The 62,708-nt window shown below is 38.2% G+C and overlaps 1 protein-coding gene across 1 annotated transcript; it reads right to left on the bottom strand.

Moving 5' to 3' along the window:
* Positions 1-9,891: 9,891 nt before the first annotated feature.
* htr1fa (5-hydroxytryptamine (serotonin) receptor 1Fa) lies at positions 9,892-55,163 on the bottom strand. The gene is made up of 3 exons (XM_012850119.3): positions 55,033-55,163; positions 12,072-12,186; positions 9,892-11,686 (listed from the first exon to the last, which is right to left on the bottom strand). The coding sequence occupies exon 3, from the start codon at positions 11,683-11,685 to the stop codon at positions 10,489-10,491; it is 1,197 nt and encodes a 398-aa protein (XP_012705573.2). The 5' UTR covers position 11,686; positions 12,072-12,186; positions 55,033-55,163; the 3' UTR covers positions 9,892-10,488.
* Positions 55,164-62,708: the final 7,545 nt, after the last annotated feature.

The following is a 62,708-nucleotide window of genomic DNA, read 5'->3' as shown; positions in this document are numbered from 1 at the left end:
TTCAGAAGGGTCAAATCACTGGCATGCATCAAGCAGAGAAAACATCTAAGGAGATTGCAGAAACTACCAAAATTGGGCTAAGAACTGTCCAAACCATTATTAAAAACTGGAAAGACAGTGGGGACCCATCGTCTTCGAGGAAAAAAATGTGGCTGGAAAAAAAATCCTGAACGATCGTGACCGGCGATCACTTAAACGTTTGGTGAAATCAAATCGACAAAAAACAACAGTAAACCTCCGGGCTATGTTTAGTAGTGAATGTAAGAGCATTTCCACACGTAAAACATGATATGAAGGGAATTTGAGGGATTGGGACTGAACGGCTGTTTGGTCTTGAGAAAACCATTTATCAGTGAGGCAAATGGGGAAAAAAGGCTTAAATTTGCTAAGGAGCATAAAGATTGGACTCTGGAGCAATGAAAGAAGGTCATATGGTCTGATGAGTCCAGAGTTACCCTGTTCCATCAGGTTAATAAGAGAGGCAGATGAAGTAAAGCACCCATCATGCATAGTGCCTACTGTACGAGCCTGTGGGGGTGGTGCTATGATCTGGAGTTGCTGCAGTTGGTCAAGTCTAGGTTGAGCAAAAATATGTGCTCAAAGAATGAGGTCAGCTGATTACCTGGATATACTGAATGACCAGGTCATTTCTTCTGTGGATTTTTTTTCTTCCCTGATGGCACAGGAATATTCCAAGATGACAATGCCAGGTTTCATCAGGCTTTAATTGTGAAAGAGTGGTTCAGGGAGGATGAGACATCATTTTCACACATGGATTGGCCACCACAGAGTCCTGACCTTAACCCCATTGATAATCTTTGGGATGTGCTGGAGAAGGTTTAGCGCAGTGGGCAGACTCTACCATCATCAATGAGAGATCTTGGAGAAAAATGTATGCAACACTGGGTGGTAATAAATCTTGCGACAGTGCAGAAGCTTATTGATACAATGCCATGGCGAATGTGTGCCGTAATCAAAGCTAAAGGAGGTCCAATTAAATATTAGTGTGTGACCTTTTTTTTGACCAGGCAGTGTACTTGAGACTAGGGCAGAGGATCACTTCCAAGCAGCAAAAGACACTTAACATACACACAGAGCCACAATAGAAGGGTTTAAATTTTGTTTTATGTTGGTCTATCAAATAAAATCCCAATACAATGTATTTCATTTTGTGTTTGTAACATTACTTTCTTTTTCTTTTCATTTTAAGGCTTTCTGGACATCTTTACCAAGGGTGCTAAAATGTGTGAAAGGTTCTGTATGTCTCATCTCTTTCCCTGGTATCCTGTGAGAGTTGAACTGGTGAAATAATTATGGGTCCTATTTTTCAGAATTTAATAGTTTCTTTAATCTACAGGTAAAAATGCATTCCATTGTATACAAGAAGGAGCCAACCCTCATGAATGGATACATTCATGTATACTTTGTGTGTCATTATAGGAAATGGGACACTGTTACAAATAATTTGCCTTGACACATAGGTTAAAGCAGTGATGACTCAAGATGGCAGCACCCATGGAGAATGCCGATAAAAGGGAGAATAACAAAAAAAAGGGAAAAAAAGAAGAATCTTTATTTTATTTAGAAAATAGGAACTGATCCCCTGTGATGAGATGGGAAATCTCAGTAAGTACAGAGATAAAAAATTAAGCACAAAAGAGGTAATTTGTGGAGTTCCTTTAAGATTAGGTTTGAAAAGCAAAAGATTTGGGAATAAATAAGACATGTTTGTTTTTCTTTTGTGTAACAATTTAAGTGTTGAATTCAATACTGGCCCAACTGTGTTGTTTTTAATTAGTCACTCAGCTGAAACCAAGATGTCACTTATCATCACATTGTTATTTATTACCACCAATAAGCTACTAAATGTGTCACAGGCATGATGCCCATATCAAAATCTTTCCTTAAGAAAAAAAAAACATATAAAAGGCTTAATTGATTCGGGGTGTGGATTTTATGGGTTTTGGTTCAATTACTGTGCTTGCAGCATTATTTATTGAGTTTTTGAAGAAGAAAAAAAACATCTAAAAAATGTTAATAAGGGGCCTGGAATATACATATATATATATATAATATAATATATTATGATATATATTATATATATGAGATTATTATATATAGATATAACACACATAGATATATTAATATAAATATATATAGTATATATAATATAATATATATATATATAATTAATATAATATATATATATACACATCAGTTGTTTTTTTAATTTATTTTCCTTACTAATAATACTCTGTACTTGTAGTACTTGTATCAAACACAGCTTGGTTGGACTGGAAACCCTGATTGTCCTCTTACTGTAGATATCATCCTTTTTTCCATATCTTACTCAAAGATGCAAAAATAAATATCCCAGCTGCAGCTTAATTCAATCAAGGCAAGTATTTTGCTACTTTTAGGTGCACTTTTGCTTTTAGCTAAAACTTTTGATTTCAACAAGGCAAGTAAGAGAAAAATTCACAGTGTCTGCGGCTCAAAACAAGAGTTTTCTGGCATTTTTAAGATTCATTGCTCTCCTGTCCCTCTAAATACCCTTAAAGTTCACAAGAACTATTATAAAAAAAAACAGAGAGGACACACAGTTTGAACTCCCTTTATTTATTTTGATGAAGGAAGATAAATGAACCATATAACATATCTGTATCCATACATATCTTTCTTTAGCAGCAAAGTTGCAGGTAATCTCAACCAAGTAGAAAGTCTTAAATTCTCTCCGTTCGCCACAAGAGGGCACTATTGCACAATAATCTGAAACATTCTGATAAATCACAATCCGTCAGCAGACTGAATACAGTTCATTGGTAAAATATCAGTTATTCCCGTACAGCTCTCTCCATACATACAATGATACACTTACATTTTTCTCTTAAAAACAACATATTTTATGTTGTGCACCCCCATTTTTTGTAGTTTCTTTTAAAAAAAAATTATTCAGACTTGAACAAAAGAAATATTACACGGTCACACTGGAGAGGATGTATGTAATCACATTCCACATCTATTCTTATCGTGTTTCAGTGGCATTCAGTATTCAGTACACCCTCACACTTGACTCATCCACAATCGTTCTTACCATATCACGTACTGTCTTTAAGATGGTAAAAAATAGGAGTACTATTCCAAGTATTTGAGTGGGAGTAATATAAGGACAAATTCTCCACCAGTAACTCACGCTTACGCTTCATTCAGCCTGTGCTGGCTATGGTGTGAGAGTCAAGCAGCCTGGGTTGTTCAATGTTATCCGGGAATAGAAGGAAATACATCCTACCATAAGAAATATCTGGAAATAATACATAAACGGCTGCATTTGTTTCAGTCTAAGGGGAAAGTTTCTTATATAAAATAAAAATCTTATATCATAAAGTTCATAAACAATTACCTGACAACTACACGGAGATCTCATGCGACTGTTCTGCGACTCATAGGCTCTGCAAGACAAAAGTATGGAACTAGGGTTGTGCCTGGGATAGTTTTCCGCCTTACTTTCCCAACAAGATGCTTCCGTCAGTTTTCTCGTTTTACTGATGAGGTTCATGGCAGTTTTAGCTGTATGTAGCAGAGCTCAGACGTTAAGAAACGTTTCAAATAAACACGAGAATAAATATACAATGAAGGGAGTAAACGATGGCCTTCTAAAATGAGTATTTGGTAATGAGCAAATGTTACCTTGAGCCAAGGCTGCCTGATTAACCCAGGTATTTTACCTTGGGTTTCACTCAGGTCCTTAGCAGAAAACAAATAGCATGCTTGAAGTTAATTTTATGAAGGATACTTCAGTATAAGTATAAGCTTAAGTCTTAGTATTAATGTACTTAGTCTTAGACTTCTATTTATACCTTTCAGTATGTATACTTCACTATACTATTAAGTATAATAAATATAGTTTATAAAAAGTAAACTTCAAGTTCATTGCCTCATTTTAAGTATGAAAGAAGTATCCTCGTAATAAACTTGAACTACTTTTTGTTAAGGGAAGCCATTCCCATCACCATCTATTTCCAATATTTTCCAGCAAGTAGCTAGCAGCTCTTCTTTGTGAATGTTATACTTTTTATTTTACCTAAAGACATTTCACTGTGCAAAAAGTCAATTTACTGCCATAAGGCCTGCGATCCACTAAATCCATCTGTTCTTTGCTTTTTTATTTGTTTTTGCCTTTTCTGTTTTATTTGCATTAGTTTCCTTAAAACTTGGCATTGCAATGCATGAAGACTTGGTTAAAGCAGTTTTGACTTGAATATAAGGACATGGTAAAGGGTGATGACCTCATACTGGCAGTCTTCTGCCGTTCTGTGTCCAGAGACTAAAGCCATTTCTTTTTGCACAGTGATATCACATAGCTGTCACCTTTGACCTCAAACATTAATACTGTGACGCTGTGAATTCAGATATAACACCTAGGATATGTGGCACATGCATTAATAATTCACCGAAATATGCTTTCCCTCCTGCTGCACAGTGCCACAGTTGTTAGCGATGTAGAGTTGCACCAAAGAAAGTCCTGGGTTTGAATCTTGGCCAAGCTTTTTCTGCAGCGTTTCTGCAGGGTTTGCATGCTCTGCCCATGTGTTGGCTCTCGCCATGTAGTATGGCTTCCTCCCACAGTACAAACATATAACTGTAAGGTTGGATTATCTCTCTAAGTTGCTCTCAGGTGTGAAGATGTGCGTATATGGTGGCTTGTTCTGTGTTACTCTGTGTCGCCCTGTGATAGATTTGCAATCTGTCCAGGTTTTACCCTGCCTCTCATTCAGTGATTACTGGAGATGCTCCCCAATACACTTAAATAAGTAAGTAAAAATTGGGATATTACAGATGTTAGTAAAAGAAAAAAAAAGTTTTGTAAATAAAAAAGATCTATCTTCATACAAACAACTGGACAAGTAATAACAGCAATGGTTTATGGTTCACTTCAGGATATGAATACTATTGTTAAGGTGCACATCTTTAGTCCCTCTCTAACATTTAAGGTTTTGCATGAATGCTCCAAAGGATATGATATATATATAATTGACTGTGCTGCCACACATGGACAGAAGACATCATCATCATCCTAACCATTTGCTCAATCTAAAGGTCGTGCCATCGTGAGCCAGTCGCCTGTGTAATCTTGTGTGTAGTTGGGCACGTGCACACCTTGCTCTTTGGTTCTTTTACACTCCAAGCCACCAACAAAAAGAGTCAAATGTAAATATAGAAATGTCAGGAAAGGTCCATCACAACCAGCTGTGTAAAAAAAGGATCTTGGTAGAAAAGTTTCTCATTTGGAGAAATAATTATGTGGATAGTGACGGGGGATAAATACAGGAAAGCGTAGAGAGTCACTCTAGATGAGTTAGATTTGGCAACTCCGGTTTAAGACTTGTGACATAAGGCTGAATACAGCAGTGGTACTGGGTTGATTCTTTAAACCAAATGGTGGGTTTTGGCAAGTTGGACAGTTTTTCTTCCCCAACCAAACACTGCGTCAGTAATTGGGACACCAGTTGTTGGAGAAAAGCTTGGAACGAGACCCATTATTTTTAATTTGGGCAGCAACCTGATCAGACTGAAGGTCTTCCACAGGAATCAAGCCTTCCTGCAACTGTGTTTTGACAACAACTGTTTTAAGGCAGTTTTCTGAATGATAATTACATTTTTGGAGTTTTAACCAAAGAAGAAGAAAAATATAATTAATCTTATAAAGTCCATAAGGGCGTGATTTACAGCTCTCTCTGGAGCGGTTCGCAGCCGAGTGCGAAGCGGCCGGGATGAAAATCAGTGCCTCCAAATCAGAGACCATGGTCTTGAACCGGAAAAGGGTAGAGTGCCTTCTCCGGGTTGGGGAGAATGTGCTGCCCCTAGTGGAGGAGTTCAAGTATCTTGGGGTCTTGTTCACGAATGAGGGGAGGATGGAGCGGGAGATCGACAGGCGGATTGGTGCAGCGTCAGCTGTGAAGCGGGCGCTGTACCGATCCGTTGTGGTGAAGAGAGAGCTGAGCCAAAAGGCAAAGCTCTCGATTTACCGGTCGATCTACGTTCCTACCCTCATCTATGGTCACGAGCTTTGGGTTGTGACCGAAAGAACGAGATCCCGGATACAAGCGGCTGAAATGAGTTTTCTCCGTAGTGTGTCTGGGCTCTCCCTTAGAGATAGGGTGAGGAGCTCAGTCATCCGGGGAGGACTCAGAGTAGAGCCGCTGCTCCTCCACATCGAGAGGAGCCAGTTGAGGTGGCTCGGGCATCTGGTCAGGATGCCTCCTGGATGCCTCCCTGGTGAGGTGTTCCGGGCACGTCCCACCGGGAGGAGGCCCAGGGGAAGACCCAGGACACGCTGGAGGGACTATGTCTCCCGGCTGGCCTGGGAACGCCTTGGGATTCCTCCTGAGGAGCTGGCCCAAGTGGCCGGGGAGAGGGACGTCTGGGCCTCCCTACTGAAGCTGCTGCCCCCGCGACCCGACCCCGGATAAGCGGAAGAAGACGGACGGACGGACGGATCTTATAAAGTGTATATTGAGTAGAGTGAAACCACTCTACAAGCATATACAAGCAGATACAAGCATAGCTGAATGCACGTAGTGGATACATTTTCAAAACAGATTAAACTAATTTTCACTGTTATCGTCATGTGATTTAAACGGTATTTTTTATGTCCTTAAAGCAAACAGAGGTGGGCTCAAGTGCAAGCTTATTTTTGATATAATGACAATATAAAGAAAATGTTATCCATTCGCTGCTTATGGAGATGCTTTGACCAGCAAATAAAGGAAACAAGTATGTGGAGAAGAAAACTAAACCAACTAGAGCAAAAGGTATTAATATTTAAGCAGACCAATTAGAAGGCAGAGTTTTGTGGACAATTTATGAGTCAGCTCATTTGTGTCCCATTGTCTCTCCTGGAAAAAAACACTTAGGAATAATCATTACCACAGGTGCATTTAACGCAATTGTTTTTACATTATCTTATTATATTGCAGAGTCTAGCAATACGCTTACTTTCTTTGAAACTGAAAGAATGCTGAATGATCATATTCTCATCAAATGGTAATTTTCTATGCTGCACATTTAGAGGACATTTTCTTCTTGGGATTGTACAAATTAAAAAAAAAAAAAAATCTATCTTCTGTTAAAGAGCATTTTATAACAAACTCCCTTTAATTGTACTTTGACCTCTAATGAAGTCTCAAATGAAAATGAAAATTTGAGCATATACTGTGAATGTGTAATGGAGGGTATAAAAAGGCTGATTTGTGACAAAACCGCTAACATGAGAAGGCCATATAAATCAGTTTTCACACTTGATTCTACGCTCCTATATGATCATTGAAATTCCAGTTGTGGGACAAGTAGAGATGTCACATTGAAGTTGTTGTTTTTTTTTTTTTTGTCCCTAGTACTGAGGCGATTAATTTATGATTGGGCATTTGCCTATTCATACCCCTGATCTGATGCTATAAAAAAAATCAATAACGTCAGTATAAATAACTGAAAAGAATAAATAGCTTAAAACTGCATTAAAATAAAACATTTCATCAGTTTAACTCTGCTGTTCCATTTGGAAGCCCTGTTTAGCAATAGAAGCATCAATAAAATAATCTACCCATCTGAATGCTCTATGTCTAATGTCACAGTATATTGTTATGTCTTACATTTACATTTTATTTATTTTTTATACTTATTCAAATAAGCAATCTCTAATTAACTTAGCATGTATCTGACAACACTCATACCTGTAAACAATTCCAGTCAATAACTCACTAACTAATAATGTTCCAGTCACTGCAGTAATGATCTTTCTCCATAGATATTTTGTCCCAACCTTACTTTCTACTTCCTGAATACACTGCTCCAGCACATTGTCTGGGTAAAGAAAGTAAAACATGTGTAGCTATATAATTTATTTCTATATTTGAATCAACACATACAGCTAAACTTCCATCTTGCTCCTGCAGCAAACATCAAAAGAGTTTCCTCTGCTTTAGCAAGCCTTCTTTTTTTTCAGAATATGGGTTATTTTTAACTGCCGATTCCAGTTTATCATCTTCACATAAAGCTGATAAAAAATATTGTTCCGGTTTATAAATCTTAAAAAACAATGCAGAGCTTGACACAGAGCGTCATAAATGCTGATAAAACTGTCTTTTTTGTAAACTTATACACAGTTGCACACTGATTCTTCAGATAATGTTCATTAGATTAAACTATCTTCAATTCTTATATTAATTAACTGTTAGGATAAACTGCCAAATAATGCCATTTAAAGTGAACTTATTCTGTATTTGGGTAACCTTGAGTGAGATACCACTTTCAGAGAAGAATAAATTTATCTGGACTTTGTTTAGCCTCTAAAATGTGAACAAAAAAGACTCTGAAACTAGACAAAATGTTTTTCAACCTTTGCACAATAAGCTTCCCATGTTCTGAACTCAAACAGATGGAGAAAGCAAAACCCTGAAAAGGACTGGAAGTAGACATAGGACATTGGATTTTATTCACCATAACTCTTGTTTGTTATTTAACAATCTACTCTTTAATTCCAGGCATTTGCTGTTTTTGTTTTGATTTGTTGTTGTTAGGGGTTAGGACATATTCAGTTAAGCGACTGTTTTGCCTTCATGCGCCACAGTAGAGACTAACATGGTCCAAATTTTTCAGCAAGATTATTTTTCATATCTTTTTTAAAATTCAGTTCAGAGTTCCAAAGGAAAAAAAAAAACACAACAATTAAATGCCTGTGTGAAATGAAAACAGCTGCTGCCTTCTTGGATAGACAGCCTTGCAGTCTGATTGAACAGATGTGCAGAGATCCCCATCCCCCATTCCCGGTGTGACTCTAAAAGAGTTTGGTATCTAATCAATTTAAAGCTTTTTTTTTTTCAGGTGTCCTGAAGTGCAAGAACTCAAAGACCTTTCTCATTTTAAACTGTTTGTTCACTCTTAAGTTTTCAGGCAATTTGGAGCTGATTTGCCTGAAAACTTAAAAAAAAAAAGTTAAATCCTAATTTTTGATGCGATCCTTTGAACATTTCTTATGAATTTCCTTTAATATTCATGTTCAAGCAGTTAGACTTCATGTTTACTTCTTTATTTAGGTTTTGTTTCTTCATTTAACTATACATTGAGATATTTTAATGCAAATGATGACAGTTATTTATATATGAATATATTTAATCATTTATATTTTATAATGATTAAGGAAAATAATTTACTCCCTCAGAAATGTATTTTGATAGATTTTGAGATTGAGAAGAAAATATATAATGTATTAATGAAACCTTTTAGTATTTGAACACATTAATACAATTTATTACCTTCATTAATTGCTGCATTTCGTGAGTCATTGCTATTGAGGCTTCATCTGTTCTCTAAACTGCACTGAGAGGCCAGTATACCCATATTTAACTTTTAACATCATGACATAGGTTGAAATACACAGTTTGTTCAGAAAAAAATTGATTCTTTAGTCCAGTAATGGGAATGCCAGTGCTATAGGTTTACAAGAGTTTGTAAACCTATATTATTTCTAAAGTTTATAATATTAACAGCTCCGTATGGATACAGGTACCATAAAATCACAAACAACAGAGTACACCAACAACTAGTACCTGTTGAGTTTTATCAGGATAGTTGCTAGCTTTTAGAAAATGGCTTGATTGGGACATCCCAAGCTCTGAAGGCAGAGATCTACCATCCAAGCACTTCAACAACATTCCTGAAGTCTTTTTCTCTTTGAAATGCATGATGTTAAGGTGCAGAATTGTGAAGTTTATAGAACCGTATATTTCCATAACATTTGGACGTTTTTAAATAATTCAAGTCAGAACAACGTGTTCACATTGGTTACAATGTTTTGCAGAACAAATATCACATTTTACCAAAAAAAAAAAAAAAAAGAAAAAAAAAAAAGAGCAAACAACAACATTTATGTCAATGATTGTTGTGAAAAGCTAAATAAAAGTCATGTCTTTTATATTACCATGACCACATAAAACAATGGCTTGGTAGGTTGGGGTATATTACACGTTACACATTTCAGCCAGCAGTGTCGAGCCGACCGCGGTGAAGTTATTAGATGAATCAGACACGATGGTCAGCTGTTTTTAGACCTTTAAATAGGGCTAATCTCTGATGCTCAGAACCCAGACCTCAGAAAAGGTCAGCCGCCTATTTTCTCACAACCAACATGTCAGCGTCCCTTCACACACACCAATTAACTTTGGAGAGATATTGGGCTGTTCTATAACCAGCAGAACCTGCACTTTGATGTGGAACTTTAAACCAATACTCATCGGCGAAGTGGGCTGCCATTTTGGTTGTTGAAGTAGTCAACATTGGTTCAGAAAATGGGAGTCAGTCTCTCACATCTAGATTCTTTCCTCTGTGGTACACGTGTCTCTGACTGAAGCCACTACTACCTTTGCTCTCTTTTTTTTGTTGAAAATGCTTGTTAAATGGCGCGTGAGTTTTTTGATCATGCATGGCTCAGTATCAGAGGTAATGACTGCACCTAATAAGTTTCTGAAAGGCTTTCTTAAAGTCCTCATTAAAGATGGTGTAGATGAGGGGGTTGATCAGAGAGTTAAGGTAGCCCAACCACGTGAGGAAATCCGCCATTTCGACAGAAGTGTTGCACGAAGCGCAGGTGTTGACGATCACCTCCTTGACAAAAAACGGCAGCCAACAGATGACAAAGGCCCCTATTATCAGCCCCAGGGTGGACGCTGCCTTTCGTTCCCGTGAGCCTGAAATCCGCGGCCCTTGGTAGACTTGGCTCCGGCGCGACTCGCTCCTCGAGTCATGCCTGCGTGTTTTGCTTTTGAAAATCTTTTTGGAGACCCGCACCCGTTCACGGGGCGTTTCCTCCGTCGAAGGTTCGGAGAAGGACTTTTCCGGCGGGCTTATGGGCTCCGGACTGCGAGGACCACCGTCGCCGTCGCTGTCTCCGGCGGGATAGGTGGAAGGGATCATGCTCCCGTTGGTCATGCACGAGTGACGGCTCGCCCTGCTAGCCTCTCTGCGCATGTAAAGTGTCTGAGCCGCCTTGTAGATTTTATAGTAAAGGATGAGGATGAGCAGCAGAGGAATGTAAAATGCTCCAAGCGTGGAATAAAGAGTGAAGGCCATGTGGTGGTGGATGATGATGCATTGATCCTTGTGCTGCTCGTCGTCGCTGTAGTGCCGCCAGAGCAGCGGCGGGAGCGAGATGAGAATGGACAAGAGCCACACGACTGCCACCATCGCACCGGCCCTGGCCCCTGTGCGCTTGCGAGAGTACTCCACGGCGTCTGTTATGGCCCTGTAACGGTCAATGGCAATCGTGGCGAGGTGCAGGATCGAGCAGGTACAGCACGCGATGTCTATGCTCAACCAGATGGTGCACACCACCTCGCCCATGACCCATTTTTCATGTTGGATGTAGATGATGCTGAAGGGCATGACCAGCACAGCCACCAGCAGGTCCGTCACCGCTAACGAGCAGATGAGGTAGTTGGCTGGGTGGTGCAGCTTGCGGGTGACAGCGATGGCTGTGATCACCAGACAGTTAAAGAACGTAGTTAGTATGGCCACGACGGAAAGGGTTATTGTCAGCAGGATTTTACTGGGAGGGAGCGTTGCGGTCTCAAGGGAGTCGTAACTGCTGCTGTTTGTGGCGAAGGCTCCTTCAGTCCAATTAATGAAATCCATTCTGCAAAATCAAATGGAACAAAAAGAGTCCTGCATTATGCATAAGATGAAGAAAGGAGAGGAAAATCTTCTAGGCACAACATCAAGTGTGTGGGACTTTTTGGGTAATGTCATCACAATCTGGTTAGGATTTTTAAGATCTCTACATGGTACAATTCTTAAAAATCCACCTCTCCTTTCAAACATTTAAAGGGTTTTTGCACTACATCCCAAAAAAAAAAAAAAAAAAAAAATCAAAACGTATGAAAAGAATCTTTTCATGCAAGAACATGCTATTAAACTCAGGAGATTCTGCTCAAGGCCATGCAGCAACTCAAGCAATAAAAAAAAGCTTATCTTGCTCACAAAAGTTTGCCCTTGAAGGAATTGTAATAATCCAGTCTTACCTGTCTACCTTTCGATGTTTTGCTGCTTTCAGTTGCTTCAGTGCGCAGCAGACCGTCTGCTGAGACCTGCGCTGCCTGCCAAATCCGCCATCACCCCACCGCTATTGCTCAGTGCCTAGGGGAAAGCAACAATGAGAGAATCAGTGTGAAAAAAAATACTTTAGAAGTCTGAATTACACTTATGAGAGTGGGAATTTGTTTTTGGTCAAATAGATCGTTCCACATGTTTAATTAATAATAACCCACACTGGGCGCACTTAGGGCTTTTCAAAACTATTCATACACCTTAAACTTTTCAAATTTGGTTATATTACCGCCACAAACTTTGTTATATTTCTTAGAGGATTTATGTGATTGACCAACGCAAAGTAGCACATACTTGTAGAGTGAAGAGAAATTGATACCCCGTTTACAACCTGTTTTACTAATTGCCCCTTCCAATCTGACACGTTGAGGAAAAAAAATCCACCAAAAGCCACCACTTGCCTTCAGAGATAAAAAAAAACAACATCTAATTAGCAAACTAATTAACAAACAATCCAGATGTGTGTGATTTAATCTCAGTAAATAGGTTATGTGTGAAGGCCTCAGAGGTTTAAATTATAACATTAGAGAACAAAACAGCATGATGTAGACCAGCTGTCACGCCAGAGAGATCAGAGATAACATTATGAAGAACATAAAAGCGAGGTTTGGTTATATATATATATATATATATATATATATATATATATATATATATATATATATATATATATATAGATAGATAGATAGATAGATAGATAGATATATATTCCAACTTTTTCACAGAGCACTGTCTGATACACAGTCAGAAAAAGCCAGTAGCATGGCACCACTGCAAACCTACGGAGACATTGTGTACACCTAAACTCTTCAGACAAGGAGAGCATTCATTGAAGGAACAGCAAAGAGGTTTGTGGCAACTCTGGAGGAGCTTTATCTAAAAGCTCCTCCAGAGAATACTTTAGAGTTTAATCTAAAGCATTAATCTAAAGCATTGACCAGCAGGAGGCTTGAAAACACACATACGCCACACGCTCAAGGTTTTTATTTGTAAATAGAATTTCATGAGAGGCATTGTATTTTTTTCCACTTTATGATTACGTATGACTCAGTTGGTTTTTAAAATAATATCCCAATAAGATATATTGAGACTCACACACAAATAATACCAATAATATTTGGCAGTGTGATTCATTTACCTCTTGTTTTTGTCATGGAGTAAACAGCTTGTACTTCAAGCACATTTTCTAAAAGTATAATTCCCCTAATTTTTAATTAGTATCAGCAGACTAAACTTAAAATTGTCACCATCTGCAGCTGTGTGTGTAGAGTAGAGCTAGAAGTTGTCCAATAATGGATTCAGTCACTATCGTCTAATCAGAGTGCAGAGATATGAATGTCATTGCAGCATCTTCACCTGTTCTTGGCCACATTGTTCAATATCCTGAAGACATGAGCGGAAACGGTTGCTATAGAAACCTCAGAAGTGCAGTAATTTTATTTAATGTGATGATTTAGCAGAGGCAGCCAAAGTCTGAGCCAAAGAGTCCGTCGAGACAGTCCGAAATCAAGAAAATGTGTGGGTGGAGGAGTGGGGTGAGTTTGGATTTCATTTCACTTGAGCCTAAAATATATACTTTATATATTGGGTGCGATTGGCTCATTAAAGAGATGAGACATCCTGTCTCTACTCCTGGAAAAGTATATTTGCACAGAAATTAAATCCTAAACAAATGGCCACCATGAAGTGAACAGGTCGCTCCTTCCTCCACCCAATGATTATGGTATTTAAAGACAATATAATTGCCTTACTCTGCATTACAATGCAATCCAACATTCTCTATTCTGGAGAGAGCTTGAAAGAAAACCCAACAGTCTGTAGATTACTTTGTGCAGAAAGATAAATGATAATTACCGCTGCACTGACGCGTTGTCAGCAGTGTGCAAATGTGTTTCAGACTTAAAGAAGGGGACCTCAAATGACCCGAGAACGTTTTTAACAAGTCATAGCTATGTGTGGATGTATATAACTGCAATGATTGATGTATGTAATATTGGCAAACATTGCATACAAGACAAAAATACATCTGCTTTCCATTTAAAATGTTCTAAAGTGCAGCTTTTCTCCTCAAGGCCGTCTGAAGATAAGTTCTATTGAACAAGCATAAATCCGGTCGGTTGTACTGTATTCCCTCTAAAACGTGCCTAAACATGGATTCAGCAAATTTCAAAAGCAGAATTATAGTTACATTGTTTTGGAATTATACAATGTGCTTAAAGTTGTGTGTGTGTATGTGTGTGTGAGACGCTACGTTTTTCACATTTCATTATTTAAGATTTCTTCCAATTGTGAGTAGAGATAAGATAAGCAAGTCACCAGTTTTGCCACATTATTTGTAATTGGGTCTACATTTTCTCATAAGAGAGGATGTGTTCAAGAACTGCAGTGCTGCACAATAATTCTTCTGCATTGTACACGAGCCTTATTCAGCATTTAATGAAAGCAGAGATGTTTTAAAATACACCCTTAACTTCCTGAGATGGATGGCGTGGAGTTTCTTTAAATCTGATGTCAGGAGATGTTTCTCCGCCATACCTCAGTGAGAAAGCACCAAAAAGAAAACAAAGCAGTATAATCCGAACAGCTTCAACATTACGATCAATACCACTGATCATCTCAGAATATGCCATAATGATCTATCGGATCAATCAGTATTTTTTTAGAAATAAAACTAAGCGTCCATTTTTATTTATTTTTTTACACATGAAGGTTTCAATAGTTAAACGCTGCTTTAAAGCATTCATAGTTGCGGTAGACTATTTCAGTCCAGGTTTGACTATGCATTTCACAATCTAACATGGTCCATGGACCAAGTTCAACTCAATTCATGTTCTCACATTTACACTTGAGCAGACTCTCCTCTAATTGGACCCACTTAATTTTAATTCAAGATAAACCTTAATGTCATCTGCATAAAATCAGAAAAGCACATTATATCTCCAGAAAATGGGCCCCAGAGGGAGCAGGCACAACGAGAATAAAATATATTATATATATATAACCCTTGTGGTACACCATGTTTAAAAGGGGCAACAGAGAATGAAAAATCTCTGTTGGATAAATCGTTTTATGCCTGAGGCTTTAATACCAACAGATATGACCATGACAGTACATCATGACAATTGATATTAAATTGTCATCATGTACTGTGTCAAAAGCAGCAGTAACATCAGGGATAATTAAAGCAGCTGAATTGCCAGATTCCGCCATTAAAAATAAATTGTTACACACCCTTGGAAGTGCAGTTTCAGTGCTATGACAAGACTTAAAGGAAGGCTGAAACGTCTAATGAATAACATGAAGCTACAAAAACTCTTGTAGCTTAATAAAAAACATATTTACTAAAAGTTTAGAAAAGGCAATTTGGGAAGTGGCCTGAATTTTAAGAGAACAGAAGAATCCAAATTGCTCTTCTTAAAAATAGGTTGGACCGCAGCATGTTTAAAAGCAGCTGGAACACAATATAAAAAAAGAGAGGTTTTAAAATGTAAAATCCAGGGACTTACAACACTAAACAAAAAAATAAATAAACTTTCAACTATCTGGGAGAAATATACTGTCACCAGGGCAATATGCTCAGTTTTAGGCCTATCTTTGTAATCTGAGTGATGGACATAGGTTGAAAATGATCTAAAAAAGCTGGGGAATAGCCTCGATGGTGCAAAGTGAGGGTAAAAACCTGACAGCACAGACTTTAACAATAAAATATGTTAAAACCCTTTTACAAAGGAAAACAAAAGGAGTCACTCATAACTAATTATTAGGATTCAAAAGGAGTTCAGAGAATTTAAAAGAATATGAAGTTGTTGTTCTCAGACATTGAATTAGAAACAAAATGACTTTAGCATTTCTACCAGCAGCCTGATAAAACAGCTTTTGAAAAATCTCCAAAGAAATATGAAGCCCACCCTTCTTCCACGTTCTGTCTGTGTTCTGGCAGGAGCGTCTAAATGCAAAAGAGTGTTTGTCGAGCCACAGCTCTTACGATGCTTTGAAGGATTTGATCTTAAAAGGCGAAATAACATCCAAGATACCCAAACAAACGCAATCAAAATCATCTAGGAGCTGATCAAAAATATCCATCCTTTTGACACTCTACAGAGGGAAGCTCAGAGTCTGTAAAAGCAGCTCAAATCTGCAGCGCTGTCTGTGGGTTGACAAGGAACGGCACACGGGCCAAGTGCAGATGTTAAAAGATTAAATTCAAATAAAACAGGTGGATGATCAGAGATGTCAGAGTCACATATCTCCGACATTTCCTTATAAACCGTAGGTTGACACCAAGTCCAAGGTATGTCCTGTATCATGTGTGAGATATCAGCTGATATAAAAAAAAAAAACTCCTTTCAGAGAGTTAGCAAAGTCCCGGGTTGTAGTGCTGCTTGAGCAAAAAAAAAAAAAGAAGCATGACCCATTTTGAATGGGTCAGCATTAGATGTCTTTATGGGGAGTTTGGATAATGTGTTAAAACGTCTGACTCTTTGAAGTGCTACTGTGATGTGGGGGTTGTAAGTGGTCTGCAAACATCCCCGTACCATCCATGTAAATATCCGAATGAAAGGTTTCCCAGAATAACTCGGTATTGTTGGTAGATGAAAAGTGTCACTGCCTTTATCTGTCTGAGCAGGATATACAGTATATGTATGTATAGACACATATGGACTACAGCATACAAAAAACATAAGCTTTCACGGATATATATGGGACAGTTGTCAGAAAAAAAAAAAAACTCTCAGCCTTTCTGACACTCTTAGTTATCCCCCCCCCCCCCCCCCCTCTTTCCATTTTTGCTCTTACAAGAGCAGGAATGTTGCATCTGTCATGTTGAGTAGAAGCTTTGAAACACAGTTTGGCCCGGGCAAGCCGTTGAGCTGCCAAATGCTGTTGTAAAAGGAGGGGAGCTGTGAAATAGCTGACTGTGACTGACAGCTCAGAAGCTCTGCGAGATGAACGACATGCGAAAACACAGCAAATCTCATTCATTTAAGAGTCTGTGTTTCTGTTTATACTGTACTTTTTTTATCCACCGCCATTTATGTCATTTATGTTTATGACAAGGTCTGCTGGTAGGAAAATGAGAATTTTCTTAGAGGCTGAAATTATGTTTTTGCTTCTGTTTTTTTGTCATGCTTCCTGAGTTAAGGGTTATGTATACTCATGCATTCCAGTGATTCTGTTGTTTGTTTGTGTGTTTTATTTAGCAGTTGTCAATCTTTTATTGAACTTATACAGAAGTAAATAACCCAGGGCACATGTTCCTGTTGAAGTTGCCTATGTAGTAGCAATAGTAACCTAATGATGTTATTTAGTCTTATACTATGTTATGCTGGTGCTTTGTCTGCACAAATGAAGGTTTACTGACCTCAAAATGCAGAATCGTTTACTGCAAAAACATAACTAAAAATAAGTAAAAAAATTCTTGAAATGAGTGCCTTTGTCCTTCATTTGAGCTGGTAAATAAGATTATCTGGCAATAGAATGAGTATTTTGACCCCTAAAATAAGATAATTAGACATACTGCACTTGAAATAATATAATGGAGATGAGTTGTTCCAATTTTAAGTGCATAAATCTTATTCCATTGGCAGATCATCTTATTTACCTTCTCAAATCAAGGATAAATGCACTCATTTAAAGAAGGTTTTAGTTAATTTTTAGTTCCATTTTTGCAGTGTTGGAGCGACTAAGACTGCAGGGGTGCTGGACATATTTTCTGAACAATTTAGCTAATAATTACACGAGTACTTGAGTCAGTGATGCACTGTGTAGAGTACTAAACCTTTTGACTGAAATGGTGAAGTAATCGCTGAGTACAGAAAAAAATAAATAAAAATAGTGACACCAGGCCTGTTAAATGCATGCTCAAATCAATCCTTTAAAATGTCCCAAGGGTTAATTTTGGCCAGGAAAGAACATGTATTGTTTCATATTTTTTTGACAAACTAAATGAAGATTTACAACTCTGTATTATTTTTTTCAAAAGAAGTGAATACATAAAGTCCATAGGCTCTGTTTTAATCTACTGGCATATCTCAGAATCTTTTGTCTGCTATAAATGATCAAATGTAGTCTATATTTAACTCAAAATACGAGCTAAACAGAGACAGACTTGTACTCTGTCCATTCTGGAGAAATCCATCACAGCTCAAGGACCGTTGGTCTGCCTGAAGTCGGACTGAATGACTCCTGCAGCCAACAGCAGCAGGCAGCGCCAATACAATAATTTGTCTGTTGTGAAAAACAAAAAGCAAGAATGAATCATTAGTTGCGGGAACAAGGTTAGGCAGAACGCATGAGAAGAAAGATTGATGGTAAAAGTAAAAAAAAAAGACATCTTTCTGAATAACGATGTATCAAAAACAAAAAGCTTACAGAGAATGATAGCTGCAGTCTAACTTTCAGCCAATGGAGGAATGACGTTCCAGATATTATCCAATTAGGGCTGTTGAAGACCAGATGAAAGCTAAACCTGAGGAACAACAACAGGCTGTTCATGATAAGAGAAGGTCAGCAGGAGCATAAAAGAATGGGCATAAAATAGATTTACTTAGCTTGTCATTGACCCCTATTTTAAACATCTATTTATCTTTTGTTAACTGATGACAAAATGTAACATCACTGTTGAAACAGACTTCTAAATTGCTAAAGGTTAACTGAGAGTTGAGCGAGATAGTGTTCGGGCCAGCTGATTCCTGCAGCTGGAGAAAAGCCAATTGTTTTGAATGAAACTGAAAAAAATACATCATAACTAATCCCCTAATCCATCACTCTAAATGGGCTATAAAATATTTAAACAACATGTTTTCTATTTAAGGGCTGTTTGTTTTCCCTTCGTCTTCACGTTCATGTTTTCTAGTGAGCTATGTGCAGTGACACCCAACATAGAAGTGGAGCTCATTAGAAGCCGAAGTATAACAAAGAAACAAACAAAAGCAATGAACACATTGGAATTGTCCCATTTATTTAGTGGGTGTTTTAATTTTTTTGATATGTGGAGAAATGAAAAAAAGTATTTTGAAGATAGTCAAACATAATCTACAACTCATTGTCATTTGTTTATTCATATAAAAGACAGTTGCAGCTAGGAAGAGGGCTCTATGGTCCAAAATTAGGACACCTGCTCAATTATTTTGATTGTGTTCCCCACATCAAGCATTCACATCAATGTTTGTTTTTTATCTTATATTGTTAGGGTAAAGAAAGTGCTTAAATCATAGATTAACATAAAAATAACATAGTTTTAGTAATTAAGAAAAAAATATTTCAATTTGAAACAGGTTTTGTGAAAAAATAGTTAGGATATCCAATCCCCCTATTAGATAGTGTTACCCCTTTAGACTGAAATAACTTCAGAGATGGTTCTTTTAACTACCTTTGCCTGAAACTAACCTGAGAAAAAATGTGCCCGTCTCCTCACTTTCAGCTATAAGTTTGTTCTGTTTCTAGCTTACTGATTTATTATTTTGCAGATAGACTCACATTTTTCAAATACATAGTGGAATTCACGGTCGATTCTGTGATGGTAATCTGCCCAGATACTGCTGCAGCAAAGCTTCCACAAACCATGACACTTTCACCTCCATGCAATACAGCTCGTATGACATTCTTTTCCTTGAATACTGTTTTTGATTTATGGCCAACATGTCTTCTGTTCCAAACCGGTCGCACTAAAAAAAAAAACAACAGCCACGTTGGTCCACAGGAGGAAATTTAACATTGTCACAATTCGGCTCCTTATTATGTTGTAGTCCTATGTTTTATTTGGCCTACTCATTTGGCCTACTGCATTCCATTGAGTCCGTGATTATTCCCTGTATTTGCAGTGCTCTACAGCAGCGTCATTATTAACGGCTAAAACAATAGCAGAACACGTGACACTGAAATCTTTCCCTAAACTAATAAATTACAGGTTGTCTACATTCCTTGAATGAGGATTATGAAAATATTAAGCATACTTTTCACTCGGACTGTCATTAAATTATATATACCTACAGGGCCCTGTTTCAGAAAGCTGAGTTAGTGGATAGTCAGAGTAATTTCTGGGGTAAATTCCTGCATACCCCGGCTTTTCCATTTCTGAAAGCTCAGAAGCCTTTACCCTTGAAAAAATACTGCTACCAAGCAGAGTTGTTAGGGCTAACAGAGTTTTTTTTACTTCTTTTTAGCTGAGATCTGCACAAGGAACTGTTAAAAAGTCGTGTCCTTTTCTGGAGGAGCCTGTATGTTGGTGCGCAAACACTCCACAGAAATCTTTGTCAGGAGAGGCTGATCAGACCACGATTAAATGTCTTACCATTTCTGGAATAGTATCTTTTCAAGCTTTACTATTTTTCGCCGCTGTCAACAATTTATCTCAATATTCTATGCCGCACATCACTTTTCTAACACAACAAGGGGACATTCTCAGTTCTGAACAATTTCTTTGTGCTGGTCTTCGTTTTTAAAGAAAACGGCAGCTTTTTAAAAGCGTAGGTGATGCTATTAAAGTACAAGCTCACGCTTAACTCGGGGTTCATACGACGCTGAGTTTAGTTACCTGATTCATATCACCTGTTCTGAAACCGAAAACGCTGAGTATGACAGTGTGATGTAGAACTACTCAGAGTAGCTGCTTTCTACACAGGGTAGATTGGCCATTCTTTCTTAAACGGAGCCAACATTTTTTCCTTAATTGTTGTTTTTTATGCACAGTGAATTTTGCCGCATGTCGGTGATGCAGAATTGCTGCATCCATAGCAACCATTGAACAACGGTACAATAGCCTCACGTTTTTCTGGGAATTACAGCCATGTTCTTTTTGTCACTGGGAGAAACTTGACAGTCACGTGATCGGGTTGCAACCTAATGTAGATGAATAGGCCAAATAAAATGCAGGATTGAAACTTATTAAGGACCCAAATTTTGACAATACTATGTTTCCCCCTGTGGACCCATGTGGCTATTAGACTGGATTGTCTGTTCTGATGTCCAAACAGTTACATCTTAAACTCATATCTAGAGAGTATTTTACCAGACTATGTTACCAGTATGCTACCAGACTTCCTGGTCCTTGTCTACGTTCTTTCTGGTAAAGTTGATCTGACTTTTTAATAATTTTTCTTAGAGAACAATGGTTTTCTTCTTGCACATGCTCCATCTAAGTTATGTTTGTCTAGTTTCCTTCCGATTATAAAGACATAAACTTTCATATCAAGAGTAGAAAAAGTCTGCTGTAGGTCCTATTACTACCTACATCTTAAGCTGTCCTCTTACAGGGTGAACTTGCTTGGACAGCCAGGCGTTGACAGATTAGCAGTTGTTCTGAAAGTTCTCCATCTATAGAACATTTTCTGTACAGTGGCTGTACATTTCTGTAAAATGGCTGATTTTAAATTCTGTTGAGACCTCTTTAAATCCCTTACCAGACTAATAAGCTGCTATATCTTCTTTCTGACGGCCCGAGGCAGCTCTTCTGATCTTGTCATGGTGTTCATTCTCTGTTGAGGTTGGCAAACCGGCATCAAAATGCTGAGTATTGACTTTCTAATCACCTGATATGATATTTTTAGCCATTTTAAGGCAGGAAATAAATGTCCCCGCATTTATTTCCCACCAGCAACTGTATTTTTTTTAATTTGATTTAACAGAAAACTTTAAAGGCATTTTTGTCAGTTTTTGTTTTGAAGATTGTTTGAGATTCTCAGCATTGTTAAATTTCACATTGAATATCTGTCTAACTATGTTGCAAAAATCAATAGGGTGTCATTTGTTTTCCTGATGTCTGTCTGTCTTTTTTTTCTTCTTTCTTTTTCATTATATTTGCACATCAAGGCTTAGGACATGTTTAAACACTGATCCGATCTGCGTAAGGCATGCATTTTCAATTGAACGTCCAGTACTTTGTATGAGATGTTAAAAAAGAGCCCTGGATGTATGAAATTTCCATACAAGATAGGTGCTTAGTTTCTAATGCATGTGTAATTTAACACTCTAAGGAGGGATTCACAGGGTGAACCCCATTATGCTGAGAGAGCCAAATGACACTTTGGTGTCCACTTCACACAAGTCCGTTTTTTTCACTCATTGACTTGTGTCCTTGATTTAAGCTCTGCTGTTTCAGTCCTTGTCATAAACTCTGATGAGTCACTTTGTAAATACACAGCTAGCATGTTTTTGCACAAGCAGACACACATTTGTGTGAATGCCAGCTTTCTATACCTGCTTCATGCAGATAGAAGCAATAAGCTGCAAGATGCCTCCCCCGAAAACAGCATTTCAGGGACCTGGTTCAAGTAGTCTCTGGATACATACGTATGCCTTCAGAAAATGTTTAATAATGGAAGCAGGTCTTCATGAAGTACCAGTCAAGAAATGTGTAAAAATTGTTCTTCATAAAAAAAAATCCATGAATTTGTGCTTCTGCCTTGGTTTTCTGTGATATCTAAACAGAAAAAAAGAATTACCATTCTGCAAAGAGAAAGCCACTGTGTCACTTTTATTACAGAGTTTGTCATATTAAAACCCCCAACCTCCTCAACATAAACCCACAGCAACAACGGCATGGTTTAGATCAAAGCATATTAGGGTAACGGACGCAAAGACCCAAAACAAATGCAATTGGTAATCTGTGGCAAGAGTTTAAAAAGGATGTTCCCAGAAACTATGAAAATGGTAAATAGCTTGTATGGCGCTTTAATCATGTCCGACGACCTCAACGCTCTTTACACCACAGTCGTTCAGCCATTCACAGACACATTCCCACCCTGATGGTAGTGAGCTATGTTAGTAGCCTGACAGAGGCGAGGCTGCCATACATCGGCGCCACCGGTCCCTCCAGCAGGCAATGCGGGTGTCTTGCTCACGGACACAACGACTGAGACGGTTGGAGCCAGGAATCAAACTGGCAACTCCAAGAGAAATTAAGATGTTTTCTTAGAGGAATGATCAGATATTTCAGTCTCTAGATGTGCAACATGTGATGGACTGCCGACCTGTCCAGGGTGTGCCTTGCCTCTCGCTCAATGTCAGCTGGAGAAAGCCACCAGCCTCCCTTGAGACACTGCACAGATAAGCGGGTATAGACAGACGATGGATGTGCAACACTGGCAGAGACATACCCTGGAAGACTTGTCGCTGTAATTGCAGCAAATGGTGGCTGTACACACTATTGCCACAGGAGGATCAATACAAATGCATGCCACATCTTTTTTTTTGTATTGGAAAAAAAAATTAAACTCTGTATCATTTGCCATCCACTTCACGTCTAGTGTCCTGAATTTTGTGGTTGTAATGTGACCAAAAGTAAAACTGTTCAAGGAGTATTGGTATTTTTGCAAGGCACCACAGCATCTGTTGTACATTGTGGCTCTTTCTTCATAATAGGTGACAGAATATCGATAATTTGGAGCTCAGAATTGAAGAATGCCCCTGGATGGCAATGTCAATATATATGATTGGATCTATATTGCAAGGTATATTAATTTGTGTCCCTTACAGCCTAAACTACTTGATGTGTACGTCACTGGACAAAGAAACCTGTGATGTAAAGCATATATTTATCCTTCTTGCGTTTATTAGTATGCAGCCATTGTACAGGTGATTTAAGCAAGTCTTCACACTCACCACCTCAGACATAAAAGATTTTTTTTAAAGTCAAAGCTCCATGGAACTTCAGACCATTATTTCCCTTCATTAGTGAGCACCCTACCCACCCAAGAGGGATTTTATGCAAGGCTAGAAAATGCATCCAGCCCACGTTCTTTGTCTGTTTATGTATTCAATTTCCCTAGAATGTCCTATCTTTTTCAGAAACCCAAAGTAAAATCAAGCTAGATCAGTATAACAACAAACAAACAACCAAACAAAAAAAAGAACATCCCAAATGGGCCTATATGAAGAAATATACACCACTTTTATTGCTGCTTTGATGATGTAGCAGTGGATCTGTAACAATGTGCAACAGCTTTGATGTGTGCAAAATAGGAAGTTTGCCAAATGAGTCATTTGTGGTTGTGATGACCAGATATAATATGTAAAATCTAAGAGACAGCAGTTGAAGTAGACACAGCAGAGCCTTTTATTGACCCTGTTGGTAAATGAAACCCATCAAATACATAATCCGATTTCAAGACGTTAATTTGACTAGAAAGGTTTTATAAGTGGCACATTTGACCAAAAAAAAAAGGGAAAAAAAAGATCAGGAATTAGGTCATTGAAAAGTTTCTTCTGGTGCTGTAAGGCTTTTATAATTCCATTCAAAAGTTGAGCAGAGTTGCCTTCTGTGAAAAGTGTTAAAACATGACTGACCTCCAAGCAGTGCTCTGCAACAGGCAGAGGGCAAGCAGAGAAGGATGAGTTTAAGCTGTATTCAGTCAAGATCCGACAATCCCTCTGTGGAGACATGCTTCTTGGAAAGGGGTGATTTGTTTAACTTATGTAACACCTTCTTTTCTTGATTACTGCTTTCTAAATGTTATTTTATTCTTATTTAACCACCTGATTTGTTCTTTCTTTAATATCTCAAATACTGTTGTTATTGCTCATGGAAGTCCATGTCTGCTGATTGTGCTTAGGAACTGCATCAATAACCCCTGAGATACTGTTATGATTCTGGCCTCTCTGCCACACCTCTTCTGCCCGCTGTCACCAAGGATTATTCACCTCACCTGCCTCTCTCAACTCATCTCCCGCACCGGTTTCCTGCTCTTTAGAAGACCGCTGCAGACAGCCCATCAGATTCAAGATTATTGAAAGCTTTTGCAAGTAGATGGCCAATATTTCTTCATGCTTGATGTCCTTGTTTCTGTACATCTTCGACATTTTACTGAGCTTTTGTTTTCTGGACCTCCGTCCTGAGCATCTCTGCAAAACCCAAGCCCGTTCCTCTGACTTAGACCAAGCCTCAGCCATCCTGCCCGTCTCCTCTGCAGTGAGTGAGCCAGCTCACTTCTCTGCCAGATCACCAGTTTGCTCCTGCAGAGCGCTCCTGCCTTTACCAGGTGTCTGTTTTTTGTTAATAAACCCTTACTTTTTTTTAATGCAACACCGTGTCTGGCATAGATTTCGGCTCTCTTGTCTGTTCTGATACACCTTAATCTAAAACATCTTTTACAAGAATATTGTGCAGAGTAATAATGAGTGACATGAAAAGCTTGATCTAAAAGTCTGGGAGCTCTCAACAAAAATAAATGTGAACTGATTTTTTTTTTTTCCTCCAGATAACCTATATTTAGTAAAAGGGAAATTATCAGCAGCCAAGTAAGAGTAGGAGTGTATGTATGCTACCAAGGAGCCAAGACTGTCATATTGTATGTCTGTGAAAACAATACGAATTTACTCAGGGAGGAATATTGCTCTAAAATGTGGAGGTTTATGAGTATTTAGGTATTTGCCACATGCAAACATGAGCAACTCTGGCTTTATAAGGCCTGTATTGCTAACCTAAAAGAAATTACTGATTGGTAGTCATGCTGTTCTCATTCAAATTCAATTCAATTCAATTCAATTTTATTTATATAGCGCCAAATCATGAAACATGTCATCTCAAGGCACTTTACAAAGTCAAGTTCAATCATATTATACAGATTGGGTCAGATTATACAGATTGGTCAAAAATTTCCTATATAAGGAAACCAGTTGATTGCATCAAAGTCCCGACAAGCAGCATTCACTCCTGGGGAACCGTAGAGCCACAGGAAGAGTCATCTGCATTGTACATGGCTTTGCTGCAATCCCTCATACTGAGCAAGCATGAAGCGACAGTGGGAAGAAAAACCACCCATTAACGGGAAAAAAAAAACCTCCGGCAGAACCGGGCTCAGTATGAACGGTCATCTGCCTCGACCGACTGGGGTTACAGAAGACAGAACAGAGACACAACAAGAGAAACAAAAAAGCACAGAAGCACACATTGATCTAGTAATCTGTTCTACATTAGATGGTAGTAGCAGGTGAGTCGTCTTCTCTGGATGATGTCAAAGTTAACAGAACGCCAGACCAGGTGTACCTACTATGAAGAGAAAAGAGAGAGAACAGAAAGTTAAAGCAGAAATGACAACACATAATGCATAATTGAAGAACAGTAGAACTCAATATAGTGAGAAAATTAGATCCTGATATACTCCAGTAACCTAAGCCTATAGCAGTAAAACTATAAAGGTAGCTGAGAGTAACATGAGTCACTAGTTATAATTTTTGTCAAAAAGAAAAGTTTTAAGCCTAGTCTTAAAAGTAGACAGGGTGTCTGCCTCACGGACCAAAACTGGGAGTTGGTTCCACAGGAGAGGAGCCTGATAGCTAAAGGATCTGCCTCCCATTCTACTTTTAGAGACTCTAGGAACCACCAGCAGACCTGCAGTCTGAGAGCGAAGTGCTCTGTTAGGAACATACGGGGTAATCAGAGCTCTGATATATGATGGAGCTTGATTATTAAGGGCTTTATACGTTAGAAGAAGAATTTTAAATTCTATAACAAATTTGGGGTATCTATAACAAATTTAAGGTGAGAAATAAAGAGGGACAAAATCGTGTTAGTACAGTGTAGTATCAAACACAAAAGCCCAATAAAGCAACATAAAATCTAAATGAAAAATATCCTTACAGTGCAGTCTATATAAACATTTGCTTAAATAACGAGCAGCATTTTTGGATGGCTTCAAAGAAAAATCTTTTTTTTTGCAATATAAAGCAGATTTTGAAAATTTGTGGCGGTTTAGCAGAAGACAGTTATTGCTTTGCACATATTGCAGTCTAGAGGTGAGTAATTACAGAAAGCCGTCTAAACAAGAGCTGAGACACTTCAGGTGTTACTGCGTAACTCATGGAAATAGTTCATTTCATCTTGCTTTGAGGCAAAACATGAAGCGATCGCTTGTGTATTGCTTCTCTGGGTTAATCAGTGCATGACTTGTCTTTACAAACGGCAGAAAGAGCAGTAATAGTGGCTGGGGATAATAGATTGCCTTAGTGCCAGAGTTACAAATCATTAGGGCCCCATCAGCCATAACTCAAATGAAATGATGGGTAGTGAGAAGCTGAATTTTATTTCAAACTTCCATTTACTTCAAAGCCATCTATTTTCTTATGCTTGCTTCCAACAAAGAGCAGAATAAGTGATGTACAACCAAATGAAGATAAAAAAGTCATATGGTTTCACAATTTAATGGGACCATTCATATAAATATCTTTAAAGGCAACCATTGGCCTGACATCAAAAGTTTATGAATATTAAAATCATTCAGTTAAGTTACTTCTTTTAAAATATAGCACTGTGAAAAAGCGTTTGCCTCCTCATTGATTTCTTCTGTTTTTTGCGTTTTGGTCATGCTTGTTACAAATACAACAAATTTTAATAAGAGGGAGTAAATGCACAAAGAATTTTTCAATAAGTGATTTGATTTAAGAAAAAAAAACATGATTAAAAGCATCATAGTCTGTGGCTGAATTGAATTGTATCAGCCACAGTTTGGTTTGATAACAGCAACATCAATTAATTAGAACCTGTCTGAACACATGAAGTAGACTAAAAGATCTAAAGCAAGACATCATGTTCTCAAAGAATTCAAGAAGAGACAAGAAACAAAGTCATTAATGTCTATCAGTCAAGATGGGTTACAAAGTTATTTTTAAGGCATTTGGACCCCATGTAACCACAGGGAGAGATGAACTCCACAAATGGAGAAAACCGTCAACAGAGGTAAAGCCAGGATCGACCAGCCTACCAAATTTAAGCTAAGAGTGCATAGCCAACTCATCCATGAGGTCACAGAAGAAGCCACTGCTGACAGATGCAAAGATCTGTGCATTTTCCCACAAACACATTTAAAACATTTTTTTTTTTACAAAAATAATATAGTGGTTTTAGACGGGCCTTTTCAAAATCCACACCTGTGGAGCTTATGTGCAAAGACTTTAAACATTTACTCTGAAAAACATTTACCCTGCAACAGCGATTTTGACATACTTTCTCCATAGCAATCACAATGACTCATTGTAAGTACAAACAAACAAAGAAAAATGGAACTCAGGCAAAAGTAATCACAAAATCCATTGGATCATTGTTACGCTCCCCAAGTATCTTCTTTATAAATGATCTTTCCTGTATCATAGGCTACATTCACACAGCAGGTCTTGATGCTCAATTCCGACTTTTTTTACTAAAACTAGATTTTTTTGAGGTGGCCGTTCATACTGCCATTATATGCGGCTGTCATCAGAGTTCTGTTTCGACGGTTCAAGACCACAAAGCGACCCGCATACACACATAACAGATGGAGACGTCACACAGCAGGGTGCTGTTTAAGCGAGTAATGGTGAATTGTTTCTAGAAGTGTTTGATAAAGTTTTGTTAAAAAAAAAAATGCAGACACCGGCATCTCTCCTTGTTAATATTAAAAAGCTGTTGAGCAATGGGAGCCTACAATAATAAGACCACATCATAGCAAGATGAAGTAAGGTAAGAAGAAAGCAGCACAGCTATTAATAATGATCTTCTATGGATCGCTAACTGCTACTGCTGTGTGTGGACGTGTGGCGAGAGACAGGAGAGTGACGTGAAAGATGGATACAATGTGACGTGATCATTCAGACAGCGGGTGCTTGGAAAATAATCCGACACGTATCCAAGTTAGTACCACATATGGAAGTGGCACAGAGTGGATTTTTTTCTTTTTTGGTGGTTGAAAAGATCAGAATTGAGCCATTCACACTGCCATGAAAAAGACGTATATGTGTTGCATATGGGTAAAAAGCTGCTCTTTGTATGAACCCATACGTTATTGACTTTTATGTTTGGTTGAATTGGTAGCTATCGGTAATTCTATTTTTTAGTCTTTGGTTATCAGTATTTGGACTGACAGGGAAGAAGTCTGGGTATGGCCACCAAATATCTAGCAGGTCTTAGGCAGGTCTTATGTTACATATTTGTTTCTTCTTTTTTTGGAATATCTATTCTCATATTAATTTTTCAGGAGCCTGGGCAGCCAGGTTTTCTCGCTAAGGTACGGTCACTGCAGTCTACTGTAGTCTGTATATGATTGAACCCAATTATGAAGAGCATTTGTAGTACTTTGTGGAGCACCCATTCTGGTATTATGATCACTTCCAAACATGATTCATAGCTAAAACACCAGCTTTTGGCAGCGTTCACGTGGAATATTAGCCCACTCTTTATGACCAAAGGCCTCCAGTTCATTAATATTCTTGAGCTTGTGTGCTACAACCAGATCTTTCAAATCCCAGAACAGATTTTCAATAGAGTCAGGTAAACTATGAGGGTCACTGTAAAATCTTCCAGATATTCCATACATATGCTTGGAGTCAATGACCTGTTTGTCTGTCCAAGATTCAGTTTCTCACACACAGCGTGATATCTTCCCCCAGGATTTCCTGATAACTGATTGAATCTATCTTGCCCTCCACAAGCTAGATCTCCAGTGCCAGAGGTAACAAAGCAAACTCAGAGCATCAATGGGTGGCTTGGGACATGGGGTTGTTTTAAGGGCATGTTTAAGTCTTCCTCCTCCACACTTACATTCTCCATGGGATTTACAATTCTCTTGACTACCACATTTCTGAAAATGTAAGATTTTGTCACAGTTAATATTCCAGGTATCTAAGGTGTCCTATCTTAAGCACCCTTAGCGCAGTTAATGAAGCCCTTGTCGATTTTAGATGTGCCTAAGAACTTATCTGCTTTTCAAATGTGTGGTTTTGTCAAGAGTTGTATTTAAGGAAGTTACATAATTTTTGGGACATCTGCTATGAATGAAAGCAGGATTTAGTGTTGAATTATGATGAAACCTTTGATTTATTCAACTATTTCAACTGTTGTTTAATTTGGTTATTGTAAACGCCTGAACCTCATTTGCTATGAGGATTGAATTGTGCAATTGTAGTCATGGGCACCAAATTATATTATTAATATGTAAAAAAAAAGAGGAAATCACATAAATGTAGAATTAAAAATAAAAGAATATGCATCTAATATGTATATTTGAACAGGGTATAGCACAGAAGCTGTAAAAAAGGGTCTTCCAGGTCCTTTGACTTTAATTGCATTCCCGGCACACATTCCTCTCTTTACTTTTTTGCTGGCAGAGAAGGAACATTGATCTAGACTAGAGGATATAAATTGTATGTTGATGTGGAAGATCCCGAGTTTGATCCCTGCTGAAAGCTTTGTCTGCTGTGTTGGATATACGCTGATTTGAAAAGCCTTTTTCCAGAGTTTACGGTATTGTTTAGCTAGAAAACGGTTACCTGGAGTTTTTTTTTTTTCTATGAACCGGAGCAATAGACAGAGACTGCATATTGTGGAAACACAGAGGGAGGTCCCAGCAGCCTTCTTCTAAATAATGCAATGTTTCTACTTTTTGTAGACAATGTTTAAAAAGCCAAGATTTTGCTTCATCTACTCCCGCCCCCACCCCTCCTTTTTTTTTTTATATATATAATGAACATTATCATTTAGCACAGGGGTCAGCAACCTTTACGACCCCCAGCGCCATTTTTGCCCTCGGTCCACCTAAAAATTTTTTTGTTTAGAGCCACAAATGTTACACATCTCTTTTTTTAAGAGCGAAAACTGAAGGTGCAAAGAGCCACATGCGGCTCTGGGGCCACAGGCTGCGGACCCCTGATTTAGCACAACCTCAACGATATCTACTTTAACATCAGGAGGAATAAGTTAAACTAATTACACCAGTAGGATGATGGAACAGGTATTAGTATAAGAGCAGACACAACCAATTGTGAATGAAAATTATAAATATTAGAGGCTGGTAACCTGTCAGTATAAAAGTATAATGGTGTCCGTTATAAGCTCTCTGGTCAGGCTTAACATTTTTATCAAACCGTCCCATTTCAGATACAGATAAAATAGTCAGTATAAGCGAGGTTTGACATCTGAAAGCCTGTTGGAAATAGAAATGCAAATACAATGTCATTCTGTTACATTTCAAATGACTAAATTACATTAGTTAAGAGTTTAGCGTGTTAGTGTTTTATTATTATTTCAGTGCAGAACAAGGGATGGGGCACTGAATATGCAAAAGCCTGCTGTGAGCATTCACATCTCACACTGAGATGTGACAATAACGCTGTCAATATTTCACAAACTGTACGCAATACTAATAATACGAACAAAAATACAGCTCCAAGGTTTGCACAAAAGCAGACAAATGAGTTTCACATACTTTTGAAATTACTTCTTTGAAGCTACATAAAACTACGACATGTGCATCTGCAAGCGCTGCGAAAGGGCGTAATACCCCGCAAGTGTAACACTGTGTCAGAAACATAACAGAGCACATTTTCCGCTGCTGGAAGCTGATAAATATCTGGAACCATCGTGTGAATGCAAGGCTTAAGTTCAGCAACTCAGAAAATAGAAAATATGCTGAATATGACATTGCTGAACAAAAGAAGGCGAAAAAAAAGTATTCCACAGCATTGCAACAGTTATCAAACAGACAAGGAGACTTTTTTTTATTTTTTACCATTTTTCTTCCTCCCTAAAGAGATGAACGTCTGTCTTCCTATCATGCAAGTGAGCGAGTTTCAAGCTTAACTGTGGTGAAGCTCTCAATTTGAGGAGGACATCAAATCAAGGCCTCAAAAAATCATCCATCTGTCTGAAAAAATTAGCAACATTATTTTCCATGTCACACATTTTGACAAAGGGGAGCAGGGAACTGTATCTGTCCCCAAAAAAAAAAATGTTTGAGAAATCTCTTTTTTATCCTCCCCTAAAATATGTCAGGGAATTTCTGTAATTTTCTGTAATTTCGTATATAAAACGTGATCATTTAATTAAGCAGTGCTGATCAGATTAACTTCTCGCATTGGGAGAAGACCAGGCAATACAATGGAGGACATTTTTATTGATTACATAAGTGCCAGATCAGCCAGAATGCTTTTATGAGGTTTTTAATAAACATGCCCTAAAAGGACACAAAGAGCTATATCAATCAAAACCTTAACTAAAAATATTTTTTTTATGTAGATAAACTGAGAACCGTAGTACGAACTAAAGTATGTAAGAACACTTTCTTTCCTTTTACTGCAAACAATAACACAATGTTGAAGTGGCATTTAAAACAAAACACTTCTCCATTAATTAAAATATCAACATGTTAATTTATTTAATCAATTAAGAAAGTGAAATGCATAATATATATTATATAGACTGATTACACACAGAGCAATGTTTTTAAATAATTTGTTTCTGTTCATTTTGATTTTGATTATGCCACACTGCTGAGAACCCACAACAGAAGTCCTATGTTAAGCCAATTATTTAGCCTAGACCAGGGATCTTCAATTCAAGTCCTCGAGGGCCGGTGTCCTGCAATTCTTATGTGTGTCTCTGCTTCAACACACCTGAGTCAAATAATCAGGTCATTAGCAGGACTCTGGAGAACTTAACTGCATACTGAGATGGTAATGTAGCCATTTGATTCAGGTGTGTGTTGGATCAGGGAAACATCTAAAAGTTGCAGGACATCGGCCCTCAAGGACAGTAATTAAGGACCCTTGGTCTAGACAGTCATGAGGAAGAGTGCTTATTTGAAAGTTTTTCCAAAAAAAGTAAAAAACAAAGCAACTGGACTTGTTTTCCATAGTTGAAGACATTTCGCTTCCTCTCCAGGAAGCTTTCTCAATTCAAAAAGAGTTGAAATGTCTTAAAAAAACAAGCAAAGTAGCACAGTTAGCTTCTTCTTAAGTTCTCGGGACTTTTTGAATTGAGAAAGCTTCCTGGAGAGGAAGCGAAACGTCTTCAACTACGGAAAACAAGTCCAGTTGCTTTGTTTTTTACTTTTTTTTGGAATGACCATGACCTGGATGACTGAGAATCTTCACCAGCTTATTTCAACAGCCACCATAAACAGACCTCTCAGGGACATTATCTACAACTGCTGCATTCCTTGTGTTAAGACAATCCTGAAAGAAAAACATGAGGAAAGTCTCACTTGATCTACAGAGAAAAAATATTGACTGGATTATTGCTCAGGGGTACAAAGACGTCTCATCAGATGACGGTCGTACACTTTTCATTTGATCTGGAAGTCAAACTCTTCCACCAGCCTGCTCTGTCAGTCTGGTGGAACAGCAGAGAAGCACAGGATCCAAGTTGCTTGAGGGTCCATTGTGCGGTTTCCGCAGTCGGTAATGATTTAGGTTGCCCTCCCATCTGCTGGTAATTGGTCCAAAGTGCTTTCTCAATTCCAAAGTCAGTGCAGCTGTCTACTAGGAAATTTTGGAGCATTTCATGCCTCTTACTCCTGACAAGCTGGGGTGGACATGCTGATTTTATTTTCCAGCAGGGCTCGGCATTTGCCCACAGGGCCATAAGTACCAGTGCCTCCTTTAATGGCAGTGGTCTGTCTGGGTGGGCTTGATTGGCCAGCAAACTGGACATGTTGCCAGTTGACCACAGAGCAATGTAGAGACACAGACAAAACAAACTATGCACGCAGACATTCAGACCTGCGGGCAATTGAGAGACAATGCTAACATAATGCAAATTCTTCTTTGTTTTAACAACATGGTGAAATCAGTATTTTATTTTGTTAATGATATTTTCTGCATTACCAGTGGAAGAAAAACTTTGTCTTAAGTTCCTCACAGATTTGTGAAAGATGAGACTAAGCACAGCTCCACTGCTACAGCCCGTATGGGTAGCTTAAACTTTCCTGAAGTTAACTCTGAAGCAAGTTAATGACCTTTCTGCTCATTTTTAATATAAGATCTATCTAATTTCTAAAGACAAACTCTTCATTTAAAACAAGTCTGTTGTAAAGCTATGTTAACATGGTGCTTTTTCAAAATCCTTTTTTCTGCAATTTAGATTTGCTGTATTACCCAAAGTGCATATGGAATCATAATAGGGTTTTCATGTTTTATTAAATTGTTGTTTTAAAAGGTTTGTCCTTAATGTTGCAAAGCAGGCTAACTAAGATTCCAAATCAATGCTCGCCTTTAGTAAATCTGCACTCATGTTTAGCATTTTAAATAGTTTTTTTTTCCTGGATGTTTTAGAAAAATGATCAATACAGACAGATCTTCACATTAAGTTTCCTCTGCATTTTACTCAGGGTTCTAGCTGCACGTTTGCGGTCGTCTCAATGCAGCAAAACAAAATTGGGACTGATTATATGCCCACCTAACGGTAATATATTATACAAAACACAAATCATTTTAAGTGGGGCACATTTGCATTTTTGCCTTGTCACTGTGTGGCAATAGTTTGAAGCTACATTCGTTAGCAAAGGTCTCTTCAGGCTGCAGCAATCTCCAAATGGCCAGACTATTTTCTAAAGTGGGTAGGATGATCGTCTGTCCCAAAGGAGATAGGACAAGATATAAACAGTGATTGATTGCTGCAGTTCTAGCGGCCCCAACACTCAGAGGGATATATATATATATATATATATATATATATATATATATATATATATATATATATATATATATATATATATATATAAAATCACCTTCTTTAGGAGTTTAGGAAACCGCATTTACAAAACACAAAGTTTTGCTGATATAATCTGATTTGACAGCAAGTAATATGATGCAGTACTAAATCATGATGAAAAATCAATGATGTTCCCATCAAAAATCTTTGTGGCTGAATGATTAGATTAGCCTGACCAGACATATGCCCAAAAGGGATACTTAATATTTGTGTCTTGCAAACCTATTCAATGTAACCTTTTATGGTTAAAAAAAAATAACCTATTAAGAAAAGGATACCAGAAGAGCAGGTCCATGAAATGTTGTAATACTAAATAATGTATTACACTGCAGCTTTGTTCAAAGGCAGAATGTATCTAATGTTACATTCATTTTGTATTATTGTTATTATTATTATTATTATTATCTTAACATTTAGATCAAATCCCAAGAAGTGTTTTCAGATTCCTTGCTGTTTTTCTGCTGACTTTGCTGTTGGACCAAAAAGGAGCAAAAAAAACCCCAACAAAACAAACATTTACTTTATTCAAGAGCATGGGCATGCAAATTATACCAGTGACCATGTCCACATGCAGAGCAGTTTCTTTATGTAAAACAATATTCAGACTATGCAGTTTACATGAGTAACAAGCTGCCTTCACAATATTTATGCACATACAAATACTCTATTTCCCTCAAAATATATATCATTACTCATAACCCCACAAGTCAGTTCACATTTTGAGTGCAGATGTAACATTTAGTAAAAGGACAATCTGCTGGAGCTGTTCATGCAAGACATGGTGACAGGAGCTATTCAGACCAACCTAATTTCCAAAAAAATGAGACCATCTTTAAGCAGAAGCCCAAAGGTCTAAAAATATGCAACACTCTTTGGAAGGGATGGAGTTGAAACACCAAAGCCCAAAATCATTACACATAGAGATGATATATTCCCAGTGTTTATTTTTTGATGATTATGGATTCCAGCTAAAGAAACCCCAAACATCAGTTTCTCAGAACATTATTTTACATCAGTCTAAAATCAGAATATTTATAATAAAGACTTAAGCTGCATACTGAAATGTATATATGTCTATGCACATTACAGTATATTCACTCATAACTTGTTTAGGGCACCTTTTGCATAGAGATCAAGCTGTGACTCTGCTGATGACCAGGTTGCTTTAATAGTGGGCTTTGTCTACATTGTTGGGTCTGGTGTATCTAATCTTCCCCTTGAAAATGTTCCATAGATTATCTCTGTGGTTTAAGTCAGGCAAGTTTAAGTCATTCAAGACCTGTGATTCAATGTCTTTTAAAGAAGATATTGTTATTTAAATTGGCATCCCTATAAAGCTTGTCAGCAGAGAGAAGCATGAACTGCTCTAAAATTTCCTGGTAGACAGTTGCGCTGACTTTGGACTTGAGAAAGCCTAGTGCACCAGCACCAGCAGAAAACATGGCTCCTTAAATCATTACTGAATGTGGAAACCTCCGACTGGACCTCAAGCAAAGCGGATTATGTGGCTTACTCCTTACTCTCCAGAAACTGGGGACATTGATTTCCAAAGGATAGCCAACATTTACTTTCATCTGAGAAGAGGGCTTTGGACCATTGAACAGCTGTCCAGTTCTTTTCTCCATAACCCAGGTAAGATGCTTCTCACATTCTCTGATTCAGGAGTGGCTTTACCTAAGAAAGGGGGCAGTTGTACTCCATATCATAGCTTTGCCTGTATTTGGTGGTATTTGATGCACTGACGCCTGCCACAGCCTGTGAAGGAAAATCCCTTCAAAAGGGAGATTCGCAAGGCACAATCTTCTCAAGCCTATGGTTTTCCCTGTTACTTTTGCACCTTTTTACCACCCTTTTCTCTTTCATTCAATGGAACATCGATATGCATGCATACAACACTTTGGGGACAGTTTATTTAGCAATGACATTTTGCAGCTTCCTCTTCTTGTGGAGAGTGACTGTTAGCTGGACAGCAGTCGTCCCCAAAGGCCATAATGTGAAGTACTCAAATACACAATTATTTCAGTGATTTAAAAAAAAAAAGATGTATCTATAAGATCTAAACTGTGACCTTTACAAAACTACCAAAACAGCACTCTTAAAATGTGCCTTGGGGTTGCTTTGTTGCAAGCAACTGGCTAATATCAACATCTGAATGTGTATCAGACTTACTTATTTCCAAAGGCTTAAGGGGGAGGGGGGGAAATTACCATCCAGTTTGTTTCTAATGTGACCTATAGACATGCCACATACAAGCCTATTATTTTTACAGAATTTCTGAAGCATAGCCAGTATAATTAGAGAGATATAACAATGTTTTTTTTATGATAATGTTCATCTTCACAGTTGCTGCATTACTGAAATGCACATAAAATACGAATCCTGATGCAACATTATTATGCCTGCATCGACAACCCTCCCACACACACAGAGGGTAAAGCTTTGAGAGCAGCTGGAATAGGTCGGAGAGGTCAGGCTGAATTCTCAAAGGATGCAATTTTTTTTTTATTTTTTTTAAACAGTTTGACTCATAAATTGATCAGTCATAACATTATGAACACTAACGGGTAAAAAAAATAAAAAAATCTTAATGTTCTATCTATTAAAAAACATACTTCTGGGATTTGCAATGATGATAGCTTAAACTAAGCTCACTGCGGTCGGTGATAAATCATATATTCTACACGCAGACAGCAAGTAAAACAGCATTTCATTTACCACTGTCATAGCAACATCTCCATCCATCTCGCTCAACTTCATGAGGCAAATCATAAGAAAAAAAAACAAAAAAAACTAAGCATGTCTTTTTTCTCATTTTGTAAACATTCAGAATTAAATCAGCAGCCTTGTCCTCTGCAAACTATGAACAACAGACGACTTACTGCTGTCTCTTGATAAAACGAACACTTAATGGAATTACCGGGAAAGGAAATCAATGGATGTTTTAACTAGATGATGTTTTAACCTAAACTGGAACAAACTACTGGGAAATGGGCTTACAAGCCTTCTGTCATTCTAACTTAACAACATGGATAATCTTTTTATGGTACATTGGACTTACTGCACACAAAATTAATGACTGGACCACAATGTATTCTTAATGTCGTTCCGATCAAAAATGCAGTAATCGGATTAGCTTTGATTCCGCCCCGTCCTGTATTCAGAATTTAAGCATTCAGGGTTTTGTCTCTGCAGACAGAAAAAACAAAAACAGACAAAAAAACAAACAAACAAAAGTCTACTCAGCAGCAATCAACTCAAATGTGATAAAACTTACTCCAAAAGGACAAAAATAATTAACACAGCCAATAATGATATTTTAGTGGGTTAACGAACAAAGAATGGATTTACCAATTAAAATAAAGATTTGAAGCTTTAGCCATACATACACAACAAAAATGATGCTTTTGACAGAGACAGGTTTGTTATGAGAATGTATTTTTTTTTTTTTTTTTAGTTTCAGTTGCAAGGGTGCATAACTACCCTGCATCTAATTTCCAGAGACATTTTTTTTCCTTTTCTTCCCGTTTCCATCCATGCAACATTGATTGAAACAAATTCACTCAGTGTCTGTTGTTCAAAAGATGCCGAAAAATTGAACCGTGTTATTTTAACTTTTATGGGATAGTCTCAGTTGTTTTGGCATCCAAGGGCAACTGTGTTCTCTCAGCTTGGCTCCGCTGATGATCTATTTTTGAGAAATTACATCAAAGTTTTACAGATGGCATTAGAATGGCGGTGTCCAAATACAGAAACGCTCTCGTTAGCAGCCGAGACACATTCATCACGTAATATTTTCTACCAACTGTCAACACTGTTTGCAAAATAGCTGGCCCGGAATGATTTTCTACATACACAATACCACACCTACTTTTCCAAGCATACATGCAGATAAGTTGTTGATGCCCAAAAATGAACTAAATAATTAGCAAAGTGTTTGTAAACATACATAAATACAATATATTTAAATAAAAAAGCATTTTTCACAGCAGCAATCGCACTAAAAGTTCCAGAAATCTGTGAATGCATGTCTCTTTATTTTTATCCGACCAGCCTTACACCCACAAACCTTTAAACAATGTTCATGTATTGTGCTTTTTGAATTGGTACAGTCTAGGTTTCCTAATTTGTGACCATGGCGTGGTATACAATTTTTAAGTTGTGTTCTTTTTTAGTAAAACTCATAAAGTTTTAAGATAAATGTAAAAATTTAATGTTTGTGGAAAACAGCTTGCTAATCAGGTTGCAGCTTAATTTTTTATTCAGTGTTACATTAACAGTGTTTAGTGAGTCTCCTGTGATTTCCACAACACAACTGTCTGTGATTAGCACATCTCAGGATATTTATACATCCTGTTGTGAAATGAGCCAACAGGAAAATAACATAAGATCAGACTCTAAGGCTTAGTCTGGGGAAACTGAGATGTTTTTTTATGCGGCTGTGGCTTTCATCCACACATAAACGGAATAATATATACAATTAAATATGAAAAAAAAAAAAGTTTTAAAATTCTTTGATAAAATAAAAACAGCAAAGTTACTCTCAGAAACTTTTTTGATTAAAAACTTTTTTTTTATTTTCATTTACAAAATGTGTTCTTTGCTTGCAACAATATTGGAACAAAATTCACTCCATAGCCCAGCTGCTCCAATCCATTGATGTGCAAAGAAGAAAAAAGGCACTTGGAGGTCAGCTGTTTTACACAGGAATATTTGTTGTTCACCACCTCTTTATTTTGGTTGATGTAAGTTTTAGCTTTGTACTACACTGCCCCTAATGCAACAACAGCCAATGGTGAATTTACCCGGGTTTGTGTGGATGCTAAAAACTATCCTGTGTGTACGATATTTTTAAAAACGATATGGGGGAAACATTTGGGATTTTTAAATACCCTGCTACGTGTGTCCAAGGCATAAGGCAGATCTAAGGCCACAATAAATGTAAGTGACTGCTACAGTCACCCCTCCTAAGTGACTGTTCTTACAGCAGAGGGGTCCACCGTATAAAGACTAGCCTCCTAGGCTTATTCTCCGCCACTAGTCATTAGTCGCACCGAGGGGAACAATCTCTTTCCATGGGCTCCAAATGGAGTTCGGGAAACTGCCACATATCCAGGCTGGATCAAAGCTAAGTCTGCAGTCTGTCGTCTGTGGAATCAGACGCTAAAGTCCCTATGCTTGACAGGCCAAGCTTCCTATGACCAGAGACCCGCTTAAAGGGATGGGAACCGCTACAGCCCCTCCTGAGCTAGCAGTCTGCTCGCTGCCCAGACAACCAGCCTTCACCCTGGTCCAACTTCTCCCAACCAGACAGCCAAAAGTCAACCAAACACACAAAGGCAGAGGTTTCACTGTGTTTTAAGGTTTGACCGAAAAGACTAAGCTGGCAGGCTAGCTCCCGCTAGCTTTCTTGAAACCTACTATGTTGATGTGTTGGGTGTGTTTTACAGTTATAACAAACTTTCTTTCCACAAGGGTTTTATACATCGATGGGACATTAATGTTTGTGTTTTCTGGTCTTCTCATTACGACCAAATAGAGCTTAAAGCCTCTTTATATTAGCACCGAATAGCCACTCGCTTCCCGATGAACTTACTGCTACTTACATAGTTAAACGTAACTATGCTGTTTAAACCTAGTGCTGGTCCTCGTCTCGCTCCGCCATCATCCGATAGTGCTACAAGCGTTATTACAGCATTAATAGGGAGCATTAATGTCGATTGAATGGTGTTTCGTGTAACTTAAGGTTAACTCATCAAGCTAATATAAACAACGGCCAAGGGAAGTTTCCTGACACCATTCCGGTCAATGGTCTGCTACAGCGCCCTCTGGCTTCCTAAGTTACCAATTTGAGACAGAATAGACCCCTTGCATCTGACGTCACAGTCACGTGATCGGGGGTGCGCACCTCCATCTTGGTGGGCACGCTAGCGTGACAGCCCACCACTGCATTGGCACAGTTAGCTTATTACTCGCATGGCCGGCGGAGCGATTGTTCAATATGGTGCAAACCTGTTGCATTGTTGGTTGCGGGAATCGTGCTGGGAGGGACAAAAAGTCGTTCTATAGGTTGCCTACCATAATAGACTGGCAGTGTGCTAACAACGGAACCGCGGGGTTTAAAAAGTTCACCGCTCACGATCTGTGCGGCGCGACACTCGGACACGACCGGACTGTACACACTGTACGTCGTGCCCCCTCTGGGACCGCTCGCTGTGGTGGCAGAGGCAGGGGAGCGACGGTGGGTGAACAGGGAACCAGAGCAGGGGGTCGAGCCCAGCTCACGCACCGCACCGGCGGCCGCACGGCACGGCAGGTCGCCCGGCCTGCCCCGCGAGAGGAGGCGTGCCGAAACAGGCGGCCCAACCCCTCCGCGAGCCGATCGACGTTCGGGCCCCGCGGGTCCCGGGCTGGGGACGGAGAGGAGCGGAGGTCGCCCCCTCGTAGCTCTGCTTGAACAGCAGGATGTGCTCACGAAACGGCCGACTGAACAATATTAAACTCACCCTTCCACGGACAACTGCTACATCATTCAGGTAACAAACAGACAGTTCACGTATCCATCCGGCAGTGAACTGTTTGTGCGCTTCCAAACTCTTGTACGCCTTCATCTGATCGCCACATTACGTTGGGGTGGGTGACAACACAAGGTAGTTCACCAGATCCGCATAGCAAATGGCCAATCATCGGGAGTGCTAGAAAAATCCATATCAGGAAGAGACAAAGGGTCCGCATTACCGATCCTTGTACATTTAGCATAGTAAAATGCCTTATCAGAAGGCTGTAACTCATCCACATAAGGCTTGGATTGCATGTTGGTAAGGGTGGCTGCCAACCAATATGGCCGCCACGCAAGGGGTTCTGGGTAACGGAGTCACGTGGTTGCAAGGGGTCTATTATTACCAAGAGAAATAATTACATTAATAAAAATCAAGTGTCCTAAATCTTATTGATTTTATTTGGCAAAATTTTAGATCCTGTTTTGCCTAACCCAGATTTGCATTGCGAATTGGTTGAAACATACCAAATGTTGCTCTAAATTAGTTAAGCCAATTTGATCTCATTCCACGTTCTTTAAGATTAACTTTAGTTTTCTAAATTGGATCTGCAGTGATCCAAGATTCACTGAATCCTTCTGATGTTTTTTTCAACTATTTTATTGGTCCTTTTGTGTATGAAAAGTTCCTTAGATTTTTTTATCTTAATTTTGCTTAGTAGTGTTAGTTAAGCTTCACTAGCCTAGTAGAGATGATTTGTTGACTGAAATATATTGTTAATTCAAATAAACAGCATTCTATAGTTGTGTTCTCTGGATGTTCATTTATTTCTGTTAATAAATTCTTGAACTTGAAGAGAAGCTGTCACTCCTGTATTCAATATGTGCGCAGAGTTTGCTGTTGTAAGAACGCCAGTGCTCGAATCACCCTTTCAACTTTTGTCCTAATATCAGCTGTTTGGGCTGATATTCACCAGACCCAACAGACTGAGAGTTAGTTATTAAGTTATTAAAAATTAAACATTCAATAACTTAAAACTGTGCGTAATGGCACAACACATGTGAGTTTTATATAAAGCATAGTATACAATGGTGTAAGGTGGGTTGCCAGTAGACTAAAGCAATGGAGACGTTCTCTGGAGTTATGAAGGGATGCCTCTCTGGCTAGCAATCTGCTGGATGAGTTTGGCTCTGGAGATGGGCAGATTTTACGGGCAATTTAGAGTGTGATTAATGCAGGGTATACCACTTAGTTATTTGCAATTTATAGCAAGCAGATGTTTTTTTTTTAAACTTATGTCATTTCATCACTCAAATAGATGTAAATCATATCTTTCTCCTAACACCAAGATAAAATGAGATTTATTTTATTGTCATTGTACACACAAAGCATACACAATGAGATTCAGGTGCACTCCTGAAATGCGTCCATACCATCTGATGACGAAAATCAGAATACTGTTATTTAATATACTTGTAAAATTTGTCAAGGCCCACATTTATGTGGGGAAGATTTGAAAGTGGTCAGGCCTCCTAATGGCCTATAAATCTGAGGTAATATAGAGCGCCAAGGATAAACAGACATAGGCTATATTGAAGGACTTACTCAACACTGGTTTTGTCTGATGTCCACCCTTGAAACATGTTGCAGTACACAAGGTTTTATGACTGTTAGATAAGAGAGAATACTGAACCTTCTCTCCACACTCACTGCAATGGACAATAAAACCTGTAGGTGCTGCTACAGGGGCTTTAACATTTTCTTTCTTCGATTAGGAGCCAATTTCATAAAAGACCCCATGGGGGAAGACCATCTCTCAAAGCTTCAGAAAAGGTTCACTTTCCAGTATTAGATATGGCCAGATGATTTATGACCTCTTCAACTTCAACGCCACGTTAGCGCCTAAAGGTTACTCAGTTAGAAGTTCACATTTACAGTCATTTATTGTTTACTCTCCTCAATTGATTTCTGCTACTCACGTCAGCTGAAAAAAGTAGGTGGACCTCCCACCTGCCTCGTATTTTCTACGGCTGGGTGCATTTATCTAAACCGCACACAAACACACACAATATCATGAATGGCTCCTGTGGTAGTGTTGCTGTGTTTGGTGTCTGGTGCTAAGGAGCCTTCAAAAGTCTTCAAATCCCTATGATAAAACAAGAATAACTGTCGAGCATGTGGTTTCTCTTGGCAGCTAGCCTTAATTTGAATTCACATCTCCCATGGAATGGGGAGAATTAATTAAACACTAATTCCTCAAGGCTTTGGACTTCTCATGATAGTTAAACAGCTTTCCTATTACAGACAGTGCTAAAAAAGAAAAACTTATTTCAAAAATACCTGTTTTCTGTGTCTGCTATTGGGAGATAAGATGTGCTGTATGTTAGCAAGAAGCTGTGCATCACTCTTCTCTATTGGTAGGCAGCGGAAAATGCATTAACATGTTAACAGTTAAACCAGTTCTTTCAAAAAGCATAATGCAAAACGTCTGAACTATAATTTAGCAAATTTCAAAGTTGAAACAATATCTCATTGTAGAGATGGGAGAGCACATGGGTTTTGAAATTATCTCTGGCAGTGGCAATCAAGTTTTTGTTTTATTATTTTGTTTAATAAACAACCAAAATTTTAAGAGCAGAGAAGGATTATAAATATTTGCATGGAGAAAGAAAATACAAATAAATTAAGCAGATCATAAAAGAGACGCTTAAATTTAAACAGTCTGCTCATTTGTTGGTTAAAAGTTAAAGAATGTAGGCCAAAAAATCATCAGAACAAAACTAGACAAAACAGAACAGTATTTGAATTCTTCATGTGTTGAAGATGGATCATATTGTGCTGTGTAGAAAATATCTACAGTGGAAATCTTTTTTGCATGACAGCAATGTCGGAAGCCCTCAGGATTGTACAGATAAAAAGATGTCTCATTTGTGAAGAAAATGATCTTCCAACTTTCAGTACACTTTTATGTTTGGTGCTCCCCTGCAAATTCCAAAGGGACAAGTTTGAGGCATGGGAGCAGATCTTGTCTCTAAAGACTTTTTGTTCTTTAGACATGTTATGTTACTGGGTTGCATTCAGCAGCAGGAAGGGACATAATTAGGGTTGAGCGACTGCTCGTTTCTTAATGGATCACCAGTTCAGTGCAGGTGACACTTTTCTACCAAGAGTACTCAGTTTTGTTTTTGATCTTATCGAAAATGTAAAATTAATGTATTGCTGCATCCAACCCGGGCAGCCATAGCGCTTTGTGTGAGGCCTCACTTATGCTGCTCAACTATTCTGTCCCATTCAATGAAAGAAAGCCTTTTCGCCTTTTGAGTTTCAATGCAGTTTAAAACAATTTGCCTTCATTATTTGTTATGTCCCTTTCTCCTGCTTCTTCTCTTTGCATTTTGAAGCTCAGTTTAAAACCCGATTATGATCCAGTCGCACAAAATATGAAAACACTTGTCATTTCTAAGCTTTTGATCAGGCATGTAACAGCTAGAAGCAAATTTCTACAATAATTGTCAGATTAGTTCAAATATAAAGGAATTAAAAACCAAGCAAGCTGGACTAAAGTAAAATAAATAAATAAATAAATAAAAACCCATGAGATGTGTATCACTAAAATAAGAAGATAAGGAGATGAATAACAACTGGAAGTAAAACATTAAAAATATTTCTTATTTAAAACAGAAAAAAACAAAAAATGTCAAACTCCAATTGAAATAAAAGCCAATGAAGATAGATGTGTCTCAAGGAGGTTTTTTTTTTATCTAAAAGTCTGTTTCACAGGAAGTGTAAAGCCAGTGCAGATTTATGCTTGTTTCATGAGGAATCTGCTTAATAGACCAGAGCACTATTGTTGAAATATATTAGTGTAAAAGCTCCTGAACAACAGGGACAGCCCATGTGACACTGTCAACATCCACCATGATCTTTAGATCTATCCTGTAATTAATCTGAAGCCGATGAATGGAGGTCAAAACTGCTGTAAGACATTAATGGTTTCTCACTTTTAAATCTTTTAAAAATGCATCTTTTTACACTGGCTTTTACCTTCAGAGAGCACACCCAGCAGGCCAACCTTTGCATTTGTCTTTTGCCTTTCATTGTTTTTATTGTGTTGGGTACTCATTACTGCTTTTATTATTGTGGTTCTATCTTGTATTTCAATCTAAAAAAAACTCACAAAAAGAGAAAAGGCAATTAGAAGAATCTATTGATACAATAATTTAAACTTTGGCGCTCAGACCTCGGCAGGAACCATAAACGCTGATTTATACTTTAATGTAGATAAGCAGATGTATGAGAATAGGGATATTTCCCCCCAGGCCTGAAACTGGTGGTGGAGTTTAGATAGATGAAGTTGGTTAACCCATAGAGGCTGGTTTCCAAGGTAATTGCTTGAGTTAAATGTCAAACTTGGATAAACAAAGTTTGCATAAACTAAGCATGAAGCGACTGTGGAGAGAAAAAAAAACTCCCCTTTGGGAAGAAACCTCTGGCAGAACCAGGCTCAACATGGCGGTCTTCTGCCGGACCGTTTTTCGAGTGACAGGGAACTCCATGAGAGTACAGAACGAACAACACTCTGGAAAGGGCGAGGTTGAAGGAGCATCGAGGAAAAGGTAATCAAAAGGTTATCAAATGATAAAGGAACAAATGAGCAAAGCCTACATGTAAGAACTTTCACCAGCAAAATCATCAGTAACTATTTCAAAATCTCTGTGAGATAGATATTGGTTTTGCCCAAAAATCTCAGTTGTAAAAGTTTGTTTTCAAAAATGTGCTGCGGTGCTTTTCAAGTTTAATAGATCGATCAGTTATTATACCAGTGCTTTTCCACAGTGGCTTTGTTGTAGGAAGCTACAAACCCAAGAGGAAAGGGAGGCTGGATTTTTTTTTCTTTAGTCAGTATGAAATAAAATGATCTGTTAAATGTTCTTTTAAATTAATAGTATGCAGTTCATTAACAGCTGCAATGATTCCTTAAATGTGACTTATATTTCTATATTTCCTGCTTAGCAAGTTAAGAAATCTTGTGTTTCGTAAGGATGTGCAACACATATAGTGAGAACAGGACTGGGTCTGGGATGAATCTACAAGGAACCAGTCCATGTACATTTTTACTTTTTTTTTGTGTGTGTGTCCTGTCTGGCAATGTGACAATCAGAATTGATGTCTTAATTCCAAAAAGAGCCCCACAGATTTTACTTTCACAAGTGCAGGCTTACGGCCTTTGTCATAGTGCTCTACTTGATTTATATATGCAAGATGCTTTATTAGAATTTATGCAGGGACTATTTCCTGTTAAATGGACCCAAACAATAAGGTAGAAGAGGATTAAAAGGAGAGAAATATATTAGACAAAATGCCATAAGGGAGAAAAGGTGAAAGAGAAAGAGGAGAGAAAAGGGAGATAGCAATATAACATCCTCTGAGTCTGCTTCTACACCTGCAAAGAGAGATATAAACAGAACAGCAGAACCGATAAAGTATTACAGGTACAAACAACCAATGTCTTCATACCATCACTGAAGAACATACAGTATTATTTAATACAAAATGTATAAAGTGACAACTGAAGATGATAATAATAGGGGTTTTCTGTATAAAAGTGAATCTGTAAGTACCTGAATCCAAGCACCTGTAAATGTTTGTGAGAGTGCAGTTGTGTATGGAAGGTTTACCCATAAGAAAAATGCTCAAAAGTTTTACATTTTCAGCTGCGGCTCTAATTGGGATTCATCCCACCTCATATATGAATCACTTAAAAGCAGATTGATATGTTTCTGTGCATTGTTCAAGTATCTATTGGAGTGACAACGTTTAACAAAGATGTTTTGGTGCCTCTAACGTGAAAGAAATGGGTTGAAGGTTTCCTGGCATCAGATTGAGATACCTCCTTGGCACCTGATACTTGAAGTCTTCCAGGCACATCCCACTGGGAGGCGACCTCAAGAAATTTGTGGAAAGGTTAAAAATGCCAACTGGCAGCACTTTGGTATCCCTCTGAATGAGGTAGTGAGTTACCATTGCAACCTGATCTCTAATAAGCATGCTATGATGGATGGATGGATGAATGATTTCAGGTTGTTAATCTATTTTTCAGTTGTAATCAGTACTAACATAACAAAATGAAAAGTTGCTGTAATCCAATCTTTCAGCACAGGATAAACAAGAAAACATCACGAATGCATGTAAAAAAAAGAAGAAGAACAAACAGTGTCTCTCCTACACCCTCACTTTGACTCATCTGTTGTATTTTGGTTGCCAGTTTTCTTTAAGAGTGATTCATCTCTTAAAGTCGGTAAAACATTTTGTGAAATAAATGAAAATAGCCAACAACATTTTCTAAAGAATGGGACCAATGTATTATTGATGAGAACTATTTCCTATATAGCTGTTTGTTAGGATTTTGATAAGCAAATATTAGTTACAAATTCAGGCCATTCGCCATGTCTTCCATAATGTATATGGGTGAATGAGTGAAACTGAAAGCTATTGAGAATTTTTTTGTTTCTAATGTTGCTATAATACCACAAAAATACATTTCTTTTTGTCCCCCAGAATGACGTTTTATCTGCCCAATTTTGCATAGCATTTGTTTCTTTCATTTTATATATTATATATTATATCTTTATTTCTGATTGCACAACTTCCAGTCAAGTTCAACCCCTTTAAAATAGGAAATGTAATGCATTTCAGACATACTTGGTGTTTTTGGGGTTTCCTTTTTTTTGTTTTTAAAAACATTTGCATTCTGGCTTCATTGTTGCTCCATATATAAAACTGGTACTCTGGGGTCTGCTGTATGTGGTTTGAAAAAAAATTTTAACAGCTAGATTTAAATATTATTAACCCTTACAAGACCAGATCATTTATACATAAAAACCCGAAAACCACCAGAGGACGTTATCAAGATTGTAACAGCAAAGATAAATTTCACTCTCAAAAGAGTAAAAAGACAACTTATTTTGAGTAAGTTGTTCATTGTTCATTCTTTCAACAAATTGACATAGATTCTGTATGACACATTTAAAATTATACAGAAGACCTGAATCACTGCAGCATTACCCCCAAAATACATTGAGCTGCACTTTCATCCAACCTTTTAAAGTTGTCTTGAAGTCCTTAAATAGGCTCGTCATATTGATGTTATTTTATACCCACTGCTATTTTTTCTATTCAGTCTTTGTCTAAAAACTGAATAACCTGAATATTGTATTTCAGTCTATATCAATTTACCTATTTTAATAAGCAAACCAGGAACAAAGATAAAATGATTGATTATAGAAAAGACATGAATTAAGAAGAATCTCAGAAAAAAACGGGACCTGAAAAGTGCTTCATGCTTCACTCTGTCAACTATTATATGACTCGCATAATAGCGCCTAGGAACCACCATGTTTGTGTTCAGCAGGATTAATGGTGTATCTGATGTCTCTTAATCTTTAAATTATTTTTTGTAGACAACCACTAAAAATGATGCTTTGTTTGGTAGACTCTTTGCTGCTTGTGCAATATAATTATTAATCTTTTAAGTAAGTTATCTGTTATGCACTCACACAGCACAGGTTCAATCTTTGTGTTGGGTTGTCTTTTATGCCTCAATGACTCATAGGTCAGAGATAAGCTTCTTAACACATAGAAGTCTAATTTATTTTAAAATTGTAGTTCAAGGCCTGCACTTAAAGCGAGAAATCTACCAATTCTCAAAGAGAAAAAAAGGTATCTCTAAAGGCCAACTAACGTTTTCTCAAGAACTACATACAACTCTGTATTAAGAAAGTCTGAATTCACACAAAGGAAGGGAAAATGGTTAGAAGATTCTTACCATAGGCTGAGCTAAAGTTGAAAACAGTACAAAATAGTACAGTTTCAACAACTACAAGTTTAGCAGCCATCCATCCATCCATCCATCCATCCATCCATCCATCCATCCATCCATCCATCCATGCTTATCAAAGATCAGGTTTCAAAAGTAACAGTTCCAGACTGAAAATCAAGACATTCCTCTTAACAGTGACAGTCTCAAGCTCATTCCTACGGACCCCAAGGTGTTCCCTGCCTCAGGGGTTTACAGTCTCTTCCAGCAATTTCGAGGGCTACTCTGTGATCTCCTCCCAGTGGGATGTGGCCTGGAACACTTCCAAGGTGAGGTGCCCAGAAGGCATCCTGATGTGATGCCAAGAAAACCCTCAGCTTATTTGTTTCGATGTGGAGGAGCAGGAGATGTACTCTAAAATGCTCACTATATTTCCAAGTCTGAAACTGACCACACCACAACTATTAGATTGAAATCTGAATAACCCAGATTTAGCTTATACCATCAAATGCAACGTCCCATTCGAATGCTTAGAGTAGATATGTCTGTTCTCTGTCTGTCTTGCATCTTAATTGTTAATCACAAACTGGTTTGCTAATAACTTACAATTAGAAAGTTAGCTGCTGTTGCAGTCTTGCGTGAAGCATCAAATGGAAGCCATTTAACAGCTCCATGTATGCCTGATGTGGTATGGAAATTTTTTAAGCGAAAGGGGAAAGCAACTAAAGCTATTGCATTGGTAATTGGTTTCATATCAGTCTGCATGAGTTACACTGAATGGGCTGTACTGATTGCTTGCTGCTGTGAGGCTTCAGACCATCACCAGACATGACCTTGTCCTTGGTTTGACTCTGCTACTAATCATTGGGGTCCATTATTTCTCTTTCCAAGATAGGTCCCTCAGTGTAATTAAGTACCAGCAAATGTAGCTCCATCGCCACATAGAGCCCAACATTCATCAATATTCCGAATTTCTAAGCAAGTGGGTCCTTGAACTCCTTTACGAGAACATAACTCTTTACAATGAAAACATTCATGGACACACCCAGGATTTATATATTTGCATCCATTGTCATTGTCAGCTCACCAACATGTTTGTCCTTTGAAATTAGTTTCTTGAAGGTAGGATCCTCAGTCTCTTTGCATGCAGTAAATTAGTTATTCACATAAATATGAGTTCCCTTTGATGTCATAATAAAACTGCAAAACTTAATACTTTTTATGGAGGTCTTGTATAGTACTTCCACTCATATATTGCATAGTTGTTACCTGAAAGTAAATAGGATACATTTCCATCATAGTTTGTAAATTAAAATCTTACTAGTGTAGCAGGCAAATGTATTCACCTCTCTTTAATCAAATGTCTCTGAATAAAACCATTTAGAGGTCACGTAATAAACTAAGTCTACATGTGTGGAATTGAATCCCAGGATAAATAAATTCCATGGTGTGCTTTCAACATCTCAAAGCGCACCATTGCATAACCACAAACCCACCAAATCATGGCTGTTCACGTACACTTAAAGGTCAGGCAAAAGTGCATTAGTGAGAGAAGCAGTCAAGTGGCCAAAGTTAACTCTAAAAGACCTGAAAGGATCAACAACTCAGGTAGGATACTCTGTCAATGCAACTATGCACTCCACAAACCTTCAACTGCAGAAATGTTCTGTACTTGTGCTTTATCAAGTCAGATGACCCCAAAGCGCTTTACGCTACAGTCAGTCATTCACCCATTCACGCATAGATTCCTACTTCTGACGCCGATAAGCTACATTCCAGCCACAGCTGTCCTGGGGTAGACTGACAGAAGCAAGGCTGCCGTACATCGGTGTCACCAGGCCCTCTGACCACTAGTGATGAGTATTGCCAAAGAAGTCACAATTCGATTCGAATCACGATTCACATGCCACGATGCAATTCTATCACGATGCATCACGATACTTGAATTATTGCGATGCATCGCAATGCATTGTGATATTTTCACTGAACACTGTACACCAGTGGCTGACTGGCTGTGTTTGATCTGGATAGTGTCTTCAATTGATACATACTGTAACTGAAAGCAACTGAATTCATACATAGCTGTATTTATTGAAATGACTTTTGCAGGTATTGCCGTGAAAATAAACATTACTGTAACTGGACACTAATATTACTATTACCGGAGTGGACACACTGACAAAAAGTGCTTAGGATTTATAAAACTTAAAATAACAAAATAAGGATAATCAGTGCCGTTTACATGGCCTTAGTGGTCCTTTAAACCAATGAAATGAAAACATTCATTTCATTGAATGTTTTCATTCAATGAAATGAATGAAAACATTCATTTCATTGAATGTTTTCAATGAAAACGCGTGTAGAAATTGGGGCTAGCTTGCAATCGAGTGTTGTTTGTTTAATCATTGCTTGCGGCTCTTGTTTTTCTGGATGGCGCCTCAGCATGTGCCTTTTAAGTTTGTTGTGTTCCCACAGTATTTCATCACGATGTAACAGTGTTTGCAAATTACGTGCGTCATATCAATTTTGTTTTTACCTTCTTTGTTTTTAAAGACAAAATGCGTCCAAACATCTGACTTGACATGTGATGGAGCCGGGCAAATGTTCTCAGTCTCCTCCATGTTTTGTTTATGAATGACTCGTCGCAGTATCCCACGGCCGGAAATGCTTGTGACACAAGGCAGCGGGCGTCAACACATCTGCAGCGACATCTACTGGACTGGAAGTTGTATTCCACTTGTTTTTGGCCAACCATTCATGCAATTTTATTTATTAATTTTTTAAATTAATAATCTATTCTTGGCGTCAAGAATCGATGCATTGGATCGCGAATATTAGAATCGCGATGCATCGTCATGACGATTATTTTGCACACCCCTACTGACCACCACCAGCAGGCAATGCAAAATTAAGTGTCTTGCCCAAGGACACAACTGAGACGGTCAGAGTGGGGGATCAAAACGGCAACCCGCCGGTTACAGGACCAACTCCCTAACTCCTGCCCCCTGTTGCCCCGAAAAAAGAAGAAAGCGATTGTTGAAGTTCCATTCAAAGTTTGCCACAAGCAAATGTAGTGGAAGCAGCAATTATGGAAGAAGTTAGTCTGGTCAGATGAACATTGGGCCACATTTGACCATTTGGCCTCCATAGAAATTGCTCTGTTTGATGGAAAACTAGCAATGCACATCACTTTGAACACAACATTATGGTGTCAGCATCATGATGTGGGGATTGTTATATTTTACCGAGGACAGAGAAGCTGGACAAAGTTGATGGGAGGGAGCTGAATAGAATTCGATTCTGAAGGAAGAACTGCAAAAGCCTTGAGACTGTGGCAGAAGTTCACCTTCCAGGAGAACACACAGTCAGAGCTGCAATTAAATAGTTCAGATAAAACCATGTCAATGTGTTAGAATAATACTATCTAGACTTGAATCTAATTGTAAATCTATGGCAAAGCGTAAAAACTGGTGTCCATAGACGCTCCCCATCATATGTTTGAGCTGTTTTGTAAGGACAGATTTGCAGAAATTTCAGTATCAAGGTTAGGGAGGGGTAACTTTCACATTTGAACCGATACGGTACAGATACCTGGGAATCGATACCAGAACTTAATGGTTTCCTGTACTTGTATGTGCTTATGTAGTGATAAATGTTAGTTTATTAATAAAATCTCCATTTTTTATTTAACATATTTATTTCTCAATATATAAACTTGTTTGGATCTACAAGTGAACCTTATTAAATAAATAATGAATTTTAATACATTGCCTGAATAATAATTAAGGCAATGCAATAATAAAACAAAGTTTTACCAAAACAGCAGTTATTAGAGGCATAGAGTGATCTAGGTGAATACGGGATTAAAGCTGTGTGTGAGAATAAAATTTAGGGAACTGTTGTAGTGCAACAGTTACTGAGAAGAAAAAAAAAATTAAAAGCATTATTTATCCAGTTTTGTAAATTAGGGTGGGATACATTTACCATGAGGGAACATAGAGGCTTTTCTCTCTGCTCTCTTTGCTCTGACTGCCAGCGAGCTTCAGGACGAAGCAGCCGTCTGTCTGTCCGGGAGACAGTGGTTGGAGAAGCTTATAGAAGTTCCCGAGACAATAACTCCACAACGATTGTTGCTTTCACGGGAAGTCATTGATAACAGAAGAAAGTCACTAGATTTTTCGCTAGTAATTTTTTTTTAAAAAAAGTCGCTAGATGGGTCTGATAAGTCGCTATATATAGCAAGATATTCGTTAAATTGGCAGCAGTGACCAGATGCTTCCTCAGATTAAAAATATTCCCGCCGCTGGTCTTGCACTTCGCCTCACAAATATTGCAGCGAGCAGAATCTGCAGCGGCTTTTGAAAAGCAGAGCTAGCGCCTTCAATCAGCCATGCTTTGCTAACTGGACCAGCAGCTACTGACGCCATCATGCTCTTCTGCGTGCAATGTTGTCTTCATGTTCAACAAGGAAAATCGCCAGCTCTTCCACTCCCTGAGTAACACAGTGATGTGTTTAGGTACCGAAACATGGTGCCATTTGATTTTACGTGAATCGGTACCCGGTAATACCGACGGGATTCGGTCAGTGCCAATAAAAGTACAGAATTCAGTACCCTAATCGAGACACAGTAAACTAGTAGTAACAGACCTTGAACACTTGAAACTGTAATTGTCACAATGGCTGACAAGTGTTGACACAGGGGGATGAATACAAATGCATGCCACACTTTTTAGAATTTGGCATCAATCTGGTACACACAGCATTATTTCCTGTTCACTCCCAAATTGTGCGTTACTTTGCCCAGGTCTTCCACGTAATATGTCAGTAAAACACACGGAAGTTTGTTGTGATCTGAAAAATTGAAAAAGATTCAATTTCTGTACTGCACATATACTGTCAAATCTATAAAGCTACAAAAATAATGCTTTCTTCGTCGGCAGATGTAGTGTTTTATACGTTTGTAGAAATCTTTCCATCACAGTAATCTAATAACTACAATGTGTAGTAACTGTCGGGTGCAGAGATATTTTTTATGGCTTTAATGCAAAAGAAAAAAAAAATAGATTTGATATTTTTGTTGGTTTTTTAAGTAAAAAAAGTCTCCAACATTAAATACATGTTTTCGTGACTGGGTGGCATGCACATGCACACTGTTGGATAAGCACACAAGGTACTCACAATTATGCAACAGAGCTTTCAAGTCTCTCAACCCTTTGATTCCCTCGCTGTCTTTATCACACCATCCAATTCCAACGATAAATGAATCTTTCACAAACACGGCAACCCATGCAATTCCCTTTCGTATTCTACCACATTTGCCTTCCTACATGCCAGAGTCAATGCAGTGTTGTGGATCTGATCTCTTCGTGGTTGCTCCTGAACAGCAAGTGAGAGAACCCAAACACTGCAGCCAAATGGATTCCCACAGGAATTCCAGCAAGTATTTGAAGGATGTAGTGCTATAAAAGTCACCATTAGATGTAAGCCCTGTTGTGAGCAGATATTAGATTCACCAGTAACACATGCATTCAACCACTACAACCTTTGCCTTCGGATCAAACCCTAAGAAGTAGAAAGATATTTTCATTACTGCTCCCTTTTAATTAGAATTGAGGGGTCCATTAGTAAACGCCATACAATGCATGTATATCCATTTATTTGCTCTCTTACATAATTAAAATCAGTCTCCAGTTATTTGGTATGCTAAAGTCAATATGTTTCATCTGAGAGGAAAAATCGGAATAACTTTCATTAAATATATGTTAATGGTAAATCCATGGTTGGTACAGAATGTAGGGACATGTGAAGCTGAGGTCTTCGCAATCTGTCAGTCAATATGATACTTTATTGAATTAAACGTGACAATAATATGATTTATAAAGAACAGGTTAAGTGCTTAGATTTACGTGCGAGTTAACTGTTTTAGAAAGCAGAGGAAAATAAACCAGCATACTTATATCAAATCAGTTCAGCCAAATATACAACTATAGTAAATAATTCTGTCCCTGCCCAGAAAGTAGCCTACTTCCTAAATTCGCTCCCTTAATCAATCAAAATGCGCACCAGCCTGTGGCCCATTAAACGCAGAACTTGCAGGAAATTAACTTACCCGGCTCCCGAAGCAGAAAAGAAATGCCCGAATAAACCAAGCGGCGCCAAAGGCACATTAGATTCCACATTTATGTTCATTCACAGCTGCCCGACGTTCACGCCGACACCCAGCGAGCCTGTCAGACGAGCGCGCTCAGGCGGGAGCGCGCCTCTTGGCCACAGACAGCGGAGCGAGGTGCGTCAGTGGAGAGGAGGTGTGAAGACAATATCTGCGGCAACAGCAACAAAGTAGAATAAGATCATGTTAACTAGTGGTCATAAGAAGCGTTTTTTTAATCAGCATTCCAACGTAAGTTTCCTACATAAAAACTGGCACATTTGAGGTCATAAATATCCATGCCAAATTTTACCCCCAGTGTGTAATTTACATACAGCATAGCCTGTCCAAGCGTTATCAGCCGCTTAAGGACCCCCCATCACACTCCCCGGCCCCCGCTCCCACCACTAGATGGAATACATTTATGAAACTGATTGCTTTTATTAGGTTTTGTCAGACGCAATTGCGCAAAACAGAACATGTGCTCCTTGTAAGTAAGGACAATATAATTAAAACCATGTCAACATTTGGAAAAATTCATGACTATTCCTGAAAATATGTCAATTAATGCTTCACACGCACAGCGATGTGTTTTTGGAAGGCAAATTTGAAAGAAGTACTAAAAAGCTTATTTTGCTTGTTTTTTATCATGCACACTGAATTGCGTGGTCAATCATAATATACAGACCCTTGCAAAGTTAATAACGATTAAAATGTCTCTCATTGTAATGCTGCAGACCAAACTTTGTTTAGTGTAATTAAAATGTTTTCTTTTCTTTACACATAACAATCTAGAAAAAAATGAAATGCATGTATTGAGCCCTTTTGTGTCAATACTATGCAGAACTACTTTTTATTGCATTTACAGATGGAAGTGGTATGTCTCAATTAGCACAGCTACAGATTTTTTTATTCCTTTTTTATTCCTTTTTTTGCAAAATCGCTGTGTAGATGATTTTGTAAAGAACAAAAATAGCCCGATCTCAGTCCGACCAGAAAGCACTTCTGACCATAAACTTTAAGTCCTCTGTTGCTAGACTTTCAGTTGGAAGTTAGGTTTGGACTTTGACTACAATGTAATTTGCAACATTTAATAAAAAAAATCTTGCTGCAATAACTCACCTTTTGCCAGTGTTTTAATCACGCTCTGTTCAAGTAAATCTAGTAAACGTTACGGTAAATGAGCTGTTTTACTTCAGTCGAATCAATGAAGTCAATTTAACATATCTCTATGCAGCTGTTAGCACTAATGTAAAAATGTTTAAGGCCTTTATTCTAACAGATGCATATGCTATCTAAATAATTTTACTGTATCTGACTTTATATGGTTGTTGCCCTGCTGAAAGGAGTGAACATCTCAAGTCTTTTACAGGTTGTTTCTTTATGCAATAGTTCAAGTCAAAAAAATATTATTGATAATTATAATTTTATATGGAAAAAGCACTGTAGTCAGGCCTCTTATGATTACAATATTCAGCCCATACTCAGATGACTTGAAAAAAGTTATAAATTCAATAATGTCCTATTGCAAGGTCCATCTGTGGTTGGATCTGCTTTTATGGTAGGCTTTTCTCAGGTTTTTGTTTAAAATGGACAAGCAGGTGAATTATGATTGGTCGAGGAGATGCATTCGACCAGAATGAAGCGGAGAAAGTTAAGTTTCCCAGCTGAGTATTGAAGGAGTGGCCTAAATGAGTATGAAGGATGCTTTGGTTTGGACAGCACAAGAGAAACACTAAAAAAGGCTTCACAAAAATAAGCTCAATTACTTTAACCAAGACAGACAATCTGACTCTGCCTGGGAGTCCTGTCGGTTTTCTTATACTGTGAATTTGCCCTTAGAAAAGTTTAACATCTCATTATAACAGGGGAGGAGGGAAAGAGTTCACAACACAGAGAGAAATAACCGCAACCGAAGACATAACCTTTTCATCCATTATAAGAAGCTAAACACTTAAAGTAGGGCTTCATGAAAGAAGCCCAATCATTCTAGAGTGGCCCGGTTAAAAATTCAAACTTGGACCATGATAACGGTTTATGGTGACCTAATGAGTCTTGTACATATGTTATAGCTTCCCTGTTTCACATTTCAGTCTTGTGATAAATCAAAGTTGCTTGAATAAGTTAACAGCTTTGAAGGGTGAGTTCTTGCTTGATTTTTCTCTCTCCTCTTGACCTTCTTATTTTATTACAAGGGACCAGTTTCACGGATGACTCTGAAAAAGCGTAAACGTTATTTTATTGTTTATGTATTTTTAAGATTCTGTGGCACCAGTGGCCTTTATTCAAAGTAGAAACTGGCAGTGAGATAATGGGAAAGACGTGCAGCAAAGGTCTCAATGTCATGATCTATGGGGGTCAGGTTTTGGTGTTCATTTCTGTTCGTGTTCTCATCATCTCCCCGTGGTTTATTGTGTGCTATAAGGTCTTGCCCTACCCTGTTGATTCCTCTGTGTTCATTATATTTCTAAGGCGTTAGCTGTTCTGTTGTGTGTAGTTTCTTAGCTTGTATTCTAGATTTCCCCTCTTTGATTAGAACTCTCACTTTGGTTAAGTGTTATCTTGTGTCTTAGTTGAGCTTATCTGTGTTCAGCACCCCTGCTTACCTTCTGCCTCAGCTGCTCCTCATTATCCTCTGATTATCACAATCCCTTTCGATGTCTTTCTCCTCACTTCATTCAGTATTTAAGTTCATTGTTGGTCATTGTTCCTCGCTGGATCTTCTGGTTAGACTGCTCGTTATTTCCATTCTCTATCTTTTCCATGGCCATTTATCTGCCCGTGGTACTACAGTACGGTTCTTCTTGTGTTCCCACGCTTATTCTCATTTTGTTTCCCTGTAAGTCTGTATTTTTAGCATTTTGAAAAGAAAAATAACCACGTTGATCTAACATTCCTATGTGCATTTGACTCCAACTCCTAAACCGTAATACTTGACACCCAAGGTTGTGAACCATCCATGGTCAACTGTGTCAATTAATTGCTTTCATACATAGAACACCCACACTACCAATTATGCCCTGGCCTGGGTCTGTCTTATTTTATGATATTAATTTTCCATCTATCTATCTATCCCACTTATCCGTGATCGGGTCGCGGTGGAAACGGGTCCAGGAAGGAACTCCAGACATCCCTCTCCTCTCTCTCTTCCGGAGGAACCTCATTTCTGCCACTGTTTTTGGGACCTGCTCATCTCCTGCTCCATCCTACCATCACTTGTTATATTTTTTTTGGACAAAAATATTTCGTATTAAATTAAAATGTGTCTGGTTGGTTACAGACTGGCCTTAACTGTGCGCAGATTCACACCACCATTTGAGCTGAGAACATAAGAGATCTATTAATGAAAGTGGGATGCTGTGTGAATTTGTGGCAGCCACGTTTGCACTTTGGTTACTTTTATAAGTTCACAGAATCTCGCAGGAACATGTTTACCTAACTGTAAATTCAGTTTCTGTTTTATATCGGACTGATTTCTGCGACTTTAAAGGATCATGAGGCAATAGAATAGCCTTTAAAGAAAAAAAAAAGCAAATAGATGCAATGATGGCTGCATTAACTATTTGTATGTAAGCCCTAATCAAGAAACTGGAAAACACTGATTAGACAATGAGATAGTGTGTGATCCGGAGGTGTTGTGTTACATTTTCTATCATTTTCTCAGCTCACCTCCCTCTGAGCGCTGCGACACTCTGCTATTTATCAGGCTGGATGTTATGTAAATGTGTTCTCCCTGTGTCTCCTACATAAAGTCACTGATTGATGTTAAAATCGCCTTAATTGACTGCTGGGTGTAGATGGCTTATAATCATGTTACTAAGATGTACAGTAATGCAGACAGTTTGCTGTGATCTGTGAGCAGATGTGGGCTGAGACTTTATTATAATTTTTTTTCTTTCAAGTAGAAAAATATAAGGCTAAACATGGAATACAAGCGTATACCAAGCTGGACTTCTTTCTGCCGTTTGGCCACTTGTTTTACTGCATGTCAAAGAAGCGTCACAGCTGCAGCCTACAAAACTAAGTCAGAGAAGCTTGAGTTGGTTGGCAGCATGAGGTTTGCAAACTTTTAAATGAGGCAGAGTACAATATTTACAGGGTAAAAACCAGTTTTTTAGGGCGTGACTGAGTTGTACAGCAACTGTAACACTGCAGGCGGCACATGGGTCTGGTTTATACAGACTAACCATGAGCAGGAATACAAGAATATTTTTGGGCTCTTTTTACTAGTATTTTTAACAACAAAAAAATTCAATGGCCTTAGAAACAAGAATTAAGTACACAAGTTTAAATGTATTTATTTATTTTTCTTGAATCTAACATGATTAAAGTCATACATCCAAACTCAAACATATACATGCAACAATGACTCTGATTGTGATTGCATATCCATAAGTAAGTTGCAGAATAAACTACGTACTCTTTGCAGGAAGCACGCTTCTGGGATAACTCTTGGTGAATATGTTTCAACCTCTGTCATCAGAAATAGTAGGGGTTATTTAAGTTAGTGTATTACCTGGAAAAGGCCTTGCTTTATGTGTGGTTTCCAAATGTTTAATAGAATGAAAGCCAAGACCATTCCAGAGGGTGAACTTGTTTTGTGTGTTTTGTTTTCCATTCCAAAAATCTGTTGTGATGCATGTTTGGGATCATTGTTTTAGTAGAAAAACACACTTGTGTAAAGTTTGTTTTGCTTTGTGGTGAAGCTTAAGAAGTACAATAGCCTCCCCGGTTCATTATTGTTTCCACTTTGTGCAATATACCCATATCACTGGCAGTGAAACCGACCCACAGCGTGACCATCATGCCATCATAAAGTGTTCTTAGTTTTAAACTTTCATCTTGACCAAATAGTAGTGAGGTTTTTTTTTATTATTTGAGCCTGTATGAGAGGTTTTACCCTTATTTTGAAGCAACAATGTGGGAGATTCAAACCTGTACACTCAGCTTGTCTTTAGGTGTGCTGCAAAAAATAAACAAACCTAAGAACTACTGTGGACAAGGCAATGTCTGCTTGCATGGTAAGACTCTGCTTTTATAAATCAAAGATGTTTGTTTGAAAGAATATAACAAATTTTGAACTTGGCAGTCATAATAAATGTGCCTTAAGTGAAGATTACAACTTGCTGGTAAGAACAGAAGAAATTAAACACATAGTGTTTTTTTTTCATCTAACATCTAATTAATTTATCAATTAAATTCTCCAAATCCTCTCAAATTATGGTACAAGTATTATTGGTGAGACCTGGATTGACTTTAGTAGTACTCTTGCAAATGCTGGTATTAAATATTTGTAAGGTAAATTTGAACAGATTTGCTGTTATCATAAGCCCCAACAGCAAATAAATACATAAATAAACAAATAAGATGAGCTTGTCAAACATGCTGATCTCTGCATCATCTGCAACGTCTCAAAATTGGGGAGCTGAGAAAAAAAGAGAACTCCCAGTTAAAACTGAAATGGATGATAATGAAAAATGACCAAATGCTTTTTAGTTACTTTTGCTGGGTTCTATTTACCACTGAAGTTGAAACATGGATATACTAATGAAATCAATTTCAACTTACCAATGATAGACTTAAAGACCAAACTGACTGTGATTTGTAACAGAAGCCATCAACAATGTATTTCTCTGTATTTAGTCCATTTTAAAATAACAGCAACATGTTTATGAGAGTAGGTTGTATTGTGGCTGTGTGCAAAAGGAACTTAATCAGAAAAAATGGTAAGAAATACAATATATATATATATATATAGATATATATATATATATATATATATATATATATATATATATATATATATATATTATGGTAGCTATCACTAGGTTTGATATGGTAGACATCCATATTCAACTTTAAAGTGAGATTTGTGGATAAATCTCCATATCTTCCCCCACCAGGAATTTAAAATCAAATTTCTGTTAATTTGAACTTGTAAAGTTTTTTTGTTCTTTTTTGTGACATAACTCCAAATGAAAGAGTCCAAGTCTTGTTTTGCAACTGCTAAGGGGGTAATACTATTTACTGAGTTGGTGCATTTAAAAAGTTTGAGGACAACTGGAATAAAGCATGCAATTCATAACCTGCATGCATTGAATCTCCTATTTAATAATCTATATTTGTATAATGCCTGCAGGAGTGTAATGTTAAAACCCAGCTTCTGATGGGCAAGAGAAAAAATGAAAACGAAGTATGAACGGAGCAGCCGAGGATTTTTGGATTCATGACAGGTTGCAGTCTGAATGTTGGGTGATTAAACCAGGTTGCCAGACTGCAGGATTTACCAGGGCTTTATGTAGAAGTTTAAGGACCAATAACTGAATCATGTTACATGTGGTAGCAGCTGAACAAATTGAGACTGGCATTTATTAACTCCCCTGTTGGGTCTTAGGCAATATGGAGTCTGGGTAGTTGTAAAATGGTTTATATCTCATAAATTGAAAGAAAACATTTTCATTTGGGGCCCCAGGAGTCCAGTTTTAGCGTAGCGCAGGATCTTATATTCTGCCCCACAGTGCTTCAAATGAAGACGATAAAGACCACTTGTAGTTTGTGGTCAATTTACACACGTTTTGGAAACAACGGTTTATTAGTGGATGTCTACTGTTTTGCTCCTGCTCAAGGTTTTGAAGTTGTTCTAAGTCTCTTGTTTCAAGCCTGCATAACCAAGGATATTACGTAAAATAAATGGTAAAGTCTGCAGGGGGGGGGGGACGGCAAAAAGGACAAAAAAAAACATCATCTCAGACTAAAGAACATGCAGTTATTATTTCACAGACATTCTAATCTCCTCTACCATTGACAACAATCTGTTGACATACATGTATTCTGCAGTCCTTCATCTGTGTGTTTGGTGATGTTTTGCTGCAAGTGACTCAGCTCACGGCGGTCTACAAAGTTCTCCTCCGTACTCTGGCACTCTGGCACAGCCACCCACCTGGAAGCCATCGGATGGCCTTTGTAGGTGGCAGCTGTATCTTTTCATACGTTGATTCCTAACTTGTAGTTAACCGTCGGGCCTTCTTCTGGTCCAACCGAGAAGCTGCATTCATATGCAAAGTTGAGATCAAAACACATACCCGAGTATGGGAAACCTGCCTCTGGGGTGATATAAGCACCATTCACGAAAATCACGGGGTCGGCAGCCTTTTCTGGGAGGAGTGTGCTTACAATCTTCGCCACCTTCAAGGAGGTTGTTGTTTGCTGGGTGTTTGCGGAGCAGTTTCAGTCTGCCTGCTAATATGAAGAAATGTATAAGAAGAGACGGTTCTGCTCTGCCAGTCTAACCACGAGGCAGCTTGTTACCACTGTAACGACCATGCAGCTGCAGACATCCCTGACTACTGCAGTCTCTGCTCTCGCTCAGTCTCTGAGGCGTTTTTACTCTCTCATAAACTCGCCAACAGTGATTCGGGATCTTCTTTCTTTTCTCCTTTTTCTGCTGGTTCGAATGTCTTGTTCTTCTCAATTAGAGGCGAAAAGCAAAAACAGCTGCCTTTACTGGGGTATGAAACCCACTGTGCTGTTTGGTCAGAAAGAACCCTTAACACAACCAAAATGGAACAAGTAAATGCAGAATACTATGCATTTATTTATGAATTGGTTATGTTCGCTTCTGTCAAGTGCTCTGCCAA

The sequence above is a fragment of the Fundulus heteroclitus genome, chromosome 7 (genome assembly GCF_011125445.2).
Source record: "Fundulus heteroclitus isolate FHET01 chromosome 7, MU-UCD_Fhet_4.1, whole genome shotgun sequence".
NCBI lineage: Eukaryota > Metazoa > Chordata > Actinopteri > Cyprinodontiformes > Fundulidae > Fundulus > Fundulus heteroclitus.
The sequence above is the reverse complement of the archived record's forward strand: the minus strand, read 5'-3'. Positions and strand labels throughout refer to the sequence as shown.

What these genes read in the sequence shown, in the direction of transcription:
- htr1fa (XM_012850119.3), bottom strand. Translation starts at nt 11,685, where the DNA reads ATGGATTTCATTAATTGGACTGAAGGAGCCTTCGCCACAAACAGCAGC.